We start from the raw sequence: 55,706 nt of genomic DNA, 5'->3' as shown, positions 1-55,706 counted from the left end.
GCATAGTAAAGTTCCCACAGGACACCAGATAAGACAGGAGAATTTCACCAGATAGGAAAGACTGACCCTAGCCCCCCGGCCAGTGATGGTTCTAGCTTGTATGGCTCCCTGGGTGAACCCCCGCCAGAGTTAGCACCATTCTGCACTAACTGTCATTTTTATTCAGACATTTGGAACAACACAAATAAATAATCAGAACATTTTAAACTATATAAATWTAATAATATATACAAAAATAAGACTCATAAATATCAAAAAGAATTAACAAAGACAAATAGAAACAAATTTGTGTTGATTTGGCACTGGAGCATCAATACATTACTCGTCCCCCAACACTGTCAACCAATAGTCAAGACTAAACCAATTCACCTTGGTGGTGTGCAGTTTGGTTTTATATTATTCTTCACGATTTCGCACAAACTAGAAAAAAATGCAACAATATGTCTGTGGAACTATATATTCACAGTACTATGAATGAACTGTGTTTTATTGGTAGCATTTCGTAGTGTGACTGATTTTACTAATTGCATTAGTACTGTACAAAGTTAGAGGTGCGCTTTTTGATAGATTCCCCTGCTCCCCCTATCTCGGGCTTCCAGTGGGGAGACCTGAGGTTAACTTACCCCCGCTACCCTCCCCATCTCGTACTTCTGAGTGGGAGACCATCCCAGGCAGTAGCCTGCCTAGCTCACAAACTAGAATCAGGGCTCCCACTCCGACTAGGTTAATTGACTCACAGTCCCACGTGGTGACATGATATCATTGACGTGAAGTGCAAATGAGCGATAAAAAAACGATCACGCAATTATCACCATTCCAATTTRTTTTGTGCGGGCACCCCGTGCTGCCCCCGGCAAGATGCCGCCCTAGGCGGCTGCCCATGTTGCCTATGGCTCTGTGGCTCTGTCCAACAATACCCCCGGACAGGGCCAACCAGGCAGGATATAACCCCACCCACTTTGCCAAAGCACAGCCCCCACATCACTAGAGGGATATCAACAGACCACCAATTTACTACCCTGAGACAAGGCTGACTATAGCCCACGAAGATTTCCTCCGCCCGACCGGATAGGAAGATCACGTCAGTGACTCAACCCACTCAAGTCGAGTATAACGAAAAAAGCCTGGCACAACGTGATGCACCCCTCCTAGGAACGGCATGGAAGAGCACCAGTAAGCCAGTGACTCAGCCCCAATAATAGGGTCAGAGGCAGAGAATCCCAGTGGAGAGAGGGGAGCTGGCCAGGCAGAGATAGCAAGGGTGGTTCGTCACTCCAGTGCCTTGCCATTCATCTTCACACCCCTGGGCCAGACTACACTCAATCATAGGACCTACTGAAGAGACCGAGTCTACGTCTCTCACATGGATAGGCAGATCATTCCATAAAAATGTTTCTCTATAGGAGAAAGCCCTGCCTTCAGCTGGTTGCTTAGATATTCTACTGAACAAAAAGGAGGCCTGCCTCTTGTGACCGTAGCGTACGTGTAGGTATGTACGGCAGGAACAAATCAGAGAGATAGGTAGGAGCGAGTCCATGTAATGCTTTGTAGGTTAGCAGAAAAACCTTGAAATGAACCCTAGAGTGTAGAGTAGCTAGCACTGGAGTAATATGATTTCTTTTGGGGGTTCTAGTCAAGATTCTAGCAGCTGTATTTAGCACTAACTGAAGTTTATTTAGTAGTTTATCCAGGTAGCCGGAGAGTAGAGCATTGTGGTAGTCTAATCTAGAAGTGACTAGAAGCATGGATTAACTTTTCTGCATCATTTTTGTACAAAACGTTTCAGATTTTTGCAATGTTACGAAGATGGAAAAAAGCTGCCCTTGAAATATTCATGATATGTTCGTCAAAAGAGAGATCAGGGTCCAGAGTAACGCCGAGATCCTTCACAGTTTTATTTGTGTTATGCTGGTGAATGAGGACCCAAAAGCGACGTAATAGTAACAGAGTCTTTATTCCAGTAATAAACAAATAATGATTCTCCTGGATATAATCAAWYGTAAATCCAAAACAGGAAACTGYAATCCTCTCGTCAATAGAGAGGAACGACTGGAGACGCGACCACAGACTGCAGGTCGCTTCGGGAAGGCACTGGCCGTAGCTGACATAGACACCTGCTCACACGCAGCATCTGAAGAAGGCAAAGAACACGACAGGGCGGAAACAAGGACACAGGAACAGCAAACATCAAACAAGAATCCGACAAGGACAGAAGCGGAAAACAGAGGGAGAAATAGGGACTCTAATCAGAGGGCAAAATAGGGGACAGGTGTGAAAGAGTAAATGAGGTCGTTAGGAGAATGAGAAACAGCTGGGAGCAGGAACGGAACGATAGAGAGAGAGAGAGCGGGAGAGGGAGAGAGGGAGGAGGAGAGAGAGAGAGAAAGAACCTAATAAGACCAGCAGAGGGAAGCACAGGGACAAGACATGATAATCAATGACAAAACATGACAATTTGAGACGACTGTACAACCATCAAGATATATTGTCAGATCAAACAGCAGATCTCTTTGTTTCTTGGGACTTAAAACTAGCATCTCTGTTTTATGTTAGTTTAAAAGTAAAACATTTGTCGCCATCCACTTCCTATTGTCTGAAACACGGGCTTTTAGGGGATTTACCATGTTTCATCAAAATGTACAGCTTTTTGTCGTCTGCATAGCAGTGAAAGTTGACATTGTCTGTCCGAATGACATCACCAAGAGGTAGAATATATAGTGAAAACAATAGGGGTCAATGGTCCTTAAATGGAACCTTGCACCCATGGGAGAGAATCCTCACCTGTTTGATGGTGGGTAGCTTGGTCAGCAGCAGCTGAAAGACAGGAGGGAGCAGCATCTGCTAGAGAAGATGCTGTGGCTGCCCGCACACAACAATGCCGTTGGTCAGCGGAACCACTACCTTCTCATCATTTCCTGAGGGTTGGAACACAAAATAGATTAGTTGAAAGGCACACTGTCAGGTCTGGAGCAAATTAACTTATATAGAAAAGTATTTTCTTCCAAAAAATAACGTTTGTAAACTTAAAATATCACGACAGGAAAATGAAAATGAATCAGACTTATTCCAGTCCATATCATAGATCAGCCCCCTTTCGGAGTCTCTGGTACTGTCCCCACTGTTGACAATACACAATATTTACTGGTATGTAAACAAAAGCTTGACTTGCAACAAATAAAATGTCACATACAAGAACTCAGTGGGGGAGGATGGGACTACAATATGAATATAATTCCATTTTAATTCATGCCGTGGAATAGTCGTTATATTGTAATATTGCTGTAGCCTTCAGTATAGATCTGGGCGTAGAGGTGGTTGAGAGAGCACACGTGGGCTACGTCCCAATTCTCCACCCTTCTCCCTAAGTGTGCTCACACACACACACAATGTCCCCCAAAAAAGAAACAGATGTAAAACTAAATGTTATATTGTACATGTACACGCTTTATCTGCCTTTCCAAAGAAACCTATTTTGAAAATTTGAACATACAGTATACTTTATGGAAAAGAGTTGTATGTTTCTGAATGATGCACCATGCTGCGTTGTTGACAATAAGACCGAGCAGCACAGATTAACATTCAAACTCCCTCATTATAAAAGCCTCCTTCATAAATCCTGACGAGGGCGTTCATATACCTCAGTGGATGAGTGCCGGAAAATACTTTAGCAACTTCAACTGCACACAAGTTGCTGAACTTCTTCACAATTCATGCACAGTGGTTGGAGAGCAAGGTAGCGACAGAGTTCATATAGAAATGTTCATATAGAGTTCATATATATATAGTTCATATAGAAATGTATTTTCATGTCCAAAATACCCAGTAGTAGCAGCAGAATTTTAAATACTGTATACAGTCTATGTAACAGATAGATAAATTGTTTAGGTCATTCTCATACGCGCTGTGGAGTCTGACGAGAGACTAATCTTAGTTTAATAAAAATGTTGACATCTGTCTGGTTCATGTTTTTTCCTCCTTTATGTAACAGAGCGATCAATTGTTTAGATCATTCTCATACTTACTTACTTACTTACTGACTTTATTGTCCCCATGGGGAAATTTTGTTGCAATGATATGTACACATTTAAAGTGGCGTTTAAATACAAAATAAAATTGACAATACAACTTTCATATAAGTTACATAACAATAAAACATTAAAAAAAAAATAATAATAATAAATAAATAAATAAAACACTTWAAAAAAAAAGACTAGCCTGCTGGCCTTACGGAGTCGATAGGAACATTAGCCTGAGCTATTTAGGAGGGATATCACACCTGGCACAAACGATTGTCTAGTTCTGTTTTTCCTGCTGAGGGGTGCCCTATACCTGCGCCCAGAGGGGAGTAGTTCAAAGTCCAGGTACAGGGGGTGGCTTGGGTCTAAAATGATTTTGTGAGCCTTACGGAGGGCCCTGACCTTAAAGATCTCATCCAGGGCTAAATGTTTGACTCCAAGTACCTTGCTTGCTGTGGTAATAATCCTTCTCAACATATTTCTCTGGCTGACAGTGGTATTGCCAAACCAACAAACAATACAAAAAGTTAAAATACTCTCAATAAAAGATTTGTAAAACAGAGTCAATATAGTACAGTCTACATTAAAAGATCCCAGCTTTTTGAGAAAGTACAGTCTCTGTTGGCTCTTTTTGTAGATCAGGTCTGTACATTTACTCTACTGAAGCTTATTGTCCAAAAGGACACCCAGTATCACGACTTCTGCCGAAGTCGATGCCTCTCCTTGTTCGGGCGGTGCTCGGCGGTCGACGTCGCCTTTCTTCTAGCCATCGCCGATCCATTTTTCATTTTCCATTTGTCTTGTCTTGTTTTCCCACACACCTGGTTCTCATTTCCCTCATTATGTGCTGTGTATTGTCTGTTTCCCCCCATGTCTTTGTGTGGTATTGTTTATTCTGTTTCATGTTATGCGCACATTAGTCTGTTGCGCTGGGTTATGTTAACCCGTATTGTTATTTCGTGTTCACTTTGCCGTGTGCTTTTGGTTCGCCTAAATAAAAGGCTCCGTTGGCTACCCAATATCTGCTCTCCTGCACCTGACTCCCTTACAGCCATTTACGCATACCTGACACCCATATATTTGTATTCCTCTACAATTTCTATATTCTGACCTCTGATTGATGTTGCAGAGGTAGGTGTTGTACGCTTCCTGAAGTCTATGCACATCTCTTTCGTCTTGTTGGTATTGAGGACCAAGTGTGATTCCTCACACCATTCTACAAAGTCATCTAGGACCGGGCCATGATGTTCCTCGTCATCATGCAACAGGCTGATCAAGGCAGTGTCATCAGCGAACTTAACAAGGCGTCTGTCAGTATGGGAACTAGTACAACTATTAGTGTACAAGATGTACAGGAGTGGGGACAAAACACATCCCTGAGGAGAGCCTGTGTTGGTATTGCGTGTATCCGACACGTGGGGACCTATTTTGACTCGCTGTGAGCGTTGGCTCAGGAAGTCCAACCAGCCCCCCATCTAAGGAGAAGTCCCGAATGAGTCTCTGTGCCAGAATGTAAGGCTGGATTGTGTTGAAGGCAGAAGAAAAGTCAACAAACTGAACCCTGACGTGGGATTTGGCACCCTCTAGATGTCTATAGACCATGTTAAGGAGGGTACGAATGGCATCATCAACTCCTCTGCTAGGCTGATAGGCAAACTGAAATYGGTCGAGAAGCTTCTGGGTGACACTGAGAATATGACTTTCACAATTTTCTCAAGGCATTTCATTACTAAGGATGTCAAGGCGACAGGGCGGTAGTCATTCAGCACAGAGGGATTAGATGCTTTAGGAATGGGTATAATTATTGAGTTTTTCCACAATACTGGCACGTGTTGCTGGTCGAGTGAGGATTGGAAAATGTCTGTAAAAACACCAGCCAATTGTCCAGCACAGTGCTTTAACACTTTTTTCTCATAGACGGTGTGGAGTCTGACGAGAGACTAATCTTAGTTAAATAATAATTTTGACATCCGTCTGGTTCATGTTTTTTCCTCCTTTATTGCCTGCTCATTACACTACAAATTACTTTATCATAATTGATATTATTAAAAACGGTACTATATAATTTCAATCACACAGTGCCCACATAGGCCTACTTAATTAATACACTGTACAGAAAATAATTTGAAATATAATTCAGCTGATAATAATTCGAAAATAATTCATTAAGAAAAACGGAATATGATGCAACACAAACTATATGCACAGACTAAAAAGGAATGACCCTTCACAAGACTTAATAATTCATACCAACTTCAGAACATTTTAACAATCAAATGTTTAAATAAACAGACAAATGCAGAGGAGAAGGAGGACATAAGGAGATGGGGGACTTCATCATGAAAAAAAGACTGAAAGTTGAGAGAGAGTGGAGTGGTCTCACTACTACTTCTGTACAACAAGAGGAAGCAATCAAATTGAGGAGAACCAATAAGTGAGTATGGGAATAAACGTGCAGCAAATCATATCTGAAATACGTACTGGCCTTGAAATACAGGGAAATAGAATGTAATGTTCTCATGACAAAGTCTTTGATCCTCTTAGCAACAGACGGTTCTTGCAGTTCCCTGAAGTTATGATCGGCATACAGTATGGTCTGGCTTTCACTTATTACAGTAGATCACAGGTTTTCTGGAAGTGAAGTGTTTGTTGGCTTTAGAGTCTAATGGTTTGGATCAGTCCTCTTGAATGTGCATGGGGTTCATGACCACGGTCGTGGCATCCTGGAACAAGGGATTTTTTGTCTGAAACACAAAAGAACCAAACAAGAGAGAAGTTTAGTACAGAGGGAGCATCATGTTATCTACAATCAATTTCAACACCTAACCTTATAAATCTTGCATTAAAGACTCATTAAGTTGATTATTTTCTTTAAAATCAATACAAAACAACCATAAGAAGACCAAACACATTCACACAAATAATGATGAAATCCACTATTCATATAAAAAACTATGAAACAGAATAATAGAAAGTTATTTGGTTATGACAAGCAACCAGTTATTGCAGGGACATTTAGCCTATCTCACGTCATGGTGATTCATTGTCATGTGTGTGCTGATCTTTCTCTCACATCTTGCCAGACTTCGGCCTCCTTTGCTTTGAGGAAGCTGTCATACTCTCTCCGGTAGTGGAGCTCTAGCATAAGCCTGCTGATGAGGATCACTGCGATGCCGATGAAGATGATGCTGGACACAGAGCTGCCGATGATCACGTAAGTCTTGTCAATAGAGCCTGCCAGGAATGTGGAGAGGAAGCGTTTGTAGTAGAACATGTGACCTGACTGGGCCCCAGCTTCAAATATTGAACAAACTTTTTGTCTAATGTTAACAACATTTGATCAAACAACTATAGCAGTATAGAGCAGAACAAATACGTCATAGGAATAGTCTTTTTTAGGTGAGCCTAAACGCTAGTAATATTATAAATTGCTACAATGAGCATTGAGATCCGAAGAAGTGAAAACATTAGGACATAAAATGAAAATAAAGGATGACGATTAGAGATAAATTGAAGGTCTCACGAGGCAGATCTGCGTAGAAGATCAGGATGTTGCCATCAGGCAACAGCTCCACTTTGTAGGAGATGGTGTCTTTACTGCAGGGGAACTCCTGGGGCCCCTTCATCCAAGTGACCTTGACTGAGCCACAGAGTTGGCTGCAGTTACTCTTTAGGCTGCTACTCTTCTTTTTCTCCAATTCACATGTCACACAGTCCCTGAACATAAAGACAGGTTAACAGACATACTGAAGGTACACACACACACGTTTTGTTGTTCTATCCTCGTGGGGACCTAAAATTAATTTATATTCAAAATAATGTTTTCCCTAACTCCTAACCCCTAACCCGAAACCTAACCCTAACCCTTACCCTTACCCTTACCATAACCTTGACCTTAAACCCCAAACCTAACCTTAACCCGTAACCCTAACCCAAATCCTAAACCTAACTCCTAACCCTAACCCTAACSCTAATTCTAACCCAAACCCTAATTCTAACCCTAACCCTAACCCCTGATCTTAAAATAGCCTTTGTCCTCACGTGGATGTGGGAAATATCCCCACGAGGGAGAATTTTCCTTGTTTTACTATCCTTGTGGGGACTTTGGGGATTTTAGGTCCCCACAAGGATAGAAGAACCAACCCCCCACACACACTGCATTATTGTAGCAAAAGTAAACTGTTGCTGTACGGTCACTATTTAAGACCTAAGCTTTGTCAACCTGGAAGCTCAATCCAAACTCACTTTAAGTTATTGTCTTGTACTCACAGGAATTTTGGGCATGCGTTGGCAATCTTTGAGCAGTTTATGCCAAAGAAGTGTTTGTTGCACTGGCACTGGTTACACTGGCATGTTCCCTGGCCATTGCACAGCTTCCCAACAGTCCTGCACTGGTCGGTGAGTTTGGAACAGTCACATGCAGAGCCTGTGTAGTTGTCATTACACTTACATGTTCCACAGTCACACTGCCCATTACCTGCAGAAGACATTACACGGCTGAAAAATGGGCTGCAATAAAATACAACTAAGGAACACATTCTTCAGCCAATCAAAATGCATGGCAGGAACTAACTGTTTGAGTTTACTCACCACCGCAGAGCATGTTGTTGTGGCGGGCACAGCTGTTGTCATCACATTGGCAAAAATTGCCGCGGTGGATGCCCTGACACGTACACATGCCACACTCACAGCTCCCATGCCCGCTGCACAGCTGCGAGGAGTTGTCTTGGCGACATGTTGCGGCCATAGAGTCGGCAGAGGTCATGTCCTTAGGCCGCTCACACTCACACCTCTGACCCAGGTGACCCTCATCACAGCTAAAGGGCATAGTATTTTACAAAAACTATGAAAAGCCAGGGAAAAACAACAAAAAAACAGGGAAAATTCTGATACTTATAGCCTATTTTGGGCCAGGAGTTGTTTCTGGTCAAGACTCCTATTCCTACTCATCAGTATCTAAACAACACTTTAATCACTTTCTCTGTATTCACTTTCTCTGTATTCACTTTCTCTGGAGAACAATTGGGTTGAATCCCCTGAAGTTTTGATAACATACAGTATATCTTTGATACATTTCTTTGACTACAGAAACTAGTTTACTGCTCTGTGGTAACAGTCAGACTGCAGACTGCAGCTGTTTCCCTCACTCTGTGCAGTTTGTAAGCACAGTTCTCTATCTCACCAAACAGGAGGTGCTGTGAGTTCTAGTCAGAATTTTAGGACTTGCCTGCAGATGCCGCAGGTGAGCGTTCCAATTTCATTGCAGTGTGAGGACTGCTCTTCTCTGTCTTGGCAGTCACAGTCACACAGGGTTTCCACAGAGACCTTCAGAGTCTCGCTGATGCCCTGCAGTTTTAGGGAAAACGTCTGCTTCTCCTTCAGACATGTTGAGATGTTCAGGCTTACCGTGAAGTTGACCTGGGAGCAAGGGAGGGGATAATACACAACAAATTGTTCTATAAGTCCAAGTTACATGACTAAATCCTTTGAAGACATGAGCTTTGCTGTTCTTATTCACATTATGATCTCTTCCCCAGCCCCTGCTTTGTGCCAGACCTGCTGGTTGAGCTTGACGTCCATGCACTCGCCCCTCCTCTGCCACGGGGTGTTGTCCCCTTTTTCAGGGGTGCAGTGGGATCTGTAGGTCACGTCCAGACCTGAGGGAGCTTCATGGTGCTCCAGTAAGATGGTGGAGGACAGGTTCTGTGAATAGATATGCATTACTAGATAGAACAGCTGATGATGTTACATGTATGTCTATGTGTCCAATAAATGGCATTTCATTGCAAAGCCACTTTTGATTGTAAGTAATGCATTTGCAAAAGTAATATATATTTCTCTACTTTTAACATACTCCTATCTAGAGAAATGTAGGTCTATCATGTATGAAACCTTTCAAGTCCCCACTAGGAAGATTTAGACATAATTTGCCACAGCCTATTTTTAGACCTGTGAGAGCACAGCACACACTATATACATCAGTAGGTAACCATGATGCCATGGTTTCCAATGAAAATACGTATGAGAGCTAGTTCTACCCTTTTAGTCTGAGGTGTGACTCATGAGCATAACCACAGACATGCTTTTATTTCCAGCTTCAGCATCTCTGTTTCAAATAAAGCTGTCCTCTTTTTTGGTCATTGCAGCCATTTTCGCCATTTTGCAGTAGCTTGTTAACTGTATTCTAAGCTTGAGATACTCACACTGTAGGCCTCTGAGATGAGCAGGACCACGTTGCTGGAGTCGTTCTTCAGGACTCCCACCACTGACTGAGGGATTAGTTTACTCAATGCCTAGAGAAGTGTGTGTGTGTGTGTGTGTGTGTGTGTGTGTGTGTGTGTGTGTGTGTGTGTGTGTGTGTGTGTGTGTGTGTGTGTGTGTGTGTGTGTGTGTGTGTGTGTGTGTGTGTGTGTGTGTGTGTGTGTGTGTGTGTGTGTGTGTGTGTGTGTGTGTGTGTGTGTGTGTGTTTAGGTATGGGCACAATAGAGAGAGATGGGAGGAGGTATAAATACTGAGGTTAAAGGTCCAAGGCAGCTGTTTTTATCTCAATATCAAAGCATTTCTTGGTAACAATTAAGTACCTTACTGTGAATGTTTTCAATTAAAATGGTAAAAAAGAAACAAAAATAACTTCTTAGCAAACAGAAGTTTCTCAAGCAAGAATTTTGCTGGGACTGTGGAAGTGGTRTATTAACTCATGTCACCAGGCAGGCCAAAACTTCATCCCACCAAAACAGCCTGAAATTTCAGATGGTCTTTAAAACAGCTCTTACACTAAAAGGGTATTATCATCATTTTCACAATTTCACAGTATTATTCCAAACTCATAGGGTGGAAATATATAGAAAACACAGAGAAATCATGTTTTTGACTGCATTGGGCCTTTAAACATTTTGTGACATTTTGTAATCTGCTCTTACAAACAACCTCTCCTGTCAGTTCTGACCTTGTAGGCAGCAACACTGTCCTCGGTGACAGCAAAGATGAGCTGGATGTTATTGGTTTCCAGGACCCTGGCAAGCTGGCCAACCGACGGGTAGTCCTGAGACACACACAGGAAGTGGAGTAAATAACCACAGAAAGATGTTGTAGTACCCCAGTTCTCCTGCAATAAATGTTAGCCTCTATCACTGAAACAAACTCACGTCTTCTAAGTGTTGATCACCCTTCTCCTCTCTTGATAACTCACATATTTAGTGCCATCGTAGAAGCCAGTGTCATTGAGATGGCACATGCCGTCATGAGGCTCGAATATACCAGCCAGCCTGCCATCCCCGGCAATGTGGAAGGTGTCATCTGACGTGTAGACCAGGATCCGGGTGACATTGTTCCAACCAATCACACTCTGGAAGGAAAAAGAGAGACACAGAGTGACAGAGATGGTGTGAGGCAAGTAAGAGAGGGAGAGTAAAGAGAGAGAGAAAGAAGGAAAAACCCATAGAAAAAGAAATATGGATGTTCTAGACATCCTTGCCTCCAATCTATAAAGTGGAGGTGACTGTGTTTGGTTATGTATGACACTACCTGGCAGACAGCTGCCTGCATGATTGCGTCAAAGCCTGCCTCGGGGGAGTCCAGGTTTCCAGAGATGATCTGGTCGCTGACCCTGGTCTTGAACTTGTCCACGTCTTCTGTGAGTCTCAGAACATTTTGGAAGCTGAAGGCAGGTTGACAGATGTTCAGGCGGTTGGGACAGGGGTTATTCTTCTTGGCTTTCACCTGGCTGACGTATGGCAGAGCCACCTTGTCTACAAATGAGCCGAAGCCTGACAGCGGAGAAAGGAGAGGGATAGAGATGGACAGGATGAGGAGAGGTGGCACAGTCGGATGACTACACACAGTTGATTGAAATCCTGACATGAAATCCTATCTTCTGCATAAGTCTGTCTCCTCAGGACTCACCTATGCGGACCTTCTGGGTGACTTTTTTCAGCGCAGAGAGGATGTCCTGGCCTAGGTTCTTGATGGTGTCCAGGTCGTCCTTCATGGAGAAGGACAGGTCCATCAGGTAGTACAGGTCTATGGGGTAGCCCTCGGCTCTCTTGAATGACACATTGAAGGTCTGAGGGACTCCTGAAACAAACGGGTCAGTTAGAACAGTTATCAACTGCAAATACATGCATCACTACAATACTTTACATGACGTCGTTACTTCTATTACTTTGCACGGCTTCAAAAATAATCTATAAAGCACCACCACAAATGTCAGATTTCAGTCCCTGTTTGAATTTCAGATTTCAGACCAGTCCCTGTTTGAATTTCAGATTTCAAACCTGTCCCTATTTGTATTTCAGATTTCAGACCTGTTCCTGTTTGAATTTCAGATTTCAGACCTGTCCCTGTTTGTATTTCAGATTTCAGACCTTTCCCTGTTTGAATTTCAGATTTCAGACCTGTGCCTGTTTGTATTTCAGATTTCAGACCTGTCCCTGTTTGTATTTCAGATTTCACACCTGTGCCTGTTTGAATTTCAGATTTCAGACCTGTCCCTGTTTGTATTTCAGATTTCACACCTGTCCCTGTTTGTATTCTGAGAAATACTTCCTTTTAGGAAGAGTATATAACTCTCACCAACTCTGAGTTTGAAGAGGAGGTTTTGTGGCTTAAGCTGGACCACATTGCCTGGGTTGCTGCTGAGATCATTATTCTTCAGAAAGACTGGATCTAATCGGGGGTTGATGATGTCCATCTGCTCACAACGCCTGGTCCTCAGAGACTCAGCAGTGTCACACCTCCGCTCACTGGACTCTCCAGACTTCAGGAAGTCCTGTCAGGAGGATGTGTATTATGGTCTTAGTTCAGTGTGTCGGACTAAGGATACAGAAAATAAAACACTGACTCACACGTGGGGTGCGAGATTATCATGTGGGACTGCCTGCTGTCAATCCAACATGTTGGGGTATATCTCTGTATAATTATTATTTTTAAAGATACATAGGACATGTCATTATTATAGATAGGACCTATAGATTAGACTGTTGCTTTGGGGAAGAGGGGTTTGGTTGCAGGGAGAAATGACAGAGTTAAAGTCAAAGCCAACAAACATTTGAATGTATCACTAATATCTTGACCAAAAAATATACCACAGAAATTAACAGGAAATGCATGTGGAAATAGAATAGAAATACGGAAGTGAGTCTGACATCAGTAGCACGACTAGCTTAGGAAACCACAAAGCGCTGCAGCAGCACAATACACCATTCAATTATCAACCCCAAACTGAGAGCAGGATAGAGAACACACACATGTTGTGTAAGACATGAGCACCCAAGCAAGACAGTGTGTTTACTGATTTTGATTAAGACAATCCATTGGGCACACACTGGTTGATTCAATGTTGTTTCCATTCATTTCAATGAAATTACGTTAAACAACGTGAAATAGATGATGAACTGACACATGTGCCCAGTGGGATTTGATAGCTGACTTGAAATATTAACTTGAATCAATAAAACCGTTTTTAATTGTGAGCAAGAGCCTCACTGATAATCTTCAAAAATCTAAGCAACATAAGCGTGAGATAAAGTCTGTCCTACTTTCTGATGTCAAATGAAGGATCAATGATAGTGATACATGATTGATGATTCGAGACCATGGGACTATAAGGTTCTGACTGCGCAAAGCATAGTTCTGAGATATTGAGCTTTGATATCACAGATCTTAGAGGTTTTGGAGTGAATTCTTCTTTCATAACCCATTAAGGTCCTTACCTTTAGGTACCAAAAGTACAGAGTATCAAAATCTTAAGACATTTGGACATAAGTTTTTTTAGGGCGTGCAATCGCAGATAGAACCTTATGGCTCTGAAATGTCAATCTGGGTTCAGACATAAGGTTCTATCACAGAATGTTCAAATTATTTCAATTTCAATAGCTAAGTACAGACATTTAATGATTAGATAAGGAGAATACCCTTCCTTCTTTCTAAACACATAAAATATATTAATTCATGTTCATCACACATTTGTTAAAGCGATAGTTCTCTGAAATGAAAAATACACTATATCCTATGGATACCAAGCAATGTTGTTAAAGCTTAGCTCTGGATGAGTAAACTGACATATTTTTTCTGGTCTATGACACCCAAAGTCAGTAAACTACTTGATAGCTATCAATAAAATGTGGCATGTTTGGAATTTTTGTGAAATACCCCTTCCATGGAGGTTTTCATGTTGGTATACAGTACTCAGACCCCTTCCCTTATCCACATTTTGATACGTTACAACCTTATTCTAAAATTGATTAATTAACTTTTTCCCCCTCATTAATCTACACACAATACCCCATACTGACATTGCGAAAACAGGTTTTTAGATATGTTTGCTAATTTATTAAAAATAAAAACAGAAATACCTTATTTACACAAGTATTCAGACCCTTTGCTATGAGACTAGAAATTGAGCTCAGGTGCATCCTGTTTCCATTGATCATACTTGAGCTGTTTCTACAACTTGATTAGAGTCCACCTTTTGTAAATTCAATTGACTGGACATGATTTGGAAAGGCACACAGCTGTCTATATAAGGTCCCACAGTTGACACTGCATGTCAGAGAAAAAACCAAGCTATGAGGTAGAAGGAATTGTCCATAGAGCTCTGAGACAGGATTGTGTCGAGGCACAGATCTGGGGAAGGGTACCAAACCTTTTCTGCAGCATTGAAGGGCCCCAAGACCACAGCAGCCTCCATCATTCTTAAATGGAAGAAGATTGGAACCACCAAAACTCTTCCTAGAGCTGGACGCCCGGCCAAACTGAGCAATCGGGGGAGAAGGGCATTGGTCAGGGAGGTGACCAAGAACCCGATGGTCACTCTGACAGAGTTCCAGAGTTCCTCTGTGGAGATGGGAGAACATTCCAGAAGGACAACCATCTCTGCAGCACCCCACCAATCAGGCCTTTATGGTAGAGTGGCCAGACGGAAGCCACTCCAGTAAAAGACGAATGACAGCCCACTTGGAGTTTGTCAAAAGGCACCTATAGGACTCTCAGACCATGATAAACAAGATTCTCTGGTCTGATGAAACCAAGACTGAACACTTTGGCCTGAATGCCAAGCGTCACGTCTGGAGGAAACCTGGCACCATTCCTGCAGTGAAGCAAGGTGGTGGCAGCATCATGTTGTGGGGATGTTTTTCAGCGGCAGGGACTGGGAGACTAATCAGGATCGAGGGAAAGATGAAGACAAAGTACAGAAAGCTGTGCAGCGATGCTCCCCATCCAACCTAATAGAGCTTGAGAGGGTCTGCAGAGAAGAATGGGAGAAACTGCTCAAATACAGGTGTGCAAAGCTTGCAGGGTCATACCCAAGAAGACTCGAGGCTGTAATCACTGCCAAAGGTGCTTCAACAAAGCACTGAGTAAAGGGTCTGAATATTTATGTAAATGTGATATTTTTTAATTTTTAATTTTTATACAGTACATTTGCAGAAATGTCTAAAAACTGTTTTTTGCTTTGTCATTATAGGGCATTGTGTGTAGATTGATGAGGGAAACAAATAATTTAATCCATTTTAGAATAAGGCTGTAACGTAACAAAATGTGGAAAAAGTCAAGGGGTCTGAATACTTTCCAAATGCACTGTATGTACACTGAACCAAAATATAAATCCAACATGCAACAATTTCAAGGATTTTACAGCGTTACAGTTCATATAAGGAAATCAGTCAATTGAAATCAGTTCATCAGGCCTTAATCTACAGATTTCACATGACTTGGAATACAGATATGCATCTGTTGGTCACAGATACCTCAGATAGGATCAGAAAATAAGTCAGTATCTGGTGTGACAACCATTTGCCTCATGCAGCGCGACACATTTCCTTCACATAGAGTTGATCAGGCTGTTTATTGTGGTCTGTGGAATGTTCGGTTTCAATGGCTGTGCGAAGTTGCTGGATATTGGCGGGAATTAGAACATGCTGTCGTACATGTCGATCCAGAGCATCCCAAACATGCTCAATGGGGGACATGTCTGGTAAGTATGCAGGCCATGGAAGAACTGGGACATTTTCAGCTTCCAAGTATTGTGATACGGAGCTGTGCATTATCATGCTGAAACATGAGGTGATGGTGGCGGATAAATGGCGCGACAATGGGCCTCAGGATCTCATCATGGTATCTCTGTGCATTCAAATTGCCATTGATAAAATGCAATTGTGTTGGTTTTCCGTAGCCTATGCCTAACCACACCATAACCCCACCGCCACCATGGGGCACTCTGTTCACAATGTTGACACCAGCAAACCGCTCACCCACACGACTCTATACACGGGGTCTGCGGTTATGAGGCCGGTTGGACGTACTGATAAATTCTCTAAAATAACATTGAAGGTGGCTTATGGTAGAGAAATTAACATAAAATTATCTGGCAAGAGCTCTGGTGGATATTCCTGCAGTCAGCATGCAGTCAGAAATTGCACAATCCATCAAAATGTGAGACCTCGTGGCATTGTGTTGTGTGACAAAACTGCACATTTCAGTGTGAGCTTTTATTGTCCCCAGCACAAGGTGCACCTGTGTAATGATCATGCTATTTAATTAGCTTCTTGATATGCCACACCTGTCAGGTGGATGGACTATCTTGGCAAAGAATAAATGCTCACTAATAGGGATGTAAACACATTTGTGCACCAATTATGAGATAAATAATATTTTTGTGAGTATGGAAAATTTCTGGGATCTTTTATTTCAGCTCATGAAACACGGGACCAACACTTTAAGGCACCTGTATTTATTTGTGTATACCATAAAAAAAGCTTATGTTATGGCAATTCTTCTGAAAAAGTGGTGAAAAAAAATCTAAATGATTTAAAAAGAGGACCAGAACCTATGATATGTATAATCAAGGCCTTGAGACTATAAAGCCTTGCAGACTATATCTGCTAAATGTCTAGTTTTGAGATTAGTATTTTTTAATTGGAAAAGTTGCTACAAATCTGTATAGGCGACGCAAAAGACATACCGTTTTCAACCGTTGGAACCATTTACTTAATCATTCATGTCTATCTTTTTTTCATCCTTTTTACCTTTGTGCATTATACATTTTTGACTTCATCAATATCATCTGGAATCTGTTTCGAACACCCAGAATCTATTGCTTTGTTTTACCATTCATCAACTGGAATCTGTGTGACAAACCTGGACCTTTTTGTGAGTAATAAATTACATTTTAATTGCAACTAGAACAATAACTCTCTTAAGTCTTTAAATGGGGAAAACGTGTTGGAACCAGTCTTTGTAAAAGCAGCTATAGCAGACCTGGGTTCAAATCAATTATGCATTGAAGCCACCGTGCAGCCATCTTGGTACTCTTCCTCCATTGTAATTCTTTTGGGGGAAGTTATAGAAATGCATTTATTAATCTCTACATTAGTTAATGACACATTTATTCTATTACAGACACCGTAATGTATACTTTTAAATTATATTATCTAATCATAAAAAAATATATATACAGTGGCAAGAAAAAGTATGTGAACCCTTTGGAAATACCTGGATTTCTGCATTAATTGGTCATCAAATTTGATCTGATCTTCATCTATGTCACAACAATAGACAAACACAGTCTGCTTCAACTAATAACACACAAACAATAATACATTTCATGTCTTTATTGAACACACCGTGTAAACATTCACAGTGCAGGGTGGAAAAAGTATGTGAACCCTTTAGTAACTGGTTGACCCTCCTTTGGCAGCAATAACCTCAAATAAACGTTTTCTGTAGTTGCAGATCAGACCTGCACAACAGTCAGGAGGAATGTTGGACCATTCCTCTTTACAAAACTGTTTCAGTTCAGCAATATTCTTGGGATGTCTGGTGTGAACTGCTCTCTTGAGGTCATGTCACAGCACCTTAATTGGGTTGAGGTCAGGACTCTGACTGGGCCACTCCAGAAGGTGTATTTTCTTCTGTTGAAGCCATTCTGTAATTGATTTACTTCTGTGTTTTGGGTCGTTGTCCTGTTGCATCACCCAACTTCTGTTGAGCTTCAATTGGCGGACAGATAGAATTAGCATTCTCCTGCAAAACGTCTTGATAAACTTGGGAATTCATTTTTCCGTCGATGATAGCAAGCTGTCCAGGCCCTGATGCAGCAAAGCAGCCCCAAACCATGATGCTCCCTCCACCATACTTTACAGTTGGGATGAGGTTTTGATGTTGATGTGCTGAGCCTTTTTTTCTCCACACAGTGTTGTGTGTTCCTTCCAAAACAACTCAACTATAGTTTCATCTGTCCACATAATATGTTGCCAGTAGCACTGTGGAACAGCCAGGTGCACTTTTGCAAACTTCAGATGTTCAGGAATGTTTTTTTTGGTGTCCTCCCATGAACACCATTCTTGTTGAGTGTTTTACGTATCGTAGACTTGTCAACAGAGATGTTAGCATGTTCCAGAGATTTCTGTAAGTCTTTAGCTGACACTCTAGGATTGTTCTTAACCTCATTGAACATTCTGCACTGTGCTCTTACAGTCATCTTTGCAGGACGGCGACCCCTAGGGAGAGTAGCAACAGTGCTGAACTTTCTCCATTTATAGACAATTTGTCTTACCGTGGACTGATGAACATCAAGGCTTTTAGATATACTTTTGTAACCCTTTCCAGCTTTATGCAAGTCAACAATTCTTAATCTTAGGTCTTCTGAGATCTCTTTTGTTTGAGGCATGGTTCACATCAGGCAATGATTCTTGTGAATAGCAAACTTTTGTGTGTGTTTTTTATAGGGCAAGGCAACTCTAACCAACATCTCCAATCTCGTCTCATTGATTGGACTCCAGGTTAGCTGACTCCTGACTCCAATTAGCTTTTGGAGAAGTCATTAGCCTAGGTGTTCACATACTTTTTCCAACCTACACTGTGAATGTTTAAATGATGTATTCAATATAGACAATAAAAATACAATAATTTGTGTGTTATTAGTTTAAGCACACTATGTGTGTCTATTGTTGTGACTTCGATGAAGATCAGATCAAATTTGATGACCAATTTATGCAGAAATCCAGGTAATTCCAAAGGGTTCACATACTTTTTCTTGCCACTGTATGTATATAAAAACACTGAGAATGTTCAAATACACAACCCACAAGTACTTTTATTTGAGTATTTGGAATGATTATTTGTAAAAAACAAATAGTCTACCAAATTGTAATTGAGAGTATTTTCAAATACTTATTTCAAATTCTATTTTCAAAAACCTGGGTTAAATGCATGGGAGTGTATTTGAGTCAGTGTATTTGAGTATTTTCAAAAACTTTCCAAGTGTATTTCCAAATACATTATAATATTCAACTACTTGTTTTTTCAAATAAAAAATATCTGAATATTTACTTCAAAAGGTATGTGAAAGTAATGGAGATATTTGAAATAGTATTTGAACCCAGGTCTGGTCTATAGAAGTGGCCTTTTGGTATCTTAGAACCTAGCCACTACACGTTGTTTAATGAGTAGTGCTATGGTGAAGAACCTATGCAGTGCCATACGTCTGTAATTTGACACTAGTATAAATGGTTGAGGATCTAGAAACAAAAGATATTCTAACAGTTATAGCCAGGGGTTGGAGCCGGTTCAGGGAACAGAAAGAAAACCTAAAAATTATGACATTTTTGTAGGAATAGAATCAGAAATTAAAACAAAAGTGATATATACTGTTCTGGATCAGAAAAGTAATTTTACGTTCCGGTCATTTTTTTATAGTCCCACAAAATATGCAACAAATTAACTACACAAAGACCTCACTGTCACTCATAAACTTATTCCAGTGTCTGCCTGCCAGCTGAAAATCTTTGCCAGTGAGTGTGTGTGTAGGCTACCTGTCCCTCCCCTCCCTCCGAGGGCCTAGTCTACTGTAACTACTGACATTACAGGTGTGATTCAGAAATTAGGGAGAGAGATTTTTAATTAGAGAACGATAGATTATCTTTTCAATGCTAGTTAAGGATACTATAGTTTTCACATTTCACAATGGATTTATTAACTACAAAAAGCTAAGACGTGTTTTTATTTTAATTATGGTGCCGCTCTGCACACACAAGCTTGTTAGTTAGCTAGCTTGTTAGTTAGCTAGCTTGTTCGTTAGCTAGCTAGCTTGTTAGAGAGGGAAAAAAAGAGAAATAGAAACTCTTTGTCTTCCTCTTCCTCCTCCTCGTCGCCCACCTCGCATACACACTCGTCCTCTCACATTGTTTCTTCTATCCATTCTCAGACTTTCTCCTTCCCACCTTCAACAACCTGTTTGCTCTCTGAACTGGCTTATATTGGTTGTGTCGCATCATTTGAAACAGGTTAAATCCATTTTGAYTGGTTGTGTTCAATCAATGACATGTGTTCTCTATTTGTATTTGATTGTTGCCACTTGTGTTTACCAGTATGGATGACATGTGCATTAGAGTGCAGAATGTGTTTTGAGAATGAGAATGTGTTTAGAGTTTTGCTGAAAAGTCTAAGTGAGATCTGCAGATTGTGTTTTACCATGTGAAATGGTTTAAGGTATTGACAACAGACTGCATAATTAGCTAAATGAGTCTAGGCAACTGAGAACTGAGCCAATGGGTTTTAGTGTTTTAGCAATTGAGAAAAACTGTAATAAATTACACAATGTAAATGTAACAATATTTTCATGTTGCACACCTTTTAGTTGTCTCATTAAATGCTTTCAATATGTGTACATGCATTTCTAAAATGTATGGTTGGTTTGAGGTTTTTAAGTAATTGAAATGTGGAGCTATTGACATTTTAAAATTATATTGTGTAATTTACTGATGGTTCCTAACTAGCCCCATAGAGAAATGGAATGTCAAACCAAATTGACCGTGGGCATTATMATCTGGTCGCATGCAGCTGCGCTCTGGATTGATGATTACTTGGGTGTTGCCAGCTGTGGGCAGGCTTGAAAACCCAGAAAACTGTTACAATACCCTTCATTCCATGACATACACATTTTTCCTAATTATCACCAAATCTCTGTTTTGGACCAGAATGATACTATTTACACTTTGTAGTACATGTTGACACTAAAATAAATGTTTGTGACTCATATCGATGCCACATAGACTGTTTTCAAAACAAGAAGTTGCTTATTACGTTCAGTTGCTCTTAAAGCATGGGAAAACGCCAGTGCCAGCCAAATACACGTTTGGGATGGAGACTTAGCCACAGGAAGTGGGGGTGCTGAGGGTGCTGCACCCCCTTAAAAATCGGAATAAATGTATTTAAATATCTATAATTTTATTAGAGGATTTTTTTTTTTTTTTTTTACAAAAGTAGTGCACTGAGCCTTTACTATACCTGTATTAGCGGACCGATATAGCCTTCTGTAGCTTGGGCAAAACATTTTACAGATTTTTTTCAGTAATTATCAGTTGGAGGGACGTTCAGGCGRACATTTCCTAAGGTCACAAAGGGGCCYTAAAGTCTGAATCGGCCCCTTTGTGACCAAAGGCTGTCACCCAGCCAGTCAGACAAGCTGCAATATTTGATCTGCGGTCTGTAGTTTGTGTTAATCAACGCCTGACCCATTTCAGACACCAGCCAACTTCCTTCCCAGAACATCTGCAGTGTGTTTATGTGAGAAAGAGAGAGAGAGAGAGAGAGAGAGAGAGAGAGAGAGAGAGAGAGAGAGAGAGAGAGAGAGAGAGAGAGAGAGAGAGAGAGAGAGAGAGAGAGTGAGAGAGAGAGAGCGAGCATATCTTTAATGAAGCCCGTAGATGAGAGTTTCTATTTCTCTTTTTTTCCTCTCTGTATTGTTGGGAAGAACCCGTAAGTAAGCATTTCACTGTTAGTCTACACCTGTTGTTTACGACGCATGTGACAAATAATTGTATTTGATCCTATTGTTGTAAGTAGCTCCTACAGTGTGAATGGCCTAATGCCGTCGTCCCACGTGTTGTCCACAGAGAAGCCAACTCACAAAGCAATCAAGTCCAAAGTATAGCAACACTCAAGGATAAAACATGCAACGGTTTGAAACAAAGAAATGAGGCAGCAGCAGCAAGCCAGATGATGCATGATAAAGCTGACCTTGTGTTTGCACCAGGCACATCCAGGGCTCCTCAGGCAAGCTGAACATGAGGGCTGGGACACACATCCTTGGGGGACCCCTGACACATCAAACAGAACAGTGACATTAGTAATGGTCCCTGACTCTCTCAGGCACAAATTCACAGCAGAGGTCTAGGAGGGTCTGCTACAAGGACGAAATTGTGGCGTACATATTGGGGGGGATGAACAGTAGACGGTGGATCCAGGTGGTACCCCCTCCGGAAATTTGTTTGACATTTTAAAACACATTTCCTGCAGTTCTATTATGCCTCTCTTGAGGGGTATGTTGAGGTGGATGTAGAGGGGGATTTTGAAAGTATAAATGGAAGTATAAGTGGAAGGCCCGCCCCCAATTTTTTTTGTTACCATTCCACTAATTCCGCTCCAGTCATTACCACAAGCCCGTTCACCCCAATTAGTGCCACCAACCTCCTGTGTTTCTTAACAATCTCTACAGCTTCCGTCCAAAAACCAATCCTGTGAAATGACGTCAACACATACTGGAGGAGTTACTGGCTAGCTACAAGTGGCTATCTTAGCTAACGAACTAGCTACGTTGGTTGTGGCGCGCATGACCAGAAAGACACATTGATGAACCACCAAAGGCCCAACCCATTTCTGTTTGAAAGTTGGACTGTTTTCGTGCCCAAAGTCGACCGTTAAAGCAAGGGCCTGTTCCCCGTGGCAATTTCGCCTTTGGTTTGCTAAATTAATATAGGGGAAATACTGCTCTCATAAAGGACCTGCCATTACCCATGTCTGCCTTGTGCCAGGTACCAGTACCAGGGTTGGGTCAATGCTTGTCAATTCCAGAAGTGAATTCTTACTCAACAATTTCAAAATCACCATTGGAAATAAATTACACTTTCTAATTATTGAATAAGAATTTCAAGTCAATTCCTCTATTAAAATGAGATACGCCCAACCCTGACTAGTAGTTGTAGATGGGAATGCACTTACCTTGAATTTGGTTCTTGACTAGTAGTTGTAGATGGGAATGCACTTACCTTGAATTTGGTTCTGTCCCACACAGTACAAGAGAAAGGTCCCTAATATAAAGATCCCAACCATTGCCTGAGGATATAAACGGAGTGAGCGATAGACAGAGTAAATGAGGGTCTTCTTCTAGAAAGAGAAAGTCAAGTAAGCGTCGTGAGAAGACAGGGAGCAGGAGGCGAGCACAGAACACAGCAGACAGGCCACTTCCCCTTGAGTTCTCACACGTTGTCAACCACACACCCCACAATGTTCATTGTCTCATGTTTTCTAAGTCGATCCTCTTGAAAACGAGAAAAATAATCGCTAACTAATTTTGAGCCACTGGTTTGAAACCAGAGGCTTTCTCCCGTCTCCTTAATGTGAGAAATGAAACTCAAAGCTAAACCAAACCTTATTTCTAATTCAGAAACGTTCCCTGGAGCTTCTAATATTGTTATGATCTCAATAAGTAATTGTAGTGATTTGAATATCACTCTTACGCTTACAAACACTTGCTTTCTCATCCATAGCTACTGTACACCCAACGTTCATCCAGCTACTGTACACCCAATGTTCATCCAGCTACTGTACATACATTACACATACATTTCAAGGCCTGCTTAGAATTTGACTTTAGGGCATCATAGCCTCACATCTACGGGCTTCATTAAAGATATGCTCTCTCTCTCTCTCTCTCTCTCTTTCTCACATAAACACGCTGCAGATGTTCTGGGAAGGAAGTTGGCTGGTGTCTGAAATGGGTCAGGCGTTGATTAACACAAACTACAGACCGCAGATCAAATATTGCAGCTTGTCTGACTGGCTGGGTGACAGCCTTTGGTCACAAAGGGGCCGATTCAGACTTTARGGCCCCTTTGTGACCTTAGGAAATGTYCGCCTGAACGTCCCTCCAACTGATAATTACTGAAAAAAATCTGTAAAATGTTTTGCCCAAGCTACAGAAGGCTATATCGGTCCGCTAATACAGGTATAGTAAAGGCTCAGTGCACTACTTTTGTAAAAAAAAAAAAAAAAAAATCCTCTAATAAAATTATAGATATTTAAATACATTTATTCCGATTTTTAAGGGGGTGCAGCACCCTCAGCACCCCCACTTCCTGTGGCTAAGTCTCCATCCCAAACGTGTATTTGGCTGGCACTGGCGTTTTCCCATGCTTTAAGAGCAACTGAACGTAATAAGCAACTTCTTGTTTTGAAAACAGTCTATGTGGCATCGATATGAGTCACAAACATTTATTTTAGTGTCAACATGTACTACAAAGTGTAAATAGTATCATTTTGGTCATAAAGTCAGTCTGGTCCAAAACAGAGATTTGGTGATAATTAGGAAAAATGTGTTTTCAAGCCTGCCCACAGCTGGCAGCACCCAAGTAATCATCAATCCAGAGCGCAGCTGCATGCGACCAGATCATAATGCCCGCGGTCAATTTGGTTTGACATTCGATTTCTCTATGGGACTAGTTAGGAACCATCAGTAAATTACACAATATAATTTTAAAATGTCAATAGCTCCACAGTTCAGAGAGCAAACAGGTTGTTGAGGGTGGGAAGGAGAAAGTCTGAGAATGGATAGAAGAAACAATGTGAGAGGACGAGTGCGTATGCGAGGAAGAGGAGGAGGAAGAGGAAGACAAAGAGTGGGAATATCTGATGAAATTCGAGCAACAGTTATAGACCATGTTCTTGTCCATGGACTGACAATGAGGGAAGCAGGACTTAGAGTGCAACCCAATTTGAGCTGATTTTCTGTGTCCACCATAGTAAGGACATTCAGAGAAGAGAACAGGTACAGTATACTACTGTATTTTTGTAATTGCAAATTTACTGTACTACACTATATGCAGATGTTTCAATAGACATTTGTAAAGTTAATCACTATGTATTGTACTGCATGAATATGTTTTGTAACTGCACAACTACTTTTTGTAGAATTGCAAGGCTGCCACATGCAGGTGGAAGGACAGCTATATTCACTCGGGAGCAAGAGGCCGTTATAGTTGGCATGGTCCTTCAAGATAATGCAATACGCCTCAGAGAAATCCAGGAACGAGTGATACAAGACAACACACACTTCCAGGGAATCAACAGTGTGAGCATTTCCACAATTGACCGTGTCCTCCATCGTAACAGGATGCGAATGAAACAAGTATACAGAGTACCTTTTGAGCGCAACTCACCAASGGTGAAAGAACTGCGAGCTCAGTATGTGCAAGTAAGTGTACATTCAGAAACATTTACTGTAATCCAGATTGTCTACAGTACTAACACATACTATGTGAATGACATTACTCTTCAGTACATACAATGTATGTGAATCAGAAGCCTAATTGTACTCTACAGTATAGCACTGTCTCTGTACGACTTAAAAAATCATACATACAGTATATTGTATTTCTACACAGACGATATTTGACTTGGAATCCTTGGACAGACCCCATGAGTTCATCTTTGTCGATGAAGCAGGCTTCAATCTAACAAAGAGGAGAAGGAGAGGCCGAAACATGATTGGACAGCGGGCCATTGTTGAAGTCCCTGGTCAATGAGGTGGCAATGTAACAATCTGTGCTGCTATCAGCCACCATGGTGTTCTACATCACCATGTTACACTCGGGCCATATAACACCCAGCACCTTCTAAGATTTATTGCCAATCTAAGAGATATTTTATTTGAGCAGCAGGTTCAAGAGCAGCAGGGTCAAGAGCTAAATGAGAATCCCATTCCCACCTATGTGATWGTGTGGGACAATGTCAGTTTCCACTGAGCTGCTCAGGTAAGGGAATGGTTWKACATCAATGGGCAGTTTATGAACTTGTACCTCCCTCCATACTCGCCTTTCCTGAATCCGATTGAGGAGTTTTTCTCCTCTTGGAGATGGAAAGTGTATGATAGACAACCCTACACCAGAGTAAATCTGCTGCAAGCCATGGATTTAGCCTGTGGTGATATAGGTGAGGAATCATGTCAGGGCTGGATACGGCACACAAGAAGCTTCTTCCCCCGTTGCCTCTGGAGGGACAATATTGCTTGTGATGTCGACGAAGTGCTCTGGCCTGACCCAGGCCAAAGACAAGAAGAAGCACATTGATCACATGTTTACTCCTTTGATTTTTGTCCCTTTTAGTATTGTATACTGTAGTACAGTGCATTGTAGGCTGTATACTGTACAATGGACAAATTGTATGGCCCTGAACATTGGGCTTTCCATTTATTAACAGTACTGACTGCTCAATAGATTTTGACTGGTTGCAGGTTCATATCAACAAAGAACAAGAATTACAGTATCACAGAGACAAAGGACAAGTTTGTGAGATGCGGGGTACAGTACTGTAAAAATAGGGGTACAAGGAGGAAGAACAAAAAACAAAATTGCAAAGAGCAAAGCAGAGTAGTAATTTCTGATCAATTTTGAGCTACTATGATAGAACATGTTTTAGTTAATCAAAAGACAATGACGGAAAAATATGAATATTTTTTTAGATAAAAAATGTACTTCTCCCTGAGAATTGTATGTTTTGAACAATTTGTTTTCAATTTTTCGGTGTATTGTTTACTGACTGCTTGAGAGTGTATATCATTTTGATCACTTTGTTTATGATTTGAGAGCAGTGTTTGATTTTGAACACAGGTAAAACTGTTTTGAGGTGAATGTTTCCTTTTGCGAGAGGAGTCAGAGGTTATGTAAATAGTGCTTGAAGATGAGGTTTTGTGTTGAATGTTTTCAGGAAATGGCGCAAGGTTTCAGAAATTGTGTTTTAGCAATTGAGAAAAACTGTAACTAGCCCCACACATAGGCTATCCAAAGTCAAACCAATTTTTCCACAGTCTCACACCAACCAGCTGAAGCTAATTGGCAAAAGAAGTTGGCTAGCTTGCTAGTCTAGGCTACTTCCAGACACAAAACCTGGTTAGACTGTAACTGTGTACTGTTTTGGCAGAGTGAAAGTACAAACACTTCCCACATTCAAACACACACAAGAGACACCCACACCAAAGCACGCCTCCAAAACCCAAATCATTCTCAGTTGCATTTCCCAATGAGGAGAATTGAAACTGAGGCTAAATCAGGAAGTTCAGCCCCCCTTTAAATTCAAGGTCAGAATATGCATTTGGGAGACTGGGGTATGTTTAGCCACCCTTGTTTCTAGCAAACCATACACAAAATGTATCATTTGACCAAATATTTAGGAAGAGGTCATCATTTCATGGAGTCTGAAGAGTGGTAAGGAAGTTAGGCCCGAGTAAAATAATCTATTGTGTTAGAGGTTTCATGATCTAAACCAAAGTAGATAATTTTAACAGCTGGTGTCTCTATAAGCTTCAATGTCCTAAACCTAGCATGAAAGTGCATCCTTGTAGCTGTGTGGGCTAATATAYTCAGAATGTTTGCCTTGGGGTAAGTTAAGCAAATTTAAATGTTTTCTTCCCAGGCGTAATGCAAAGCATTATTGCTGGGATATGATGTAACAACACAGCGTGGCCCATGATAAAGTCTTTAAAAAAGTAGTGTTTTTTAGGTGTTACAGCAGATATAGCTATATGCACCATTTTGATTTTAGTTTGGGCGGAGAGATAATGTCATTGGTGCTGTGCTAAAATGTGCTTAAAATGATTAAAAGACAGCGATTGTGTTGAATAGTGTTTGGGAAATAAAGATAGTTTTAAAAAGGTAGTGGTAATATTTCATTCAGCACAGAAATGTGTAGGTGGCTTAACTCAACATGTCTTGAGGATCAATTTACCCAGGGTAAGTTGTGCCAAGAGACCACTTTTTTTGGACAAGCTATGTTTTCAAAACTGTAATGTTTACATCAATTCTGATTATTTCCAGGGATACACAACATCCTGCAATATATGCAGATATCTTTGTTAGAAAGAATACCATATTTCCCTTGACAGAGTGATGCTGAATGTAAAAAATGGCTCAACAGACCCCACTCTCCCCTAGAAAGAAAAGAGGTATAAAAAGGAATTTATTTCCATTTACGTGCGTGTAACTCTGGTCTGAATTCCCCCCAAAGAGGGCATACTATTGTGTACACACACTCCTTTGGTACACTCAGTAACATTTGTAACTAAGGGAGAAAGAGTAAATAGGGAAATGGTCATGGTTGAGCTGTCATGATTCATACAACAGAAACCAGGGGAACTTGCAGTAGGTGCCACGGTCTACATTTTGACATTTTACAATTGAGTAATTTAGGAGAGGCTCTTAACCAGAGCGACTTACAATCTTCATTTCTTCTGTCAGTCATCATCTGTTTCCAATCAGCGTAGGACCATCTAGCCTTGAATCATTTTTTACATTTTGTATTTGTTAAATTACTAAATGCATAACAACTTTATTATTGGGGTAGGCTATACATAGTCAGCCTATTAGGCATAATTAAAAAAACGATAATATTGTTGTAAAAAGCACCACAAAATGAGTTACATTTTCTTTGCAATACGTTGATACCCTTTTAACACTAAACATTCAATATTTTTATTTTCAATAAACATAGTAAATTTCGAAATGATCTTTCATCACGTCAAATCTTAAATAGTCCAGAAAACTAAACAGAACGTTTTATTACATGTCCTAGTTCAGTTTCAATGGAAGAAAGAACTATTAAGGTCTAAACTGTTCTGCCATACAAACAGGGGAGAAGGCAATACACCAGACACAGGAAACAGAACACTGTGGGTGTTTGTGGTTTTCAGATAAGTGTTAGACTCTGACTTTGCTGAGAGATCTGCACAGTATTGTGTAATGGTTGCCAGCTGCAGAATGATGTAGAATAACTTCTGTGATGTAGAATAGTTCAAAGCTCCACACAACAAACTGTATGTACAGTCTTTTCCTCATAACCACTGGTACTGTACTGATATGATACACCCATCAGTTGACTGAATGGTTGACTGTTCCTAGCAACTAACTACTAGTTACTAACAAAATTGTTAAAAGGTTTTAAAAACAATTCCAATAAATGCAACAGTTGGACAATGGTTGAAGATACTCCAAACTTTTTGAAGAAAATGTATCCATTATATATTGACTGAATTATAGCACATAAAACATTTTACTGGCAAGGACAAATAATGGAGTTCAGGGATTTTGGTGGGAATTCAGGTATTACATTTATTGTCAAATTTCAATATGTCTTAGAACAGATTACACCTATCTATAAATACTTTACATAGTTTGCGAGATCAGACATAGTATTACTATAATCCGAGTGTTCCTTTTCGGAAATTGCTTTCATTTTAGCGCATCTCTTTTGTAAACCTTTCAAATCTATTAAATTATAACTTTGTTCAGCGCCGCACAAAATGTACACCCATCAAAATAAAGTTATCTTTCTTCTCTTTCTTGTGATGCAAGTGTCGAGACTATGCGTTTAATCTCAGACAAAGTTTAGCGTTCTTATAGATACAATGGAAATACAATGTTTTCCATTGAGCCCCTTTCAGCCATTACCGGGATGTGTTTGAGAGGTCATTACAAACATTTCCACGGGCGTAACATTAACGGGTAAAAACGACTGGCACAAGCAAGAGTATGAAAGAGTCACAGGATGAAAATGAAAGCAATCAATCCAGCCAGATTTAAGTGACAAGTGGATTTTGCACCCCTCAAACACAGGAAATAGATGGCTGAAAAAGACAGATCCTCAGGTTCCTTTCTTCTCATAGGTGCGGGCGGGTCTAGGTGCAAGACTAAGGGTGTGTATGTATGTGTTTATGTGAGGTTGTGTGTGTTTATTTGGTTTGTTTACATTTTGCCCCCCTTGATTTCGCCTGTCTTCTTGATGATGTGCTCCATGGCAGCCGCCTCAGAGGTGTCTATTTCCACAGCTTCATACCTAGCCAGGATCTTCAGAATGGGCCTCAGCTTCAGCCACCACTCAGTCTTTGGGATACGGTGCCTGTGGAGGGAGGAGAGAAGGATGGAGTGGGAAAGGGTGGTAGAAGGGGGGAGTGTGAAGGAGGAGGAGCATAAGAGTGGGATCAGAGAAAGAAAACAGGAAACAGAGGAAGAATAATAAGATAAATGATAGAAGGAACCTGGGCTGGTTCAATGGTTCTGATTGGATTGACACATACAAACAACAGCACTTACCTACCACTGCTCATCATTAAAACACAGTTGAACTCAATGTGGAACATACGATGAAGAGTCACAAACAAGAGAGAAGGAGAGAAAGAGAGGAGGAGAGAAAGAGAAGGAGGTGTGGAAACAGAGGGAGGATTAGGACTTACTCAAAGTCAGTGTCTTCCTTGAGGGACTCCAGGGGTTGGAAGATCAGGGATCTCCTTTTCATGCCCAGCACACAGGCAGAATCTGATGTGTTAGCAAAGATACGACCTGGGGACACAAAGAGGGCTAGCATCAACATAGGAGGGCAGTAGCCTGGCTGGTCCTAGACCTGTCTGTATGGACTTTATCCAGCTCATCTCTTATAGCAGGACAACAATAGTCAGAGGAGTTAGATAAAACACCTATCAAGGACCAGGCCAAGGGTAGTCGGCACAGAAGGTCATGAATCCATGTAGATGCATTATAGAGAGCAAGTTATGAAGACATTGTGCTTGTTGATGAGAGCAAGGAAGAGTTATTCGCTTTTTGAAAAATGTATTTTTAGGGGTTAGATTTGCTCGAGGTGATTGAAGGAATTAAGTAATTTCCATCAGCTTAAAGGCATTTGGTTCCAGACGGAGTGTGGAACCACTTCATGTTGAACAAGGGAGAGCTTGGTTTGTTGTTTTGAAAAGTTTGTTGGGACCTGAATATTCATTGGTTTTCATCAAGCTATCCGCTCAAGAGGAAGCTTCTCACTGTAATCAGTGCCTGTAATCTGGTTCAAGTTAGTAATAAGCCTACCAGTGCGTTTTACAAACACTACAGGGACAAGATCATCCACATGTATCGATCACATTTTTACTAATACTGTAGAACTTTGTTCTAAAGCTGTACCCATTGGATACAGTGATCACAAAATTGTGGCTATATCCAGGAAAGCCAAAGTTCCAAAAGCTGGGCCTAGCAATGAAGTGCTTTGAAAGGTTGGTAATGGTTCACAACACCATTATCCTAGAAACCCTAGACCCAGTCCAATTTGCATACCGCCCAAACAGATCCACAGATGATGCAATCTCTGTTGCACTCCACACTGCCCTTTCCCACCTGGACAAAAGGAACACTTATGTGAGAATGCTATTCATTGACTACAGCTCAGCGTTCAACACCATAGTACCCTCAAAGCTCATCACCAAGCTAAGGATCCTGGGACTAAACACCTCCCTCTGCAACTGGATCCTGGACTTCCTGACGGGCCGCGCCCAGGTGGTGAGAGTAGGTAGCAATACATCTGCCACGCTGATCCTCAACACTGGAGCTCCACAGGGGTGCGTGCTCAGTCCCCTCCTGTACTCCCTGTTCACCCTGCATGGCCAGGCATGACTCCAACACCATCAATAAGTTTGCAGACGACACAACAGTGGTAGACCTGATCACCGACAACGACGAGACAGCCTATAAGGAGGAGGTCAGAGACCTGGCCGGGTGGTGCCAGAATAACAACCTATCCCTCAACGTAACCAAGACTAAGGAGATGATTATGGACGACAGGAAAAGGAAGACCGAGCACGCCCCCATTCTCATCGACGGGGCTGTAGTGGAGCAGGTTGAGAGCTTCAAGTTCCTTGGTGTCCACATCAACAACATGTGGTCCAAACACACCAACACGGTCGTGAAGAGGGCACGACAAAGCCTATTCCGCCTCGGGAAACTAAAAAGATTTGGCATGGGTCCTCAGATCCTCAAAAGGTTCTACAGCTGCAACATCGAGAGCATCCTGACTGGTTGCATCACTGCCTGGTACGGCAATTGCTTGGCCTCCGACCGCAAGGCACTACAGAGGGTAGTGCGTACAGCCCAAGACATCACTGGGGCTAAGCTGCCTGCCATCCAGGACCTCTACACCAGGCGGTGTCAGAGGAAGGCCCTAAAAATTGTCAAAGACCCCAGCCACCCCAGTCATAGACTGTTCTCTCTACTACTGCATGGCAAGCSGTACCGGAGTGCCAAGTCTAGGACAAAAAGGATTCTSAACAGTTTTTACCCCCAAGCCATAAGACTCCTGAACAGGTAATCAAATGGCTACCCGGACTATTTGCATTGTGTGTCGGTCCCAACCCCTATTTTTACGCTGCTGCTACTCTCTGTTTATCATATATGCAGTCACTTTAACTATACATTCATGTACATACTACCTCAATTGGGCCGACCGACCAGTGCTCCCGCACATTGGCTAACCGGGCTATCTGCATTGTGTCCCGCCACCCACCAACCCCTCTTTTACGCTACTGCTACTCTCTGTTCATCATATATGCATAGTCACTTTAACCATATCTACATGTACATACTACCTCAATCAGCCTGACTAACCGGTGTCTGTATGTAGCCTCGCTACTTTTATTGCCTCGCTACTGTACTGTCTTTTTACTGTTGTTTTATTTCTTTACTTACCTATTGTTCACCTAACTCCTTTTTTGCACTATTGGTTAGAGCCTGTAAGTAAGCATTTCACTGTAAGGTCTACACCTGTTGTATTCGGCGCACGTGACAAATAAACTTTGATTTGATTTGAAAATAGTGTACAAGAGATCATACAAAATATTTTACTGTGACTCTTATGTGGATGATGTTAAAAATATTTGTTTGTCTGATGTGATTAATAAGGAGCATCCAGACGCTGCACTTGATGCATTTATTAAATTGCTTCTTCCAATTATTGATAAACATTAATTTTGTAAAGTTAGTGTGGGAGAGGTGGAAAATTATTGTAAACGATCAATAATGACAAACCTCCTGGCATTGACAACTTAGATGGATAGCTACTGAGGATGGTAGCTGACTCTATAGCCACTCCTATCTGTCATATCTTTAATCTGAGCCTAGAGGAAAGTATTTGTCCTCCAAATTAATTCCGCTACCCAAGAGTGGTAAAGTGGCCTTTACTGGTTCTAACAGCAGACCTATAAGCTTGCTGCCAGCTCTTAGCAAACTGTTGGAAAGAATTGTGTTTGACCAAATACAATGCTATCTGCAAACAAATTACCAACAGACTTTCAGCATGCTTATAAAAGAAGGCACTCAACATGTACTGCACTGACACAAATGACTGATGATTGAAAGAAATTGATAATGAGAAGATTGTGGGAGCTGGACTGTTAGATTTCAGTGGAGCCTTTGATATTATTGACCATAGCCTGTTGTTGAAAAAACGTATGTGTTATGGCTTTTCAACCTCTACCTTATCGTGGATTCAAAGCTATCTATATAATAGAACTCAAAGGGTTTTCTTTAATGGAAGCTTCTCTAATGTCAAACACGTAAAGGGTGGTGTACCGCAGGGCAGCTCTCTCGGCACGCTACTTTTTTCTATTTTTACCAATGACCTACCACTGGCATTAAACAAAGCATGTGTGTCCATGTATGATGCTGATTCAACCATATACGCATCAGCAACCATAGCTAATGAAGTCACTGAAAACCTTAACAAAGAGTTGCAGTCTGTTTTGAATTGGGTGGCCAGTCATAAACTGGTCCTGAACATCTCTAAACTTAAGAGCATTGTATTTTGTACAAAGCATTCCCTAAGTTCTAGACCTCAGCTGAATTTGGTTATGAATGGTGTGTCTGCTGATCAAGTTGAGAAGACTAAATTACTTGGCGTTACCTACGGTCATGGTCAAAACATATAGATTCAATGGTAAAGATGGGGAGATGCAGGCTCTAGTTTTGTCTTATCTTGATTATTGTCCAGTCATGTGGTCGAGTGCTGCAAGGAAAGACCTAGTTAAGCTGCAGCTGGCCCAGAACAGAGTGGCACGTCTTGTTCTTCATTGTAATCAGAGGGCTGATATAAATACTATGCATGCCAGTCTCTCTTGGCTAAGAGTTGAGGAGAGACTGACTGCATCACTTCTTTTTATAAGAAACATGAATGTGTTGAAAATCCCAAATTGTTTGCATAGTCAACTTACACACAGCTCTGACACACACACTCACCCCACCAGACATGCCACCAGACATCCCCCAAATCCAAAACAAATTCAAGAAAGCGTACAGTATTATATGTAGCCATTATTGCATGGAAATCCGTTTAATCTCATATTGCTCAATTGAACAGCAAACCTGGTTTCAAAAAACAGATAAAGCAACACCTCAGGGCACAACGCCTCTCCTCTATTAGACCTAAAGAGTTTGTGTGTATGTTTTGGTATTGATATGTAGGCTATATGTGCCTTTCTTTTTTAATTGATGTAGTTATGTCCTTGAGCTGTTCTTGTCTATTAGTGTTCTGTATTATGTCATGTTTCATGTTTTGTGTGGACCCAAGGAAGAGTAGCTGCTGCTTTTGCAATGGGGATCCTAATAAAATACCAAATGATCCTCACCGTGTCTGTAGCACTCCTTCAGTTTGTCAGTCAGCCACAGGACAGACTTGGCTCCCATCTTGGTGCCAAAATTCCTGTCGAAGGGAGTGGGGGTTCCACCCTGGTGGTGAGCAAAGAGAAAGAGAGATAGTTAGAGAGATGTATTTCCATATGAATATATAGATTCATTGATTCCTCATATTACTACAGGTTTAGAGTTAAGCCCATTAAACAGTTAGAAGATGTGTCCATCAGACCTGCTGCATGTGTCCCAGGATGTTCATCCTGCAGTCGAACGTGCCCTTGCCCTCCTCTGAGTACAGGTTGTAGAGGAACTGTGTGGTGTAGTTGTCGTTGGCATTAGAGTTCCTGTGGGCAGGAGGAGGATTTGCGGTAACAAGAGAAACAAGAGAACAATAATGTCTGAGGGATATCAGACAGGATGTGTTTTTGAGGAGAGCACATCTACCTGAGAATGAGACCTCTCTTCACTGAGGTCCTCATCTTTTCTATCAGATGCACCACGTTCAGCTGCAACAAAACAATACAACAGATGATTCAACATCCCAATGTCCATATTTCTTGTGCTTGAAATATAACACAGAATCCATCCATCTTTGTTATTCTGTCAGTGTGCCCCCTGACCTCCAGGTCACGGATATGGAAAGGCTCTTCATAAATGTAGGCAGCGTCAGCCCCAGATGACAAGCCAGCCATGGTTGCCAGGTAGCCGCAGTATCCCCCCATGGTCTCAATGATGAACACTCTCCTCTTGGTGCCAGCAGCAGACTGCTTGATCCTGTCGCAAGTCTGACAGAAAGAAAGGCTAGTATGAGGAGGGATGTGTGTCTGGGTATTGTCATATGTTAGGCAGGTAGCCTAGCAGTTAGCATAGCAGTTAAGAGTGTTGGGCTAGTAACAAAAAGGTCACTGGTTCGAATCCCAGAGCGACTTGGTAAAAAATCTGTTGATGTGTCCTTGAGAAAGGCACTTAACCCTAATTGCTCTGGATAAGAGTGTCTACTAAAAGGTAAAAGTGTGTGTATCCCACAAACTTTCTCCTTTCAGAGCGGTCTAGTTTGATAATGAGACGTTTTCTTGTATCCCAAATATGCCAGATATTGTTGTTGTGGGGAAGGCCGGAGGGAGGTGCATATTTTGGAAGTGAGTTGCTCTTTTGACTCCTACATGGAGCAGACCTTTTGTTGCTAAGTTGCTGAAATACCATCTCCATGTGTCACGCCTGAACAGCCTTAGTTATCAGTGCAAACTTGTGGTGCTGATATTTGGGAGTCTCGCCCATGTACATAGGCTGACTGGACGTGGCCTTCAGAATGCAGGCTTGCATAGGACAAAGGTAAAGTAGCTAAGGTAATGCTCTGTTTCAGCGGTAATGGTCAGCCTTGCTGTATGGAGAAGGTGCTTTTTATATCCACCCAGACATCTTTGTCCTTTGAAATGTTTGAATCCTTCTCGACTGTAATGTCATTTGTGGATTCAAATAAAGTATTTAAAATGTGTGTGTGTGTGTGTGGGGGGTACAGCATGTGTGTTTGTCTTACCGTGGTGATGGTGTTGAGGGCGGTGTCAGCGCCGATGCTGAAGTCTGATCCGGGAACATTGTTGGAGACGGTGGCGGGAATGACCACCATGGGGATACACAGCTCCTCGTACTTCTCCCTGGCTGTTACCAGCTCCAGACCACCCAGATACGCCTGACAAGGAGACACACAATACCATGTATATCTGGACTAGGCATCAACAGACAAGACAATATTCATGATACTTGTTTTTCAACTGTTGTGCTTATGTTCAATTCATATGTTCAATCAATAATGATTGGACAGTGGACCAGTGAACCATCCGAATACTCTCTGATCCAACCCCTCGATCCTCACCTCAAAGCCTCCGATGATGATCAGAGAATGGATGTTGAACTTGGCAATGTTCAGGCTGATTTGCTCAATGTTTTTACCTGGCAGGTGTCTACACACCAGAGAGGAGAAACATTGAGAGTTAAATGTCAATAGAGGTTTCTCTTGTTCTTAGTAGGACCCTGGGTTCCTCCTAAACACACGACTGTGAGCTTTCCCTGGCCCTAAGCATTGGTGCGTGTGCTCCGTGGAGATGTCTCACCTCTTGGTACCGAGATTGGACCCTCCCTTCCCAGTCCATCCGCCCACTTGAGCCCAAGTGATAGGCTCAATCTGGGGAAGAGGAAAGAGAGATTAGTATGGTGTGTGTGTGTGTTATTTGTGTTGAGCTGTGCAGATGGAGCTCAACTTGGCAATGAACTGATGCTCCTGATGATGCCATTCATCTGATCAGATGTAAAATAACATACAAGTTGTCCACTACAAGAAATCCTCAGGGGCATCTTTCCTGGTGGAATGTCCCACCTGTCCGTTAGCCAGGCCATCAAAGCCATCGTATATAGCCAGCATCTGGTGTCCCTGGATGAGACCAGCCCTGACAGCTGAACGCACTGCTGCATTCATCCCAGCACAGGGGGCGCCCACATTTACAATGGCAATATTGATGTTGCTCTGAGAGGGGGAGAACAAGACAGAGAGAGGATGTATTTTGGGTGCAACCCTAGAACACCTTCAAATGTGCAACCAGGTTGCCCAAATATCAGACCAAGAAAAATAACCTGATGAAAATGATACAGTTACTCACCTTCACTTCTGGAGGGGTCACGTGAGCCAGCATTTTGTATGTGTTCCAGTTATTCTGAAAGCTCCTACAAACAAGAAAATGACCAATGGTTTTCATCTCACTACTTAGTCCAAATGAAGAAGGAAAAAAAATAGGCAAAATAAAGGCTCACTTTCCCCTGAGATTCACAGCATCTTCAAATCTCCCCTCAGCCATGGCTACGGTCACATCTTTAGTCTGAGAGAGTGAGTGAGAGAGGGGGGGGAAATAGAGAGAGGAAGACATTTTAAAAGACGATGTCGATAATATGCTTTCTCAGCAATAAGAGAGGATATAATGCAGTTTGATGTGGCATAGGTGTATAGCTCACCACTTGGACACACTCCATGAGAGGCAGCCTGACGGCCATGTTCCCAGAAAGACTGACAACACAGGCTGGGGTTTCTGGGGTGGCCTCCAACAGAGCCATCACAGCCTCCACACCCATCCTGCTACCCTGGGGTATGGAGGGAGAGAATGAATGAATGAATGAATGAATGAATGAATGAATGAATGAATGAATGAATGAATGAATGAATGAAGGATCGATTATCATAGCAGGAACATTATAGGCGTTATGTAAATGACCCTGAAGGTCAAGAAAGAGTAGACAACAGAGTAAAAACAATACCAGCCACAGACAGACGGATTGACAGACACAAAGTGGTGACAGACAGATGGATTACCAAGATCCTGTCGAAAGCAGAGGGGGTGCCACCTCTCTGTACGTGTCCCAGGATGGTGGAACGGGTGTCAAAGCCAAGTTTCTTGGATACCAGCTGTACAGAGTGACACAGAGAGATTACAGCATCAGTCCTCTGTCAGATCAGAGCTAGACGATTGATCAAATGTGATATTACCCTAGCCCCTTATAACCTTTAACATTAGGGGGATGAAACATATCGGACTCTGGCTGGGGGAATAGGGTGCCGTTTGGGACACTGCCTGTTTCAGTGGTTAGGGACAACTTCTATTGACTGTGTAATGCCATCGCTCACATTTTTGACTTGGTCACAGGTGATGGGTTTCTGCTTACGGTCCTGGGCTCCCTCTGCCATGATGATGACGTTCAGACGGGAACCACGCTCCCTTTGCTGAGAGAGAGACGGAGAGAGAACGTTGTTTCGTGTGTTATTATATGAGGAAGAGAGAGAGAAAACCAGGGAGAGGGACAAAGAGATAGAGAGGCTCAATCAGAAGAGGTGGAGAAGGGATAGAAGGATGGAGGGATAGAGGGAGCAGGAGAGGAGGTGTGGTACCGCAATCAGTCTTTTGCACAGATGTTCCTCCCAGTTGTCCTCTGGGGGCATCTCTGGGATGAACACCCAGTCAGCACCGCAGGCCAGAGCAGTCACCAGGGCCAGGTAGCTGTGAGGACAGACAGCAATGTTAATACATACACAAGCARGCACAGACACACGTGCGCACAGATGCACGCACACACACACAGTCAGGCACTCACCCGCAGTGTCTGCCCATCACCTCCAGGATAAAGGTCCTCTGGTGACTGTCAACAGAAATATGTGAAAAACTGAAGAAACCCCCCAAAAATCAGGATTTACTGATGCTTACAAATGACTTAATATTGGTGTGTGTATGTCTGTGTGTGTGTACCTCTGTGCAGTAGTCGTTATGGCGTCCACCACCTCTATGATGCGGTGCAGGGCGGAGTCAGTGCCAATGGTCATGTCAGTGCCACAGAAGTCGTTGTCMATAGAGCCCACCATGCCCACGATGTTGAGGTGAGAAGAACGCTTAGCCTCCTCCGCCGTGATCTTACCTGGTGGTGGACACACAAACTAGCAGTCAGCTCTCACATTTAATGCACTACTTGTAGTCCTATGTGACTCAGTTGATAGAGCATGGCCCTTGCAACGCTGGGGTTGTGGGTTCAATTCCTGCTGGGGCCAGACATATCAAACTGTATGCAAGCACTAAGTTGCTTTGGATAAATGACTTTGCCTATATGACTTGGGTCCACAAGGAGGCATTAAAGTACAGTGTAAGGAGTCACATATTTCAAAGACCATACAGATGCTTGGGCCTGTATTCACAAATTGTCTTGGAGTAGTAGTGCTGATCTAGGATCATTTTTGGCCTTAAGATCATAATGAATAATGACCTAATCCCCCCTCTTAGGATAATCTAAAAAGTGACTGGGAGGGTTACATAAGTGTATTGGGTTACATTATGTTTTCTGGTAGTTGGGTGCTTTGGAGTGAAGGGTACTGGGTAATGTAGTCTTGTTGGTGGCCTAGGTATCTCACCCTGTTTGGTCAGGTCAGCCAGCAACTCGCTCCACTCTGTACGGAACTGGTTAGCACCAGTCAAGCTACCGTCACCACCGATCACACACAGGTTGGTGATGCCCAGTTTGACCAAGTTGCAGGCGGCCTTCAGACGCCCCCACTTCTCTTTGAAGTCCATACAGCGGGCACTGCCAATCACAGTGCCACCCTGAGACGAGACAACATGCCAACAGAACACATTCAGTTGGGCTAAAAAAGAGGGAGAGATGGAGGAGGAAGTAGAGAAGGACAGGATGTGGGTTATAGGCAGAGAGGGATGAGAGAGATTGTGGTTCAGGAATAGTGTGTGTGTGAGAGAGAGAGAGAGAGAGAGAGAGAGAGAGAGAGAGAGAGAGAGAGAGAGAAGGAGAGAGACCAAGGGGAAGGGAAAGAGGAAGGGAAGAGGAGGAAAGGAGGGAGGTGAAATCCCAGCCTATCATTCTGAAGCCCATTAAATCCAGTGAACCCTGGCATTTGACTAGCTCCTACTGACTAGAGGGTCACTGATCTAGGACCAGTTCATGTTACAGAGGATGGATCCCACCCTTAGACACTGAAAGGTTACATTTGGTCAGAAACTAAAGGAGAGTGAGGGGGGAGGTAATTGGATAAAGTGTGTGTGTGTGTGTGTGTGTACTGTATGTGTGCTCACCAGCTGCAGCATCATAGACACGCTCTCCCAGGTGGCAGGTTTGATATTGTCACCTCCATCCACCAAACCCTGGTAACCCTGGAGACGAACACACAAACCTGTCACTCACAGTTACGGGAGGATCTAAGGTGAAACCCAAGGTAACTGAGGTGGCTTGGCTGACAAACCTTTACGGTAAGGTAACAGGCAAGGAAAAAGGAATATGAGGTTGTAAGAGGCTCATTCCAGATCACCTTTCTCAAATCCAGGCCTTGCTGTCCGTAGCTCTGTTGGTTTACATCCTGTCCCCTCTAATCATGGATTTTGTATTATTCTATATGTAAATCCAAGACACTCCATTTAGTAAGATATGTTACATTTCGTATGGTGTGTATTAATTTGTCCATCGCCTATTTCGTATGATATGTTATGAATTACAATTCATATATTACGAATTTACACATCATACAATATGTTACAAATTTGAAAATCGTACTATATGTTACACATTTGCAAAACGTATGATATGTTACAAATTCTAGTTAGGTGGCTAATGTTAGCTAGCTAGCTAACGTTAGCTAGGCTAGGGTTAGGGTTAAGGTTAGGGTTAAGTTTAGGAGTTAGCTTAAAGGGTTAAGGATGTGGATGAGTGAAGGGTTAGCTAAAAGGGTTAAGGTTAGGGGAAGGCTTAGCTAAGTAATTACAAAGTAGCTAAAAAGTAGTAAGTAGTTGAAAAGTTGCTAATTAGCTAAAATGCTAAAATTACCGTGATGAGATTCAAACTCACAACCTTCGGGTTGCTAAATGTTCGCATTATACACCTATCCAGCCACCCTACTTTCACTTTTGACTTGAGTAACCATCTGTCTAATGTAACCATACCAAACATAACATATCATACTGATTTGAGTATCCCGGAAGTCGAGACAGTTTTCCACAAATTTTACGTTTTGTAATAGTGTTGAATAAAAACAGTATTGACAGTGCTGAATAAAAACATTGACATGAATTCACTCATAAAAACAGCAGCTCTTAGCTGTAGTCTTTAACAGTTTCTCTCTGGTCATGGTTTTAAAAGTTAAGAAAATTTCATGTAGGCTAATATCAAACTTTGCTATGGACTGGGTCAAGCTGTAGGCACTGTAATTTGAGCTGTAAGACTGGCCAGCACAGTAGCCACACTGATTAAGCCACAGATCTCTGTCTGCCGGGTAAGCTGAGTTTGAATGAAATGGTTCAAAATGGGAACACTTTGCCTACCCGGTGCGCAGGGCTTCTGAATCAAGTGCACCTACCGCCAAGAGCACAAAAAAATAAATACAAAAAAATTCCCTTTATATTGTTGGCTTTTCTGCAGAAATTATTGGTGATCGACTAGAAATGCCTTGATTGCTGTAGACTATAATAATCAGAAAAAGGGAATAGTAACAGTTGTAGACTAATGGGTAACATAAAATGGTTGATGAGATTGGGGAGCTACAAGTCAGGTACTAACCTCATGAACGAAGTAGACTTTGGCCCCAGTGTAGATGCCCACTCTGACTGTGGCCCTCACAGCAGCATTCATACCTGCAGCACAGAGTGGCTGTTAGAACATCACTGACACAGTCCCACCTGCACAGGTGGTTTTGAACTATGACACACAACACAGTGTAGCTGCTATGATTAAGTTGGCATGCTGTGTGCTACAAACTTAACATATGAATGATTATATAGGGGATGCAGCCAACTTGACTGGCTGAATCACCGCTTGGTACCACAACTGCAGGGCATTCGACTGCAAGCCGCTACAGAGGGTGGGGCTGAGCTCCCTGCCATCCAGGACCTCTATACCGAGCGGTGTCAGAGGAAGACCCTAGACTCTTTCTGCTACTGCATGACAAGTGGTACCAGTGTCCCAAGTCTGGAACCAACAGGACTCTGAACAGCTTCTTCCTCCAAGCTATAAGACTGCTAAACAAGACTGCTAAATAATTAATCAAATGACTACCTGGACTACCTGCATTGACCCTTTTTTTAACTAACTGTCTTGCACTGACTCTATGCACACACACTGGACTCTACCCACACATACTTACAAACAGACTGCCCAACAGACACACACTAATAACATGCACACACATGCATAGAGACGCCACACGATCACACACACTTTCACACACGCTGCTGCTACAGCTCAGTTACCTCGTACCCCTGCACATCGACTCTGTACTGGTACTCCCTGTATATAGCACCAGGGGCCAGCCACGTTAGTCCCTCCCTGAGTGACTGGTTTAGATGGAAGCTAAACAGGCTACTTACAACAATTTCAAGATTGATTTCACATGACTGGGAACACAGATATGCATCTGTTGGTCACAGATACCTTTAAAAAAGGTAGGGGTGTGGATCAGAAAACCAGTCAGTATCTCTTATGACCACAATTTGCCTCCTGCAGCGTGAAACATCTCCTTCGAATGGCGTTGATCATGCTGTTGATTGTGACCTGTGGAATGTTGTCACACTCATCTTCAATGGCTGTGTGAAGTTGCTGGATATTGGCGGGAACTGGAACACGCTGTCATACACATCAATCCAGAGCATCCCAAACACGCTCAATGAGTGACATGTCTGGTGAGTATGCAGGCCATGGAAGAACTGGGACATTTTCAGCTTAAAATAATTGTGTACAGATCCTTGTGACATGGCCATGCATTATCATGCTGAAACATGAGGTGATAGCAGCAGCTGAATAGCATGACAATGGGCCTCAGGATCTCATCACGTTATCTCTCTGCATTCAAATTGCCTTCGTTAAAATGCAATTGTGTTCATTGTCCGTAGCTTATGCCTGCCCATATCATAACCCCATCGCCACCATGGGGCACTCTGTTCACAATGTTGACATCAGCAAACCGCTCACCTTCAGGTCAAGACCCTGGTGAGGACGACGAGCACGCAGATGAGCTTCCCTCATATGTACTAGGGTCCAGAGTTTTTTCTTGTGAGTTCACATGGTCAGGATGTATGGTTGATGGGGAACCATAGCATAGCATAGCATAGTGGAATAATGAAGAGCACTCCTGTCACATCCACACAGTTGGGATGACAATGCAACACTTTCAAGCTCTCCTGGGCATGTAGTTGCAACTGCCTGTGTGTCTGTGTCAGTGAACTAGCAGGGATCTGAAAGGGCAGACAGGGAAAGTAAGGCAGACAGGGACGACAGGGTAGGTGGGTAGGGCAGACAGGGTGGGTGGGTAGGGCAGACAGTGAGCTAGTTACATTTCCTGTCTTTCCTGTCTCAACACACCAGCTCCACTCTAAAGGGCAACACATGTGGATAGTATTGAGGTGCCAAGAGTCTCCCCTTTCAACATGATGGAGGGAGAAAAAGGTTTAGGTGGAAGAGGAGGAAGAGGATTGAGAAGGGATATGAGGGAGGGATAGGGCGGCCCACTTATCTCCTCCTCCTCCTCCTCCTCCTCCTCCTCCTCCTCCTCCTCCTCTCCATGTCATATGACAAAGGTCACACCTCTAAAATTAGCACCACTTCAAAAAATACAGAGAGACGAGAAGGAACGAGAGGGAAAGAGAGACAGCGGGAGGGAAAGAGAGGGAAATAGAGGGAAAGATATGGGCGAATATTTAAAGGACAGAGTAGCCAGGGTGTATGTACAAAATATGGGAAGAAGACAAGAAAAAACATGAAATAAAAGAGAGCAGAGAGAGAACCCTGAAAAGCAGCTAGCCAACTAGAGCTACTTAGTTGTTGGCAGATAGCTCCATAATGATGTAAAGTTCAGGCAGACAGCTCCCTGACACAGGCTCCAATCAGAAGGTCATGTGGGGTCAGTGGCAGACATCCCAAAAGGTCAAAGGGGAGGTATTCATCATCCAGTTAAAGGTCAGGGGGAAGACTGTTGGGTGCATCCCAATAACCTTTCCTTTCTCCAAAAGTGTGCGCATGTTCACTTCCCTTCTTCGATTTGAAACGAAATGATTGGCATACAGAAACTCCCTCTACCCATGCCTACACCAATCCAATGATTTTACATTTGGGGGGAGTAGTGAAAGAGTGCACATTTCAAAAGGAAGGAGAGATTATTGGGACACACCCACTGCAAATGCTCTGGTGACCCTGGCAACCTCCTCGGATGGAAGACTTCACGTTGCCCTTTTTTGAACGTGATAAGATATCTCAGTGACAACCGAGAGAAGGGGTCTCTATGTGAAGCTAACGTGCCATATAAGACGTCTCATATGTTCAATAATGTGATATCACAGCCACCAACACGATATGAACTTTTAATGTCAGAACTCCACAATCATTACAGTTTATTCGGCCGTGGTGGTGGCTGTGGCAAACTGTGTGACTGGAACTGTGACTGAAAACAAAACGTCAACACAGTTGAATTTCAAACCACCAAATAAGAGGCATGTTTTCTATTAGTTGAGCTYCGGTACGGTATATGTGCTGTGACTCATCTGACTTTCAACAAAAATGTATGCATTTCTGTAGTCCAGTCAGTCTATGCATCACCCTTGAAGTCCAGCCATAACTTCAGACAACACAAATTATGTTTATAAATCACTTCTTACTTTACCTCACTACACTCCACTGTTTCCCTACTCCAAATTCATTGACAAGCTCTGAACATGAATGGGAATTATGGGAATTGTTGACTTAATATATAACAATAATATCTCATTGTTTGCTGCCCCCACATGGGAACTGTTCCCACAGACCTATATAACTCTGGCCCGGCTCAGCCACCTGCTGCTTACCAACAAGCCTCTGGGCTGTCTGCCCTCCCTTGGACTGTCTGCCCCTGAAACTGGTGCTTCCCCCGAACAGTCCCATGGCACCCACCTGCCCTGTTCCGCCCAGCCCCACTCACCCTGGGCATCGCCTCCAGAGGTCAGCACGGCGATGGAGCGGCCAATGCCCATCTTGTTGTGGTCTTTAGGGTGTGCCATGGTCCTGGAACTGCCTGTGACCAGAAAATGGAAGGAAGGAAAAGACAGCAGAGAAGAATTAGCCTTGGTCCTGGTAGCCCTGCTGTTATAGTGTATGGTATAGTGCAGTATAATATCTCTCTCTCTCCTCTCCCCTCACTCTCCCTGCTTGCCTGACTGGGAAAGTGACTGGATGGGACAGTGGGAGACAGTTTATCCACCACCCTGCTTGGCAGGAATCTGATGCATGCGCGTGATGAGAACACACACACACCGTATCACTCGCACATACACTTGTGTGCAAACACGCACACACACCTCTCTTCGCTCGAAACTAATTATAAAACTAACCACCGTCACAGCCTATGCCTTCATACAAATAAATAAGCTTGGTCTGCAGCAATCACAGAATAGGCTGTATAAGGCTACACCGAGCCCATCAATACATAGCATGGATGAGAGTTTGTTAGAATAGAGATATTCGTTGAGAATTAACTTGAGAGGTTACTGTAATGAGAGTGTATGAGAGAATGCATGGGTACCCTCAAATCAAACTCCTATCAATTGAAGCATAAATGTACTGTTTGTCTTTTGATAACTTTTCGTAAAAACATTACAGCAGCTAGAAATAAAACATTTAATTTATTCTAAATGCTCCCACAATAGACATAATTTAGTCTTCTACTTTTCCTAATTGCTAACTAACTAGATAGCTAATGCCATGACTAATGCATTACATCAGATGTTGCTATGCACTGGAAGAATCAACTAAGTATCTCACCCTGTCACACCCTGATCTGTCTCACCTGTCTTGTGGTTGTCTTCACCACCCACCAGGTGTTTCCCATTTTTCCTGATTATCCCCTGTGAATTTATACCTGCGTTTTCTGTTTCTCAAGTTTTTGTTTTTAGTCTTCCTGTTCTGAGGCTGCCTGTCATCCTGTACCTGCCTGACTCTCCTGGATTGCAAACCTCTGCCTGCCCTCGAACTGCCTTTTGCCTGCAATTCGAACTATCTGCCTCCTATGTCTGCATCTGGGTCTTTTCCTGAGTCACGATACACCCGATAGGCCTTCTCTACCACCAACAAATCTATCTAGCATTTCTTTTGACTGTTCCCACTTCCAAACTAGTTTTCTAAAACCCATGCTTTGTTTTTGAAGACGGTGTATGTGTTTAATGTCGTCACACACCCTATCTGTGAGTGTCAAGCCAGTCATTATCATGTATGTCTGTCTCAGTAGTTCACACCCTCCACCTCATTAGTTACCATAGAAAGCCACCATAGAAAGTAGACACATTACCCCACTGTGTGTGTGTATGTATGTTTGTGTGTATGTATTTGTGAGTCTGTGTGCACGCTTGAGAATGGTTCATAACTGTTTTATTATTCATGTGCTGTTAGGGTCTCAGTGGGTCAGTCAGTGGGAAACAGATCTGAGATGAGACACACTGAGATGTGTGTCTATTGTGTTTACTAGCAATGAGGGAGGAGTAACTCAGGAGGACCACCCCTGTCTGTGAACTGCAGTGTGTGCAGGAGTCCATAAACTGGACTTACTCATGTACTACAAGACAGTCTTTGTTTTCAGCTAAGAATTAAATAGCAATAGAAGTCCAAACAGAGACATGTAACAAAAATACAACAAAAAAGGTACTAATTTGAGAAAATTGCAAGTACTTGTAGATTGTTTACTTCAATATATTTTATTATGCTGATACAAACATATTGTATAATATACTTGAATGTGCAATCAGCATGTCCATATCACAAATCTGTCCTAGACTATTTAATAGTCATCTTTAAATAGACACAGGATGTCTGAGCTTGACTGGGATACAAGCCTGCTATCTATGAAGTGCAGTTCCCCTACCCTTACCCCCTCACCGCTTGCTGTCATTACTGTAAAACTGCTTAGTCATCCCAAGGCCTGCCAACAGGAGAACACAGATACCCAACACAAATGGTATAGTACAGAGATACGTACTGTACATATACTGTACAAGCACCACACGTACACACCACAGGAGGTTGGTGGCACCTTAATTGGGGAGAACGGYCTTYTGGTAATGGCTGGAGTGGAATAGGTGGAACGATATCAAATACATGCCATTCAGTTTGCGCCATTCCAGCCATTATTATGAGCCGTTCTCCCCTCAGCAGCCTCCTGTTGTACACACTAACCACACACATGCACAGACATACYTAGCCATAGACCTACCAATTCAAAAATACACATACTTTACATTCTAGTACACAAATAGACATTGTTCATAAACCCGGCGGACAGACAGACAGATTCTAACCTTGACCACCACATACTAACATCATGATACATACCTTTAACTGAGGTGGCCTTTGGACGTAGACGGACCGCCTTCAGAACCCAGAGCCCCACAAAGCGGCCACCAGTCCAAAGGAAAAAACCAGAGCCCCACGAAGGCCACCAGTCCAAAGGAGAGAATACAGCGGACCACGAAGGCCACCAGTCCAAAGGAGAGAGCCCAGCGGACCCCACGAAGGCCACCAGTCCAAAGGAGAGACCCAGCGACCACGAAGGCCACCAGTCCAAAGAGAGAGCCAGCGGACCACGAAGGCCACCAGTCCAAAGGAGAGAACCCAGCGGACCACGAAGGCCACCAGTCCAAGGAGAGAACCCAGCGGACACGAAGCCACCAGTCCAAAGGAGAGAACCCAGCGGACCACGAAGCCACCAGTCCAAATGAGAGAACCCAGCGAGACCACGAAGGCCACCAGTCCAAAGGAGAGAACCCAGCGGACCACGAAGGCCACCAGTCCAAAGGAGAAACCCAGGCGGACCACGAAGGCCACCAGTCCAAAGAGAACCAGCGACCACGAAGGCCACCAGTCCAAAGAGAGAACCAGCGGACCACGAAAGGCCACCAGTCCAAAAGGAGAGAACCCAGCGGACCACGAAGGCCACCAGTCCAAAGAGAAGAGCCCAGCGACCACGAAGGCCACCAGTCCAAAGGAGAGAACCCAGACCCACAAGGCCACCAGTCCAAAGGAGAGAACCCAGCGGACCACGAAGGCCACCAAGTCCAAAGGAGAAACCCAGCGACCACAAAGCGCCACCAGTCCAAAGGAGAGAACCCAGCGGACCACAAAGGCCACCAGTCCAAAGGAGAGAACCCAGCGGACCACCAGTGCACATAAGTCCAACATCCTCCTGCCACAGCCTCTTTACACCTCCGGACATGACAATCTGTATTAACAGTCTTGATGTCACTGACTGGGCACTGGGAGGATAAAAAACCCCTGATAGGAGTCAGTTGACTTCGTCACAGAGTCATTACCCTGGGGATTTCAGATGCTTCAGGTGATGCCTGGCCTGCCAAAGGGGTTTGCTTGAACTGGGGATGGGCTGACCACGATGACAGCAGTTGCACCATGATACAGCAGTGTTTAAGTGTCKATTTGGGTTGTTGTTTATCTGTGGAATAGACTGAGACAGTATTGACATTGTTGATTCCACTCACCCCAGCAGAGGGCAAACTGGCTCTGACAGTGGATTGCTTGAGCAGCCTGACATAGCAGAGGCCTGGAGTCCAGTGAGGTATGGGGATGACTGCAGTATAACAGTCAGRCAGCCAGCCAGGCTGTCAGTCTGCCAGGGTTTCCACCCTCCACACATGACCCTAGAGGAACGTGGTTGTATTCATCAGGGCYCACAATGGAAAATGTTTTTAAAACATGTGCAATGGAAAATGAATACGAGTGCTTTCTTTTGGACAAGTCCAAGTAATGTTTCAGTCCATTTGATTGATTATGACCCTGGTGTCTACCATGTGTTGCTCCTGGCACCGTCCTCCTCCCACTTCTCACTGACTCGCTACAAGTTCCACACCAAGCTAACATGTGGAATTGTTTTATGATGCTCATACCATGGACCATTTAGTTATTTGATTTACAATTTTAGGACCCTTGTAAGTGTAAAAAAAATATGTTGAAAAAGGATTTGATGAAACATTGAATTTGGCCTTACTGCTTATTAGCACATAGAAACACATTGAATAACACATTCATGCATGGAAAAACAGATAGTCAAAACATATATCAAAAGGATGTATGTTTTGAAGTATGTTTCTTATATCTGAGAGATGGCGAAGGAATTGTTTTATTACATTTTATGTAGTGGAATGACCCCTCCACCTATGATGTCATTTTTACTGCACATTCACCAGATGACCTTTGGACCAGTACTGTGAAGCTGGTGGGCGTCATAGAGCAAAACGAATGACACGTTCGTGTTRATAAGTGTCTCAGCTGTTCAGAAGTGTCGTTTTTAGCTCAAACCGTTCTGCCTTTACAGACGTTTCTGTTAGAAGACCTGTTTCCGTGATGTCTCCTGGTCTCACAAACACCTTGGTAAGCCTGCCGTTTTCCACCACAGAGCCGAATGGCCGACACCGGCGGATGCAGTGGCATGAGATGCAGCCCATGCAAAAACCCAYAAGTCTCTTGATTTGAAGTCACGTACTTTGATGAATAAAATGGTGATTAAATGATTATACTAATTTGATTCCAGGGGGTTCCATACTATTTAAATTCTAGGTGCAGCCTGGTCTGTATATTTACACTGCAGAATTTGCAGCAGTTGGACAATGTACAGAATACATGTTGCGAGATCAAGTTTCACACGTGACGTTCTGTCTTGATGTGTTATACGGCACGCTCTTTTGTTCCAGTTGTTTTGGACGCTGTCAAGCATTACTTCACCATGTGCAATATAAAGGCACTAACTTACAAAATGAATGACAATATGTTAAGACAGGCCATGATGAAACAGGCAATTTCATTTGACTTACGGTAAATTGCACCGAGGCACTTGTTATGACAACTAATAYGCCAATAGGTCACATCATGGTGTCTGGACAGTGAATAGGTCAACGATGTAGACATGACACATGAGGCTGCATCCCTAATGGCACRCCATTCCCTYTGGACCCTGATCAACAGTAGTACACTATTTAGGGAATAGGGTACCATATGGGACGCTAGCTGAGACACCACAAAACTCTTCCCCCCCAAAAAACCCACATAACATAGACTAAATACTAGATGTCTCTTCGGACRCCAAAAACCCAACACATGCCAGATGTGTCGTGTGTCCCCTGTGCAGCGCTGTTCTCTGTTGGTAGATCTTCCCGATCCCACATATCCCTGGAGGATGTTCCGTCATAGAAGCCTTTCCCGRGGCAGCGAGCCGGGATCGATAGCACCATTTCCAGGTGATCCTCCCCTCCCATCTTCCTGGACWGTGTTAACACTCCCAGTGTAGGGTAATAAAGCATGTGGATCAATAGACCCCCAGCTCTGTACACAACACTTCCACTCCTAACAACAGAGAACTAATGCTGGGAAATATGGAATTATACGGTTTTCATCAGACCTTCCTGAAAAATGTACAGTAATTAAAATAACTTATTACGTAACAACTCACTTGGTTGCATTTTAAAATGATTGTGTGCTAAAACTTTCGCAACATTTCACTTTTCTGTTTCCCTACCCTCTCTCTCTGTATCTCTCTCTCTCCTATTAGCTTTGGGGTCAATTCAGGTCCTCTCCACAGAACATCATTTGACCTGGTTGCACACCCACTTGCGCACGCACGCACGCACGCACGCACGCACGCACACACACACACACACACACACACACACACACACCACACACACACACACACACACACACACACACACACACCACACCACCACACACACACACACACACACACACACACACACACACACACACCCACACACACACACACACACACACACACAACACACACACACAACAGAGAGAGAGATACCATTATTGTTTGAGGCCAAATACTATGACATACAGTTGAAGTCGGAAGTTTACATACACCTTAGCCAAATACATTAAACTCAGTTTTTCAACAATTCCTGACATTTAATCCTAGTAAAAATCCTCTGTTTTAGGTCAGTTAGGATCACACTACTATTTTTAAGAATGTGAAATGTAGAATAATAGTAGAGAGAATGATTTATTTCAAAATTATTTCTTTCATTCACATTCCCAGTGGGTCAGAAGTTTACATACACTTAATTAATATTTGGTAGCATTGCCTTTAAATATTTTAAGCTGGGTCAAACGTTTCTTGTAGCCTTTCACAAGCTTCCCACAACTAAGTTGGTGTGAATTCTCTGGCCCATTCCTCGCTGACAGAGCTGGTGTAACTGAGTCAGGTTTGGTGGCTCTTTGCTGCACAGCCTTTCGTTTATCTGCCCACACATTCTATAGGCATTGAGGTCAGGGCTTTGTGATGGCCACTCCAATACCTTGACTTTGTTGTCCTTAAGCAATTTTGCCTCAACTTTGGAAGATGCTGGTCATTGTCATTTGAAGACCCATTTGCTGACCAAGCTTTAACTTCCTGACTGATGTCTTGAGATGTTCATTCAATACTATCCACATACATTCTTGACGCTCCTTGATGCCAATCTATTTTGTGAAGTGCACCACGTCCCTCCTGCAGCAAAGCACCCCACAACATGATGCTGGCCACGGCTACCCCGTGCTTCACGGTTGGATGGTGTTCTTGGGCCTTGCAAGCCTCTCCCCCTTTTTCCCTCCAAACATAACGATGGTCGTTTATGGCGCGAAACAGTTCTATGTGTTGTCATCAGACCACCGAGGACATATTCTGCAAGTATAAAACGTCTTATCCCCATGTGCAGTTGCAAACCATAGTTCCTGGCTTTTTTATGGCGGTTTTGAGCAGCTAGGCTTTTTCCTGCTGACGGCCTTATCAGGTTAGTCGAATCATAGGTTCGTTTTACCTGTTGGATATAAGATATTTTGTACCTGTTTCCTTCCAAGCGATCTTCACAAGGTCCTTTTTGCTGTTGTTCTGCGGATTGATTTGCACTTTTCGCACCATAAGCACGTTCATTCTCTAAGAGACAGAACGCGTCTCCTTCTCTGAGTCGTATGATGGCTGCGATGGTCCCATGTGTTTCATACTTTCCGTACTATACACATTGTACAGATTGACGCTACCTTCAGGTGGCGTTTGGAAATTGCTCCCAAGATGAACCAGACTTGTGGAGGTCTACACATATTGGTTTTCTGAGGTCTTTGGCTGATTTTTTTTTTGTTCCGCTTGAGTCAAGTCAAGAAGTATTGAGTTGCTGACAGTTGAATGTATGGTCCTTGAAATTACATCCACACGGTCATTCCCAATCGATTATTCCAAATTATGAGTCAATAGCCTTATTAGAACTTCTAAAGCCATGACATCATTTTTTCTGGAATTTTTCAAGCTGTTTATAAGGGGCTAGTCAACTTGCGTATTGTAAACGGTTCTGACCCACTGAATTGTTATATCAGTGATTGATATTATGTGAGGAATAATCTGTCTGTAAACAATTGTTGGAAAAATTACTTGTGTCATGCACAAAGTAGATGTCCTAACCGACTTGCCAAAACTATAGTTTGTTAACAAGAAATTTGTGGAGTGGTTGAAAAACCTAAGTGTATGTAAACTTCCGACTTCAYCTGTATACACCACCTAACAATTTAACCTGCTTCCTTCAATAATATGTTAATGAATGCATATCTGAATACATACAGTGCATTCGGAAAGTATTCAGACCTCTTGACTTTTCCACATTTTGTGATGTCACAGCCTTATTCTAAAAGGGATTAAATACTTTCCCCCCTCATCAATTTACACACGCCCCATAATCACAAAGCAAAAACAGGTTTTTAAATATTTTTGCACATGTATTAAAAATAAAAAACAGAGATACCTTATTTACATAAGGTCTTAGGTACTGCATCGCAGTGCTAGAGCGTCCCTACAGACCCGGGTTCGATCCCAGGCTGTSTCGCAGCCGGCCGCGACCGGGAGACCCATGAGGCGATGCACAATTTGCCCAGAGTCGTCCGGGTTATGGGAAGGGTTGGCRGGCCGGGGAAGTCACTTGTCCCATTGCACTCTAGTGGCGCGCCGGGCGSATGCAGGCTGACTTCGGTTGCCATCTGTAGGATAAACGGAGCAGAAAGATACATGATGAAAAGCTGCTCCAGAGCGTTCAGGACCTCAGACRGGCGTGAAGGTTCACCTTCCAACAGGACAATGACCCTAAGCACAGAGCCAAGACAACGCAGGAGTGGCTTTGGGACAAGTCTCTGAATGTCCTTAAGTGGCCCAGCCAGAGCCCGGACTTGAACCCGATAAAACATCTCTGGAGAGACCTGAAAATAGCTGTGCAGCAACGCTCCCCATCCAAKCTGACATACATTGAGAGGATCTGCAYAGAAGAATGGGAGAAACTCCCCAAATACAGGTGTGCCAAGCTTGCAGCGTCAAACCCAAGAAGACTCAAGGCTGTAATTGCTGCCAAAGCTGCTTAGGGTCTGAATACTTATGTAAATGTGATATAAAAAAGTATTGAATACTTTCCGAATGCACAGTATGTTGTTGCATTAGAGCCCTTTTAGACAAGGCTAAGTGGGATGAATGTAATGGACTTGGTGAGTATTTAGGCTTAGGCTGGCCGTAAATGTGACAAGCTCTATAGCATGGGCTACCATAGTACATGATTACATTTCTAGTTGTTGGTAGAGAGGTTGCACTCCAAAAAATTTTTTTTGCAATTTTATTCATTGAGGCAACAAGTGCAAAAAACAAGCGGTTCAGCTGTTAGGRCGTCGGTTAAATTACTATATTTCTKGTCATGAAATTGGCTATACTACGWTAAATATGCTTATGAGGTTTTCTTCAACACCGATCCTAGTAGCTAGTATTTTCATAATCACAGAAACTAAAATCAGGCGTAATTGTGTCAGACGSTCGATTAAATTCTGGATGAAGACGTGTTAGAAAATATTCTTCCAAAGCAAACATCTTCAAAATCAGGARTTGTTCAAATAATCAGTGACAAAAAATCTGCTCACCAGAAGAAAAAGTTTCTTGTCAGTAGTCGCATCCTACARGKTACCAGTTATGTTACATGRGTCTGTCCAACGAGAGATTAGTATTTTTATCATTTATACACTGAGTGTACAAAACATTAGGAACACTTTCCTAATATTTGGTCTCAGAACGACCTCAATTCGTTGAGACATGGATTACAAGGTGTTTTAAAGTGTTCCGCAGGGATGCTGGCCCATGTTTAATCCAATGCTTCCCACAGTTGTGTCACGTTGGCTGGATGTCCTTTGGGTGGTGGACCATTCTGGTCAGTCTACGTCATGGAAAGAGCAGGTGTRCCTAATGTTTTGTACACTCAGTGTAATCTGTCTGTTGCTTGCAATAGCCAGGTTATTGGGTTCCAGTGCATGCAGCTGCAGCACTCTAAAGCCACCAATGGGTGGCAGCAAGATCTGCTGTTTCCCCACTGCTATCCTGTGTGTGGAAAGTCTCTGACGGCGGCAGGACTGGGTGGGATATGAGAGGATACAAAGCACCAGACTAATAAATCAGACCCTGAAACTGTCGGTACAAATTATGTTAGATTTTATTGCAGTTTAATCAACTCAATGAATGTTTTAATAGGCRGATATTTCAGAGTGGGAAWGGCAATGCGGTGATAAATTGTGTTGGAGATGTATGGCCACCCCTCCTCTGTATCTATTTCTCTCACAGCAGAGCAAGACAGCAGAGTTCAGAGTTAATGTGTGTACCTGGACTGGGGTTTCATTTCATTGTGTATTTAATGTTGAATGTTTTAACTTTTAGTAATATAGTTTTGAAATAATTAAGTTCGGTCATTTCTCTCTTCACTTACTCCTCAACTATACTTTAGGTTTTAGTTTTGCTTCGTCTTAAATTCTCGACATACGAATACGATTTGTCCTCTTCTACTTTGTATCTATCTTGGTCACGTTGTTTCTCTCCCCTCGTTCTATTTTATAATTGTCTCTTTTTTAACCTCTTCCCTCCTCTCCTCTCCTCTCCTCTCCTCTCCTCTCTCTCTCCTCTCTCCTCTCCTCTCCTCTCCTCTCTCTCCCTCTCCTCTCCCTCCTCTCCTCTCCTCTCTCCTCTCCTCTCCTCTCCTCTCCTTCTCTCTCCTCTCCTTCTCACTTCTCTCATTCTCTCCCCTGCATTCTCCTCTGCTCACTTCTCCTCTCCTGCTTCTCTCTCTCTCCTACTCTTCTCCTTCTGCACTCTTTCTCCTGTGCTTATTTTCATCTGCTCCTCTCCTCACCTCTCCTCTCCTCTCCTCTCCTCTCCTCTCTCTCTCTCTCTCTCTACTCTCTCTCTCTCTCTCCTCTCCTTCTCTCCGTCTCTCCCTCTCTCTCCTTCGTCCTCTCCTCTCTCTCGTCTCCTCTCTACTCCGTGCTCTCTCTTCTTGCATCTTCCTTTGCACTCTTCTGCCTCTCTGTCCTTCTCTCTTCCTCTCTCCTGCTTTCTCATGTGCTCCTCAAATGTCTGCTCCTCTAACTGCTCGTCTTTGCCTCCTCTCTCTGGGAATGACATGATGCGTGTTGAGAAATCATGGTTGGATAGATGTATGGGCGGTTCCCTCCCTCCTCTCTCGTATTCTATTTCTCGCTCGACAGTAGTATGTGAGATAGTCGAGTTCATTGAAGTAAATGGTGTGTACTCCTGGACTGGGGTGTAATTTCAGTTTGGATTAATGTAAGGCAAATATATACTTTTGCATATAGCTCACGC

The 55,706-nt window shown here is 42.7% G+C and overlaps 3 protein-coding genes across 3 annotated transcripts; 1 reads left to right on the top strand and 2 right to left on the bottom strand.

Moving 5' to 3' along the window:
• Positions 1-6,110: 6,110 nt before the first annotated feature.
• On the bottom strand, positions 6,111-23,220 carry itgb7 (integrin, beta 7). The gene is made up of 15 exons (XM_023991857.2): positions 23,063-23,220; positions 22,035-22,114; positions 12,588-12,783; positions 11,919-12,089; positions 11,541-11,782; positions 11,206-11,361; positions 10,963-11,058; positions 10,220-10,309; positions 9,573-9,719; positions 9,244-9,434; positions 8,607-8,833; positions 8,286-8,493; positions 7,540-7,733; positions 7,090-7,250; positions 6,111-6,760 (listed from the first exon to the last, which is right to left on the bottom strand). Exons 1-15 carry the CDS (start codon positions 23,124-23,126, stop codon positions 6,692-6,694), a joined length of 2,292 nt encoding a protein of 763 aa, XP_023847625.1. The 5' UTR covers positions 23,127-23,220; the 3' UTR covers positions 6,111-6,691.
• A 5,927-nt stretch (positions 23,221-29,147) lies between these two features.
• Positions 29,148-45,222, bottom strand: pfkmb (phosphofructokinase, muscle b). The gene is made up of 22 exons (XM_023991850.3): positions 44,973-45,222; positions 41,588-41,661; positions 40,114-40,191; positions 39,441-39,630; positions 38,788-38,953; positions 38,636-38,680; positions 38,433-38,541; positions 38,172-38,267; positions 37,860-37,952; positions 37,505-37,630; positions 37,307-37,371; positions 37,156-37,219; positions 36,876-37,022; positions 36,613-36,683; positions 36,375-36,462; positions 36,039-36,191; positions 35,122-35,286; positions 34,946-35,007; positions 34,734-34,845; positions 34,498-34,597; positions 30,295-30,400; positions 29,148-29,960 (listed from the first exon to the last, which is right to left on the bottom strand). Exons 1-22 carry the CDS (start codon positions 45,049-45,051, stop codon positions 29,807-29,809), a joined length of 2,343 nt encoding a protein of 780 aa, XP_023847618.1. The 5' UTR covers positions 45,052-45,222; the 3' UTR covers positions 29,148-29,806.
• A 259-nt stretch (positions 45,223-45,481) lies between these two features.
• LOC139027531 (protein IWS1 homolog) lies at positions 45,482-48,208 on the top strand. The gene is made up of 2 exons (XM_070442900.1): positions 45,482-45,491; positions 47,400-48,208. Exons 1-2 carry the CDS (start codon positions 45,482-45,484, stop codon positions 48,206-48,208), a joined length of 819 nt encoding a protein of 272 aa, XP_070299001.1.
• The last annotated feature ends 7,498 nt before the right edge of the window (positions 48,209-55,706 follow it).

Source organism: Salvelinus sp. IW2-2015, linkage group LG1 (genome assembly GCF_002910315.2).
Source record: "Salvelinus sp. IW2-2015 linkage group LG1, ASM291031v2, whole genome shotgun sequence".
Lineage (NCBI taxonomy): Eukaryota > Metazoa > Chordata > Actinopteri > Salmoniformes > Salmonidae > Salvelinus > Salvelinus sp. IW2-2015.
Note: the sequence above shows the minus strand (reverse complement) of the source record. Positions and strands in the feature narration are given on the sequence as shown.

Coding starts and splice junctions, on each gene's coding strand:
- itgb7 (XM_023991857.2), bottom strand. CDS start 23,126: ATGGTTGGGATCTTTATATTAGGGACCTTTCTCTTGTACTGTGTGGGA. Junction 9,720..10,219: donor TCATCTCAGAGGCCTACAGT/GTGAGTATCTCA, acceptor ATCTATTCACAG/AACCTGTCCTCCACCATCTT. Junction 8,834..9,243: donor CTCACCTGCGGCATCTGCAG/GCAAGTCCTAAA, acceptor TATGCCCTTTAG/CTGTGATGAGGGTCACCTGG.